The sequence below is a fragment of the Mytilus edulis genome, chromosome 9 (assembly GCF_963676685.1).
Source record: "Mytilus edulis chromosome 9, xbMytEdul2.2, whole genome shotgun sequence".
Lineage (NCBI taxonomy): Eukaryota > Metazoa > Mollusca > Bivalvia > Mytilida > Mytilidae > Mytilus > Mytilus edulis.
In genome coordinates, this window is record NC_092352.1 from 20,536,698 (window position 1) to 20,601,139 (window position 64,442).

Here is a 64,442-nt window from a genome sequence, read left to right on the forward strand (position 1 = left end):
GAAGTAAAACCCAACATTATTTACGATAACATCATGTACTTCTTTGTTTAGGTTCTGATTTTTTTTTCTTTTTCGAAGTAAACATATTCAAGGTGAGGAAAAGGGTAAAAGAAAAATATTAAGACATGTCGAATCATATCTAAAAATCAATATATATATAGAATAGTTATCAAAGGTACCAGGATTATAATTTAGTACGCCAGACGCGTTTCGTCTACAAAAGACTCACCAGTGACGCTCATATCAAAATATTTACAAAGCTAAACAAGTACAAAGTTGAAGAGCATTGAGGATCCAAAATTCCATCTTATATAGTTTGTTTGTATGTTTACTGTTTGTCTTGGAGACGCATAATGGGAAGCTAGAAAACTAAGAGTTCAAAGGGATGAATTTGAAATCATTTCTTCGAAAATTCATGAACACCATCAGAACTAGTTTGATCATTATTCGATATCAATTAAAAAAAAACGACGTCTATGTTTCAACATTTCGGTGTTTACATGAAAATCAATAATGTGGTCATTTTTATAAATTTCCTGTTTACAAAAGTTTGAATTTTTCGAAAAACTAAAGATTTTCTTATCCCAGGCATAGATTACCTTAGCCGTATTTTGCACAACTTTTTGGAATTTTGGATCCTCAATGGTACCTTTGATAACTATTTCAATTGTCAAAACAAAAATTCCATCCTGTTTCCTCAAGAATCCATTATATCACTACTACAAAATTAAGTATGTACAGTAATTATTATGCCCGTTTGTCTGTTTGTTTGAGCGTTTATATTTCTATAATTTGTATTTATAGCTGCTCAAATAAAACAACGCAAAAATAAAGATAAGTTTTAAAACATTTGGTTTTGTGCATCTCCTTTTTTATTCGTTTATTTTTTTTATTTGAATGGTCTTAATCATATTATTTACCATGACAAATGGGGTCAAAATTACAAATATAATACGCATTGTGTTTTAGTAACTGCTCTATCAGTGAATGGAGTTTTCAGAAATTTAAAACGGGGAATATTTTATTTGATATCTGCCAACAATTTTGTTTTGCTAACGTTTTCAATGCTTTCCAAATTAAACTAAGAGTATATAATAGATATTAGCAAGAAAAGGTGCTTCAGATTGGAAATGTTCAGTTAAATAGGAAACATTTATATTTTTAATATTTCGTTCATAATACACTCATCATAGATACCAGGATTGAAATTTTTATATAAGATCTTACCGTCAGCATATTATACCAGGTTTACACACTTAACTTGGATGAAAATCTTCACAAATCATGAATCGAAAATAACAAAATAATAATTATCAGGAATTAAAATCTTCGAAATATCAAAATTGTGCTCAAATGCATTTCAAGTATTGCTGTATTTCAAAATTGGATTCCTCCTATTTATTAAACAATATAAATTTTGTTGCCCTAACCTAATAAAAATTTAATATATACTTTAATAGAAAAAAATCTCAGAGAGCTAAGAAAATGACTTTTATTGATAATCAAAAGCTGCAACGGATATTTAAATGTCTCCTAGAATGTTGTCACGTGTGATTTGTATTGTTTCCATGCCGATCGATTCCACCTTATTTACATGTTATAACATCCCTTGATCTAGTTCCCTGCTTCAGATAGTGGATACCAGCAATAAGGTTAATTTGTTATTATAACAGTCATATGAACAGCAGAGGAAGAAAAAAAAGTAACAAATTGACAATTTAATGAACACAGAGCGTTGACTATTTTTGGAGGAACTTATATATGTTGGCAAGATTCAGTTGGGACAATAGATGTAATGTAAGTAAACACATTTATATATTTTTGTAAATCTTTATTGTTTATTTTTTTTTATCATTTATTTGAATATTGTTTGTCGTGAACATTTCATTGTGTAAATGTCTAATTGGTCAATGATTTTTTGTAATGGTTATATATTATGTTGTTATCAACAGAAAAAGTAAGAACAGGAACATTTATTAAAAACAATGTTTGAAGAAAAATCAACTTGATTGTCTTTTTCTATCTCAATTACTTTGTTTTGAAACAAACAACTTCTTTGAAATTTTTTGTCACCGAAAGAGAGAATGAATATAAATAAATGACGTTTACTCATATCGTTAATCTTTTGAAGTAATAACTGACAACTCTCCAAGTCAATTCTAAAAAGTTGTTAAAACATAATTGAAAGTGAATATTTAACATAAAAACTTCCCCATCAACCTTTTTTTGTCAAAAGTATCAAAAACAAAACCGGCAAGTATATTTTTCAGAAAAAAAATCATTGAAATCGAATGAATTCGAATGTTTAACATATTTTTGCAGTGATAGAAACTGAAACCAAAGCGACTATTTAAAATATCCTTAGTATGAATAGTTTTGAAAGTATTTTGATTTTGGCATTGAAATATCTTACCATTGATTTTTGATAAGCGTCACAATCTGTCAAACGTTACAATGTTGTTGTATATTGAAACATAAACTGGTTCATCTTATTATCAGAAGTATGACATAATGCTGTAAGTTATTCTCTAATAACATAAAGAGTTATAATTCTGTGAATTTTAGTTAACATTAAAATCACTCTTTTCAAAAAACTTGAGTTGTAAATTAGAAATAACTGACCCAAATCAATCATGCGACGAAATAAATAATATGGAAAACTTTGTTCAAAAGATTTTTAATTGTCACTAAATCATAACTTTAAAGTCACAATTCATTCTAGAAACCATTCCATTAAAATTCTACTAATTATACTTGCATGAAGCGTTAGTTTAGTCTATTTGAGATCTCTTCAAAAAGTATGTATCTCATTTTATGTTTTGATAAATTTGCTTTATTTGCGTATTTTGCATTGAATATTTATCTATGTGGTAGATTTAATGCCAGACGAGCGTGTCGTATTCAAGAAACTCATCAGAGGCGCTGGAAGAAAAATCCCACCATAAATGGTCGAATAAATATCAAGTTTACTAGGTTTATATTTTTTTTCGTCAGATTTACATCTGTAAACAGCTGGAAAGTCATATCAAATACGAAAATGAAGAGCGCAAAAAATATTAAAAAAATCCAAAAACTTGAGGAAAATAAGGCTAATATATTTTTCATTTGGGGATAGAAAAACCTTAATGTTTAAAAAAAATCAACAATTTATGAACAGTTAATTTTCAGGAAAATAAACATCTCATTGATTTTTCATGTCAGCAAACATGTGCTGACTACTGAGGTAGTGATACCCTCGGGAACAAAACGTCTACTGCTATAGCAGAGGCATCAATGAAGTGGATGTAAAAACTAGCCTAAGATAACAGGTTTATAATTTTTGTAGCAAGGAGCGTTTTATCTACATAAGGCTTTTCAGTGACGAGCGATTAAGAACAGTTGGTAATAATGCTAATAAATAGTTAAAAGCATGTGCGTATTGTTGTGTGTTTGTTTTTTCTACATTGACTTGAGGTATAGGGCAAGGAATGAGATGTAAAAATACATGTGTAAGTCCGTCGCATTTTTGCGCCTGTCCCAAATCAGGAGCCTTTGTTAGTCTTGCATATTTTTGAATTTTAGTTTCTTTTATATATATTTTTAGAAGTTTAGTATGACGTCCATTGTCAATGAACTAGTATACATTTTTGTTTCGGGGCCAGCTGAAGCATTTCCATTTCCGTTCTCAATCTTATGCATTAGCTGTACCGCGACTGGTTGGGTGTTTAATGTAATACTTTAAACAATCTGATAACAATTTGAATCAAAAATCATCTTAGTCTATCATTATGTGCAACTTTTTTATTTGTTGATTAAAAATGCTCACACAAAATGTCTGTATTCGTATAACATTAACAAAAATATAGGTTATAATTCTAGCTAACACTAACTTTTTATTTTGAAGGTGTTTCTATTTCTTGAAGATTTTTTAGGACATTTAACTCCTAAAGTTTCTGCGAATTTATTTATCACTGCCTTTCAAATCTCTAGGTATAAGCGTTCCTGCTGAAGAATTTGGGAAAGCTTGTCGGATGCACAAAATTTGTAAAGTGTAATTTTCATTTTATGGAACTCAAACTGACTGTAATGAACGTAACTCGAGACACTTCAATAACTACGTGAACATGTCGACATATTACAAGTAATCAATTCTAATAAAGTGGTAACATGGTCAATATAAAACTAGTGCCATGATTTGAAACAAAGGTTTTGCCCTGACAAATGGAAACAAAACAGACTCCAATTATTTAAACTGATTACTCAGTTATATTTGCTTACAATTAGTGGAGACGGATTAAACGTCACAATAGCTTGTCACTTCAGTTCCATATTAATCTATAATGCAGTAATACTGGTTTTTCCAACAGAGTATTTCTTCACCTTCAATATTGATTTTCTATATTTATAATTAATAAGTGCTGCTACATTTCATAGGAACATATGATAGGTGAACTTATATACAGCAATATATGTATTACATATAAATATACAAACGGGTGTTTCCATTGACGTCTCAACCGGTCTCTACATATTGAATTTGATTCCCCGTATAACATAATAAATTAAAATTCAATTATTATCTTAAATAGTTTAATACATAACTAAACTATTCATTGATATCCAGGATATAACATTTTTTTTCCCATTACGGAACAGGAACATGTCTTATTTTTAGCGGATAGATCATTGCGTATTTACACCTAATCCGTTGGAGTTGTATGGTCTGATTTTTTTGTTCTCTGAGAATATGGTTGCCTTATAAGCTGAAATTTAAAATGAGGCGATGTCGTATGATAGCCAACCAGAAAACTGTCAATTAGAGTCCGAATTACGTAGATTTAAGCAACTATAGGTCGCTGTACGGGCTTCAGCAGTGATCATGATCAAAACCCATACCGCACAGTCAGTTATAAAAGGCCTCGAAATGTTTTTATCGATTTCTGAGATTTGAACAACGATTCTTCAATAATTTCAATACAGTACACAAATTCATTGTAAAGTCATCGATATGTTACTAGTCAAGTTTATTTGTTTTTAGCAATTAAGAGATATAATAAAAAAAGCAAAAAGAAAATAAGAAGTCAAACAATGTATTTATGTTCTTTACTTTTAATCAATAAAAGTTTTCTTACAATTATTTTTCACATTCTTTGAGTCTGCTCGATTATTTATTTAAATATATAATAAGTTTCGTGTTAATTTGCACCAGCAACTAAATTATAAAGGTGATAGTCTTTGTCACTTACTTATCAATGTTATTGCATATTAGTTCTGAATAACTCCTAGTTAGCTTCGTATTTTCGCCAGTAGTACACAATGCTATAATATATACAGTCAGTAGAGAAATAAATAAAGGTTACGTTAAATTCATCACGAATCTTTAAATCTGAAAATGGTAAGCTAATGATGTATACTTAAGTAATTGACAACGCGACAAGCTATTTGACAAAATGTTGCTATAAAACACAGCTTCATACTGCTTTCAGAAAAAGGTTCTTTCTGCATTGAAAAACGAAACTATCCTTTTCATATTTCTGTTCATCAGGTATGTAAGATTTACATTTACCATAAGATGATTAATAAAGTATTTTTCTGTAAAAGTTGCAATTCAATGATAATGTAATGCAAAAAGTTAATTTCAGGTTTTTAATTTATTAGTAGTGGTACTCCACTACAATCTTTAAACAAATGCGTTATGTAATGTCTTGTTGTTAACACGCCCTCCACCATTTTTTGTCTGATAGTCTACGATGAAAACGTCTTGTTCATCAATATAAGTCTAAATTTTCCAAGGAACGTTATTTTACATTATTGCTATGAAATCTTGTAATTTATTTATTTCTACATAAAGACATCCATTAGTCATTTTGTTATAAGAAAATATTTTAATAAAGGAACGCTAATAGAATATTACCCAAGGGAATTCTATTTCATATTTATTATAGAGTTTTTAAAATATATAGATCGTGACAAGAATGGGTTGATTAAAGATATTACAGAGAGTTTTCGCTTGAGATTTGACTAATATATCCCCAAATGTTCTTTTTAAGAACTACTCAAACAAGATAATAAAGTTGAATGATTTACTAATTAATGAATTAATAGTTAAAAAAAGGTAAATAACCGGCTTACTAAGGAATGTACTTTTACAGACATGACGAGTACATTTAAAAAAGAATTGAAAGATAGTCGTAACACGTGATCGATATGTGATATTCTTAAAATAAATATAAAATTGAGAATAGAAATTGGGAATGTGCCAAAGACCCGACCATAGAAAAAAACAAAACAAAAACAACAGCAGAAGGTCACCAACAGGTCTTCAATGTAGCAAGAAATTCCCGCACCCGGAGGCGTCCTTCAGCTGGCCCCTAAACAAATATATACTAGTTCAGTGATAATGAACGTATACTAATTTCAAAATTGAATTAAGAAACTAAAATTAAAATAATACAAGACTAACAAAGGCCAGAGGCTCCTGACTTGGAACAGGCACAAAAATGCGTCGGGGTTAAACATGTTTGTGAGATCTCAACCCTCCCCCTATACCTCTAGCCAATGTAGAAAAGTAATATCCGCTGATATTATTACTATCGGGTCATTAGTTTGTTCAAAATCACTTAAAAAGTCATAATATCATATAAACAGTACAATAATTTGTTGAAAAGAACTATTAAGATTATGAGTTACATTTCAACTGATATCTGCGTGGTCCGGTTGTTGTTTCTTTGACATTTTCCGCATTTCCATTCTCAGTTGTAAGAATTTATCAATTAAGATTTTCACAGTAAATCTGTGGCTTCTTATTTGTTTTAAATAAACCGGCAATTAACAAAAATTTGATTAAAAAAGGAAAAAAGAAAAACCCAACCCTCACCCAATCCGATATACCGCTTATTGACGACATACATCACTATTATCCAACCAAAATTTCGTAGAAAATTATCACACACACATTGATACTCTATATTTAGTGAAAGCCTAAAACTTGCTCTGAGTTCTCCAGTTGAAACCATCCGTTACAGCGAAACATGATGACAAAAAAGTGTAAAACAAAGGAAATGAATGGAAAACTTGGGTGAAGGTAATCTTTTAATATTGTAGGTCAAAATCAAGAAACAATATTTTTATTATCATACAAACATAAACAATTTTGACCATAACAAATACAAATATGATATATTTAAGAAATAACCGATCGCCGCGGAAAATTCAAAACGGAAAGTCAAACACATCAAACAAAACGAACAAAAAAAAAAGAGGTATGGTTCATAAGCAAAAAATGTGATAGTGGGGAAAAAATGAAAAGATGCAAGAACAAGCCAAAAGACAAATATTAATAACAGATAAAAAAAAAAGAAGGAAGTAACGATATAATTAATTTTAAAACACATTTCGTTCATTTAAATATAAGATATTTTTTGGTTACATGTTATTAAATTGAGACTGTAGTAAAGGGTTCATTTTACAGACTTCGAAGTCAGTTACATTATTATCTAAAAACTTGGGACTGTCACATAAGGAATGTGACTGGGTTTAACATGTTTGTCAGCACTAAGTCTTTTTCCATGCCTTTATTACAATTCTTCATTGACAATATTTGTATATTCCGAAGTCATACTTGTCATGACAGTTTTACGAAGGGAACAAACCTAGTGAGCGCTAAACCATCTCCCTCACCAAGGACATGGGCATTATTGCACAACATAAGAACAAACTATGAAAATCAGTTGAAAAGGGGTTATATCATCGGATCGATACAAAGCAGAAAAACTTCATACAAAAACACAGACCGGACGTTACTGGATATGTATCCATCCTTCATCCCTAACATCAAAACATACAGAAAGTACAGATCTGAGAGTACTTGCAGTTACTGATAGCTGTTTCAAAGCCAATTAAAACCAATAAATAAATCAGGTATATAAGATAAAACTATCATTTAGTACACATCAACCATCCAAAATATGGATTTAATTTAAAGACGCCATTAACAGTCAGAGAAAAAAAGGACTTTGTGTGATGCCAAAATATAGGTATTGAATAATTGTAGTACCGTAGTGAAAATGTGTATAACAATAATATTTAGTTTGGTTATAATTTACAAATACAAAAATCAATATTTATACCAATAAAAAAAATTAATCAATCCGATGATTTTTTTTAAATATTCATTTACTGTTTATGTTGTATGCAAAATCTAACAAAAGACACCCATTTAGAGTTTTTTCATCTTCAATTTTAATCAATATTATTAATAAAATAAATGAAAACTTAATGTTTTGGTTTGCAAACTATTTTAAAGACATATAGATACAGCAACCATAAACATAAAATACAAAAGCCCGATACACATACGAAAAACAAAGCATATCTAGGTATAAACTACACTAGACCACAAACACACATAATCAAAATAAAAAGTCAATTCAGATTCTGAAATCAGAATACATTTTTGGGTCTACTCAATCGAAATATGAAATATCAAAATGATTTTGGGCCACCTAAAGTAAATACTTAATCATCAGCCTGGTATTTTTTTTGAGTTTATTCTATATGACTTTATATAATTTTATCTTAAAGAGATCTATTATTCACAATTTATATTCTATAAATATATGTCTACATTGAAATTATTTATATACGTTTCCGAATAAGGAAAACCAACAAATAAAGACAAAGAATGATACAAGGGTATAGACCGATAATCGTGCAATTACTATGAAATATTGAGTCATTACAATAAAAGGCCACATCTTTCCCCATAGGATGATTCCAATTTATGAGCTAGTTTTAATGTGCCAAAAGTAGATTAGTAGATTTAATGACGTTGTAATGTAAGTTTCTTTTGTTTGAATCAATGTAAAACGATAAGAAGATATTGCCCTATAAAGCAGAATTAAATATAAAATCCGATGACAAGAACAATTTGTATACTTTATTTTATTTAGAAAGATATATGATTGTAAACAAGTATATTTCAAGATTAAACATTAATCAAAATAAAATCTTATAACGTTCATTAGACGATTTTTTTCAATTTTCATTTTCAATTTGCGACGTAGTTAAGCGCCGAAAAGAGGAAATGCGAACCCCACCATTTTAAAACTGTGTTTCTATTTCTAGCTGAAAATTATCACATGGACCCCAATTTCAATCTCTTAAAATCGACAATGTCATGCTGAAAAATTGTTATATCGAAATGCATTTTTACTTGTAAAATAAATGTCAATGACTTTTTATTCCATATATTTGTATAATTTCTCATAAATATCATCAAACTCCGCTTCTTTTTTTTTAGGACCAACTTAATAAAGGAACATATTGCAAACAACGAGAGAAAATATTTGTTACCGTTTGAAAGTTTGTATTTTTTTTTAACATACTGAAAAAATGAAATACTGTGTGTTACATTAAACATGCAAATTTCAAACTGGAACATTTTAGAAAAGTTATAAAATATATTTTTTCACAACAAGTCCATCAAATCAAACTGGACTTTTTGTCAAAATTGTAAGTAGAAATGAACGAAGTATTATTTTTTTTCTATGTCATATGGCAATAGTATCATAGTATCTGACCGTGGATCATATAGGTTCCTGCTGGGCAACCCTTCTGACCAATATGTATGTGTACTCATATGTAGCAAAATTCTTTCTAAATAAAGGCAACAGTAGTATACCGCTGTTCAAAACTCATAAATCCATGGACAAAAAAAAAATCTAAACCGTATAAAATATTAGATGAAGAAGTACCTTGTCAAGCTCTTTATTTCGCCCTCAGATATATTAACAATGGTCTGTTGTTAGATAAAACCCACATGTCTTTGAATTATATTCTAATATGGATTTATTAGATTTAAAAATCGGTAAACAACTGTTGCTTCCAATTAATTAATTTTAACAAGTTATTCTTTATTGAATTTCATGTGCTTGACAAATCCTTGGTAATATTTTGATAAAAAAAAAAGAAACAATCCTTTAGTATCCACTCGTTTGATGACGGTTATTGAATAGGTGAAGTATATCTTGATGATAATATGTCGACATGGATACAATTTAAAACTATTTCCAACCATATGAGGTACAGCAGAAATTTTGAGAATTGTGTTCTAGAAATGGAAGAAAATACACAAAAATCTGACTATTGTTACCGTCGTGTGTCAAAGAATTGAAATCTAAATAAACGTATGCAATCAAATGAACAAAACGTGAAACAGAACAGTTAAATAGGAGTACAGGATAGCATTATCAATAAGTTTTACCAGTGCAAATAAAAGACAGAATTAAAGCAATCCCAATCTGTTTTATCACAAGGCTACGAACAATGGAATTAATTCTTCTGTTTCTAATCTCTCATCAAGACTAAATTGGCAGTCTGTGTGATGATTCGGACCGTCTTTTTTTGTCTAAATGTGATTATGTCAAGAAAAAGTGGATTATTGTTTCGTTAATCTTAACATTCTTGTCAAAAAACACTTTACAAGTCAGACTACGTAGGTGTAATGATCTGCTGAACTGTATCAACTATACTTCATATGAATACTAAGGTTATATACAGGAATCATAGAAAAATTTGTTAAATTAAACTACCTCTACATTGATCAGGCTGTTACACATCGGTCGAAGTAAAACTGAACCAAGGGGAGATAAGATCATAAGGCAACAGTAGTTTATTAATGTTCAATAGTTGTAAATCTGTTTAGAAAAGACCAATCAAGGTTTAAAAAAAATCAACCAAAGGAATACGGAATAACAAGATACAGTGGTACGAATATAGAATAATGTGTAAAAGATTGATTATATAGAAGAAAAGAACAAATAATAGGATTTTATGTACATACAAGACATGTATCTTAACATAGAATATCAGGGTTAGGTAAACAAAAGGTAAAATAACCAATTTTACCGAACTCTCAGGAAAATATAAAACGGAAAGTCCTTCATAAGATCTTTTAAGATATCAAAATCAAAAGCTCAAATACGATCTAACGAATGGAAAACAACTGTTATATTCCTGATTTGGTACATAAGTTTTCTAATGTAAAAATGGTGGATTAAACCTGGTTTTATAGCTAGCTTAACTTCTCACTTTTATGACAGTCGCATACAATATCATTATATTGACAACAATGTGAGAGCAAGACAAACAGACAAAAGAGTGGAAAATCGACAATATAAAACAATGCAGAGGATGTAAATAACATAATCTAGTACGACAGACGCGCATTTGGTCTGAATAATACTCATCAGGGACGCTCAGATAAAAAAAAATTATGAAGCCAAACAAAAACTTTAGAAAAAAAATCAATCATGACGAGTAAAGCATGTGCATACTTGTAAGGTTATGTGCAAGTGCTATAATGGATATACACAATATGCTGAGATTGAATTGCATTTATCATTCTTCAATATTAGCAAACGAAGCAAAAAAATGTACAACAGCAATTGCACTTAACAAAAACCGATCGCTTAATGGCGTTGACACTTATATTTACTTTCTACTGGGTCATTCAAAACAAATAGTAAATTGAAAAGGTAACCATTGTAAAGTTCTTTTTATACCCACTGATTGTAATTATTATTATCTTTTTTAAAATTCATTATTGCTAAAATGAAACTTCACACATATGCAGATTTAAGATACAGTCGGTTGCTGTAGCTCACTTTTGAGTTATTGTTTACAAATGGAATATTGACGAACCTGAAAAAAATATTCATCCCTTAGAGAAATGATTTTTATTCATTAGCAGTGTCGGTCACATAGAAATAATTTGATTGCAAACTGATATTTATGTAAATTATTATGACAATACATTCTTGTATTTCTAAAATGTGCTGTAATCAATGCTTTCTAAACAGTATTTGTCGTGTTGACACGGATGTAATTCATTTATGGACTATATGTAAAGATGTGAAAGATTTTATAATGAGACAGGAACCAATTATGTATAAAATGGCAAACGTCGCACAGATTTACGTAGCTGTGCAATATCCATCATAACATATAAAAAAGAAAATAAAAGCATGGTCAGGGATACTTGTAGAATACAATTTTGATATAACACGTAACGAGTAGTTTCTGAGACAGCAATTTCCACTCAGAAAAAAATATTGACATACTTGAATACCTATCAATCGGAATGTAACCACCATTAAGAATACTGGAATATTGATTATAAAGTCCAGTTCATTTTTATGCTATTAGAATATTACATTTTTTGTTCATTCGTTCATTCTTGGCAATTAAAAGGAATAATTGAGAGGCGAAATTGTTTTATCTATGGTATTGTTCGGGTTCGGTTGATGACACGACCAATTAGGGAACCTAGCTAAATTTATTAAATCCATCTTTGTCATTACAATTCTTAATTTATTATAAAGAATGGAATTCGTTATTACGTGGTTCTTAATCTCCCACTAGAAATTTAATTGTGTATTAAACAAATTGTTCCGAGGTGCTTTCAAATTTGCGAACATGCAATCTGACATAACCATGGGCAGCAAATGTTGCAATTATTTTTCCACAGACTTTTTTATTTCTTTTAAAATATTATATTTCCCTTTCTTGTTACAAAAACCCATTGATTCAAAATGTCAATTTGATATTACACTGCAATAAAAAAATCTATAGCTTATCATTTAGTAAAGATAAATTTCTTTTATCTCATAACCGATATGTTTTTGCAAAGACAACTTTCAATATATCATTTACTTTACGTGACTTAATGGAACATTTTTGTATTCGCAGAATACTGATATATATTCAAGAATACTGCATGTATATTCAGCAGCGATTACAGTGAAATCATATTGCTCTATCTTAAGCGTTGTACTTTTTCAATCGCCTCTTGCACTTTTTCCACAAAGATGAAATTGAATTTCATTTTTATAAATAAAGATAAGTGACTTCTCGTTGAGAATGAGACGTGTCTACAAAACATTTTCGTTAAATTTGGCTGAATTTCCCTAGAAAGGTCTGATTCAGAAAACACAAAAAAGATCGATCATAAACAGCTTAAAAAAAACACAATTATCGTAAAATGACAACTAACATCAGCTTTTACTGATAGAATAAAGAAAGTTACATGATTAGATGAATTAGGAAAACAAAAGGTTTAATCCATCAGGTTATAACTGTGAAAAAAGAAATCAATGTTACTATTGTTATTGTTGACATTGTATAATAAATAGGCATCAATAAAAGCATGATATAGCCTGAACAGTTGGCCTTTCCAAGATCGATATCAACATGTTCTCATGGGTCATACTGGGGACATTTATAAATAAAAAATACAGACTATAGGATCAGTTAATTATAGAAGGTAAGAACTCATTTGAATTTATTTGTTTTGAACAAACAAACTTAGAGAAATATATATTAGTAATTATCTTAATATATTTAAGATTTGTGCTGTTTAAAATATCTTAGCCTACTTCTGCAATCCCTTTTAACAAAAGCCAAGGTTGAAAAACGTTTCTTATACATTTGACAATATAGATATATACCTGAAGAACACCAAATAAGTATAAAAGATTTTATTAAATGGTTGAATTTTTGGTTACTTTTTTTTTTTTTATTGAACACAAAGTTTGATAGGTAACATGATGTTTTTAAGAGGACAATCATTTGATGTTCTGCAGTAGGAGGAGGAAAGAGGGGTGAGGTGTCTTGAAAGAATATTCAAAACTGTTGCTTGTAGGGCTTACACAGTTAAATATTTCATATTGCTGGGCACATGTTCTTGTAAATAACCGATTAAATACTTATTGCATGCTACACTAATAGGTTATCTCATGCTACACTAATGGATTATCTCTAGTTTATCTTTTGTGTTATCAATTTTGAAATACTGAATAAAATAAAATCCTATTTTCAACGAATATTGAATTGTCTTATACATGTTATATACATTTGAGGATAAGATTGGTAATTGATTTGTTTACAATAATCGTTAAATATTTTAATTAACTGTTGAATATTTCAACTTCTTACACATAAGAACTATTGTCGTTGTTTCTAAAATTCAATACATAATTAACTAAAAACAGTCGTACAAATGGATTCCTGTAAGATTGTTAAGTCTAATAAAGCAATTCCATATACAATAAACTAGTGTAATCTGATTCAAATAGGTCCGTCAAACACAACGTAGTAGAAGGTCTAAAGGTTGATTCAGCCGTCAGAATGACAATAGACAGACTGGGAAAGGCGCACTTGTACAACAAACTTAGATATAAAATTGTAGTCATTAAGGTCTTTCTCCTACGTTAGGAGCGGCCTTATTGTTTATTGTGCTTTTTTTTAAACCTTGAAATGATTGTTCACTGAACATATATATTACTTTCAAATGCATAGATGCTAAACTATAGTTTTTCCAGTTGTAAAGATATAGATTTTTTTTCTTCTTGGCATGAAATATTAGTTGTAATACAATCATAACAGTATAGCAGATACCTGTATTATACTTTATTCAAAACAAGATGATTCGAGACGACTACATCTGATTTACAAAGAAGTGATTAATAATTATTTTATCATTTCATTTCTTCTTATAATAGTTATCAAAGGTACCAGGATTATAATTTGATACGCCAGACGGGCGTTTCGTCTACATAAGACTCATCAGTGACGCTCAGATCAAAATAGTTATATAAAGCGAAACAAGTACAATGTTGAAGAGCATTGAGGACCCAAAATTCCAAAAAGGTGTAGCAAATACGGCTAAGGTTATCTATTCCTGCAAGAGCATTTATGTTTTTGATTAAACAGGAAAAATTGTCATTATTTTCCAGATACAGTAACACTTTCAGAAGATGTTTTATTGTTATGGATTTAAAATTAAATCTTTATTGGGTTTATATATCGGTGTTGACATGAATATTAATAATGTGGTCATTTTATTAAATTTCCTGTTTACAAAACTGAAATTTTCGAAAAACTAAGGATTTTCTTATCCCAGGTATGATTACCTTAGCCGTATTTGGCACCACTTTTTGGAATTCTGGATACTCAATGTTCTTCAACTTTGTACTTGTTTGGCTTTATAAATATTATGATATGAGCGTCACTGATGAGTCTTATGTAGACGAAACGCGCGTCTGTCGTACTAAATTATAATCCTGGTACCTTTGATAACTATTATATACAAATCATAGATACCAGGAATGCAGGATTGAAAAACATATATATTTGCACCAGACGCACGTTTGTTGTTCATAACACTCACCAGTGACTCTCGAATCAAAAAGTGCTAATAAGACAAATAAAGTACGAAGTTAAAGAGCATTGAAAACCCAAAACTCCTTACAGTTTTGCTAAATACAGCTTATCTTATGTTTTCAAATTGATACTTTATCACTTTTAAATGGCAATATAAATCCCTATAATATCTCTCTTTTTCTGGTTTTTCTTACCACAAACTAAACTGTTTGCTGATAAATGATAACACGTCTATGGAAAGTCATTTAGATTTTCCATTGATATAATTGGTATATCAAAAAGATCTGTCAAACACAACAGGATGATGTTTTGGTATACATTGTATCGTCAGAATGACAGAGGGCTTACTGGTATTGTTATTGTAGATATGAAATTGATAAAGCTATAGGGTTGTTTCCATTGACATGAATGTTTTTATTGAATACATATACTTTATTGGAATCAATAAGTCATCAACTACAAATTGTGATTTTACTACTACAAATTGTGATTTTACTAATAAGGTATGGTGTTTGTTTTTCTTTTTCTTAGAATCATGTTAATGTATATTTCCGAAACATGATATGAAACAAGAAATCTTTTCAAGGTTGTATTAATGTCAACCTTAATCCTCTTTTTTTAATCAGTCATAAATAGAAATATTGAAAAGGACAAATACAAATAAATCAGAGATAAGGGGTTGTTGAAATATCAGCGTTTGAAAAACTCAATGCTATTTATGAATAACTACTCTGAGTTTATAAAGATGTATCTGATTTGCAGATCAGATATCCTTGCATTCTTCTAATATATACTTTAAAAGCTGCCTGTTGACAAGTATACAAGTATTTAGGTAAATGTTTGGAGTATTTTGCTCTTTTGCCATATATCTAATATTTAACATTAAATAACAAAAATTGTAAAAAAAAAATCAAACCTCACGGTATCAACATCTTTAATACCTGACAACTGACACTTCCTGTAATTCCCTTAATATAAACGCAAATGTCAAGTGTCTCTCAACAAAATTTGTGGTTGTTTTTTTTTTTTTTTAATGAAATTGGAAATAGGAAAAGAATATTTATTTGGTATCTAATCCAAAATCAAAAGATTGCTACATTATGTTTTACAATAGACATTAGAAAAATAAAAACACACACGTACATATCTATTAACCATAACTTATGTATATCTATAGGAAAGCTGTGCTGTCCATCGAATAAATCTATACCATTTCATCTCAAGGATACATATTTAGCCCGGTCAATAACATTGTTGAGAGTGGCTGAGTACATATGGAACTTTTGATCCAATTTATTTTTCTATTTAAGTAGAAATGTCTTCTAGTTACAAATGGAGATAAACTACACTTCTAAATCGCAAAAAGAAGTATTCACTGTAATGTCAAAAGCTTCTACAATAACAATTGTATTTACTTGCGCTGTTTGATTTTTTTTATCTTTCTAATTAGACTCCATTGATAAATATACAAATTCACATATAAGATAATATTGAATTCATTTCATAATATTTTTAAAGGTTGTCACTGAGGCCGTTTGTAGTTGGCCTGTTTATTAACGTCAGTTTTCAATGAAACCACACATTTACCTCATTTAAAGAATGTCACTGTTTAAACCTCTTCAATATTTATTTGTTTTCGTTTGTTTATAAATAGGATAAAAATTGAAAGCAACACGTTTAATAATTTCATGCGTCCGAAGTGCTGATATACGACCATCAGGAACGTTAAATGTTAAACATAATAAATATAATTGCACTTAAGATGATGTTCTGTTGAGATCATTGTTGATTTTGATGAATCTTCATGACTAAGATTAATAGATTTGGCTTCCAAACGATTGTTTTCAAAATTCAAAATTGTTATATATGGATAACGATACAAATACTTTAAAAATGCTTGAATTCGAACCGCTTTTGTGCATTTATGTTCTTATTAGGAACACACCTTTGTAATGTTTTTGAAGCCAGGATGGAATATGCCACGTTAGGAGCTTTGTGACTAAAAATGACATAAATGAAATACTAGTAGCCAATTTCATCTTGTTATTATAGTTTGATTAAAATTTTTGTAGTGGTCAATTAATTCCTACAATTTTTGTTCAAATATTGATGGGGTTGTTATCATTTATAACCTTATGGTATCACATGTAGAGAGATACTGCTTATCCTATGCAGGCAATATCATATCTATATTTCTAAAGACATATATAGTATAAAACATATTGAATTTTATTGTATGTCATCGTTAATGACAGAAATTGTGCCATGCAATAGTATACAGTTATTTAATATGTAGCTATGTAATAGATCAAATTCTATGTCCCGAGGTATGAAGATCAGCTCACTGTTCTATTACCCGAAGCCAACGGCTGAGGGCAATAGAACAATGAGCTGATTTTCATACCGAGGGAAATACATTTTGATCTATTGCACTGTTACACATTCAATAACTGTTCATTACTTAATACATACTGAGTCAGTTCTAAGAAATTCTTAGAAATAAAACACATGAAAGTAACAACTGTATTAATTTTAATGTTTTTTTTTTTTTTTTTTTTATCTAAAATCTGATTTATTGCACTATTGCTGTTATAATTAATACCATGTCTACAGCATTTGACAGGGCATCCCTGAAGCGTTAGTTTTACTGAACAAACAGGGAGATTGTTCAGTAAATTATTAATAATAATAATAAATGGTTAGATTTACATGTTACAATATTGTGTATACAGATTATACAGATTACTACAGAAATTATTTTCCGGAAAAAAAATACATTCGTGAACCGCTTTGACTCTGTATATATGCTAGTTGACCTGGTCATGACCTATTGATCAAGGATTACACGATGGAGGCAAATTAACAGTCGAAGCAGTTTGTTGTATATTAATTATGTAGGTGAACATACTTGGTTACGAATTGAAGTACATTATATAAGTATATTTATTTATGAGTATGTGATATATTAAATGAAGGATGCGTCAGAATAGTAGGGGTTTAATCTTTATCACTGATCATGATCATGACGAAGTCTACAACACGTGGTTTTAAGATTAACTAATATAGAGACACATGTATTGCTGAATAAATTTTAATGTTTAAGGAGCATACATGTACAACCAATACTTTAGAAGTTCAATAAAACGAACAAGAAATCAGAGTCTTTCAACGTCGAACACTTTCTTTCTTGGAGACCCTTTCGAAGTCATTGAATAATATGCATTTTTTTTTATTTCTAGCGTCCCTATTCTCAAGTAAATAATTTAAGTCTCCATCATCAACATTTGCAAACCGCTCGATCGTGGAAGTTATTTGCAGACGATTAAAACAACAAACCCAAGAACGTTTAAAAAACCCAATTTGATTGGACAACATGAATACCTTTCAACTAATAAGATTTCAGAATAAGAGATCTTAACAGGTCAGTGCAATAGACTGCACACAGGTGCAATAAAACGATAATTTTCAGTGCAATAGACCTTGGAACTAAAAATGACAGAAAAATCGCAAATAATATAGAAATATTAATAAAACAGTAAAATACTCCTTATTAGGTAATAAAATAAAATGTGGTATTGTAGTAAATACCAAGACTGGTAACACGACAAAAAAAGTAATCATTCCAGAAGACGCATAGGATCATTGACGGTAAAAGATCAGTGACAGACTAAATATCAAAAGATTGCACTCGTAAATCCCAGTTTTTCTTACTCGTAACTCTGCATGGTTTAGTTTTTGTTTTAAAAATATATCTCTATTTAAAAAAATCACTATAATGAGAATATAAAAGTGACAATATTTCTTTAGTACAATATCAATTATTCTTCTTATTGAACATTGCATGGTAACTATGATTTTCTAAACCCGTTTTATAATTGTTTCTAATTTTATTGTCGTCAACGCTCCATACCTCGTTAGGTACATTCTAATTGTGTACTAAGTAACAAAGTTGTCGCTATGTATGCTTTCCTATAATACCTATTTACACTTCCAACATGGTGAGATCCTCACCACATCATCAATTTAAAATAAGTGATTGTTCTTCGGGCCTAAGTGCCATGATTCCATTATCTCGTGCTACATAATTAACCGTAATTACATCAATAAATGTCAATTACGTTATACAATTGCTTTTCGATTTTTTCGCTTTATATAAGTACAATAAATCGTGCTAAGATTTTCCATGGGCAAATAGTATTCTATAAACCGGTGCACCATAGAGATTAAGTTCACTGCAATGGAAATATTTCTCTTTTAGTGATTTCTAATAACTTTATCACATATATTTTGTTTGTCAATGGATGGTCCAGTTTGAATGTAAGACGAATTAGTATTTAATATGAAACGCATTGATATTATATGAATTGCAACAAAAGGCTCCTTTCTTTCACTAGACCATTCATTGACAAGCAAAATATCGGAGGCATTGTTAAAAAATTCCTATGAGATTATTGTCAACTTAATCTCTATGGTGCTATATAATAATAATGATACCTGTACAGAATATATAAGGATAGTTAAAAAAAAAGAGGGGAGAAGATTTCAAGGTGCAAATCATTAACTTCTGCTTTTCCAACTACCTTTTGCTGCAATTCATATAATATCAATGCTGACTTTTTTCATATTAATACGGATTTGTTTTAACCAAAAAATGACCAAACCAATTTATGTACACTCCGCGATGTAGTTTTAAAAATATAATTTCAAAACAAAGAAGTCGTAAATTTATTTATACAGTTTCCTTTGTGAGCACAAATTAACAGACATTGTTTCAAATTTAGATACCTTGATCTGGTTTTACGCAAAAATTTTGCTCCTAATTAATGAGTGCAGTTCTGAATATAAGTTTTGAAAACTTTATTTCAACCTTATATCCAATAACCCAAAAATACTAGGACATCTTAACTTAAGAGAATACAGTACTTTTTTGTGGTTTAAAATGTATGATTATTCATAAAATATTTTGCTTTGTTCTTTAAATATTTTTCTTAGTCCTTGTTCTAATGAATCTTTGTATTTATATTTTTCAGAATGGATCATTCTTTAAAGGATCTGAATACATGATACCGCTATAGCCTGAAAATGAGACCGGCAGTTATTGCCAGCGTTGCCCGGAACCGGAAAGGGCAAGGAGCAAAACGTATCCGGTTGATGTCTCCGCAGTTTTCAGGAAGGAGATTTATTGTGATGATATTTGTTGGAACATTAATTTTTGCCCCCGGTGTTGCAATGACAATATTAGGCATAAATAATGATGAGGATATTGATAATTTGTCTCCAGCACATGGCGTGTAAGTATGAATTGAAAAAAAAACATTCCCTCAACCTGAAATATAAATTATATTTATCATTTATTTATTCATCCCCACTGGTGTATAACTGTGCATTAAATTGAAAAGAAAAACGTTATGTATTTCACTGTACTTTTGTTCATGAACTTATAAAATAAATAATAAGCAGCAATGGCAAAAAAAAATCAAGGAAAAATTAAAAGATAAAAAATTAGAATACAATTACGAAAGATTTTCGTTACATTATTCAGTAAATAGTTATCAAATGACCAGGCTTATAATTTAATACACCAGACGCCCGTTTTGTCTTCATCAGACTCATCAGTTACGCTCAGATCAAAATATCAAGAAAGCCAAACAAGTACAATGTTGAAGTGCATTGATGACCCAAAATTCCAAAAAGTTGTGCCAAATACGGCTAATGTTAATTAATTCTTAGTTTTTTAGTAAACTATTACTTGATTTGAGATATAGTTGCCTCATTGTCAATCATTATCTCCTTATTTTTACAACATTTTACATTTTGATTCTCCCATATTAATCTTAGAAACGTTTAACTATTTTCAAACCGATGATTTACAAGACAGTTAAGACGATGTTACATTAGCCGTTGTACTTTCCGCCTCTGTGACGTCAAATATCATGTTTTTGTCTGGTTTGGTTAGTGTTCTGGGAATATTTATCATTGATCCTTTAACAATCCTTTAACAGTGAATTGATAGTTAAAAAAATGAACCAGGTCATAATCAGAGTAGTATGCAATGAGATTCATTTTAAACAATAATCCTTGTTAAGATTAATGTGTTTAAGCTTTTGATTTTGCCATTTGATTAGGAACTTTCCGTTTCGAATTATCCTAAGGGTTCAGTATTTTTTGTGATTTCACCTTTTATTCAATTTTTGGATTAAAAAAATGTAGTCAAATGGAAAATATTCTTAAATCAAATAAGAAAGTCCCTAATCAAATGGAAAAATCAAATGATAAAACATATCAAACGAATGGACAACAACTGTCATATTCCTGACTTGGTACAGGCATTTTCAAATGTAAATAATGGTTGGTTGAACCTGTTTTTATAGCGCTAAACCTCTCACTTGTTTGACAGTCGCATCAAATTCAGTTATATATTTAAAACGATGCTTGAACATAATAGGTAAAATAGTCAAAATATGGGTACAGCAGTCATCTCTGTGTCACAATCTCAAAACAAACAAATATTTAACAAAAAGCACAAAAAGCATCTATCAAATTTTAAAAACAACATTCACTGCTTCGCGTGTATGACGTCAGAAAATGTAAACGTCACTTAGGAAGAAATATAGAATAATTTTGTCTTTCAAACTATTTTCAAAAAGTTATAATTTCACTTGGGGAATGTTTCTATATACAGGGTTGAAAAAAAATATGTTAGAACTCATTTCAGAAACAAAAACTGGTGCCAAACATTTCTACCTGTCGACAATTATATAGATATAGTTCTTGATGTTCCAGGCGTGTTTGTTTACGACCATGTCCATTTTTTTTTTTTTTGGATTTTAAATTTTATTTCCTAATGCTATTGAACACCTAGTTTGTCTTTTTAATGATTGTGGTTTTGTTAAAGCACAAACTTTTATTATACATGTATCATTACATTTCTAGATAACAGCACCGTAATATGTTTTTACATATGACAACTTAATAATTTCAGGCTATATAAAGTAATAGGTCCTGCAGCTTGTGGTATAGGAATATGTGTCTTAATTGCAGCTGTTATGTATTATTTTTGTTATGGTTTGGCAAATACTACAAGGCCTCGTCATCAATCGGTAAGTTATGGTCTAGTTTGTTATAACTTTAACCCGGAATAGGAATACAGTCTGACACCTTGAGTTTTGTAAACAGGAAATTTATAAAAATGACCACATGATTGATATTGATGTCAACACCGAAGTGCTGACTACTGGGCAGTGGCATCGACCCAGTGGTGTAAATAGTTATCAAAAGTACCAGGATTATAATTTAGTACGCGCGTTTTGTCTTCATAAGACTCATCAGTGTCGCTCATATCAAAATAGTTTTAAAGCCAAACAAGTACATAGTTGAAGAGCATTGAGGATCCAAAATTCCAAAAAGTTGTGCCAAAAAATACTATTAAAAAGTAGATTAACAAAAATACCGAACTCCAAGAAAATTCAAAACAGAAAGTCACTTACTAAATGGAAAAATCAAAATCAAACACATAAAACGAATGGAAAACAACTGTCATATTCCTTACTTAAACTTGTAGAAAATAGTTGATCAAACTTCCTTTAAAGCTAGCCAATACTCTCACTTGTATAACAGTCTCATATAATTTCATTATATAATATTGACAACAATGTGTGAACAAAACAAACAGACATAATAGTTTAAACTTAAGTGTACATTAGTCAACATTGTGTAATAATTCAAATCACTATAAAAACAAACAAATATGTTAACAAAGAAACACGAAATGCCATGGCATATAGGAAAAAACACATGAGTCGAAATAAAAGACAAGAAAACAAAAATTGACCATAGACATGGCATAATAACACAATGATGGAATGTATACCGAGTCATGCCAAAGGGATAGTACCTAAAATAAATTATACAGTAATGGTAGTAATTAACAAAGACAATAAAAAGAACACTACAACACGTAATATAGATGACAACCAACGTCAGTATCTTTTATCTATACTTTAAGACCTTCATGTATTATTTGTGAAGCTGTTATATTTATCAAAATGGTCTTGATATCTTTCGATAAACTTTTAGAGAAAGGACGAGCTTTTAACAAAACCAAATACGCATTAGTCTAAAACTGCAGAAGAAATATTATAAATTGAGATTTAAGGGGGAGGGATTTCTGAGTAGTACATATATTGTATAGATATATTTTTTTAATTACACAAATATGATATGTTTATTCAAAAAGTTCAGTGTCCATTACAAGTGATTCATATATAGCCTTTATCAAGTACACTCCAGAAAAATTGAAAAGACAAATAAATGTTAGGAGAACATCAAAACTATAAAGACATAAACATTATACCCAAAATAATTATAGAGGTTAACTTTGCCTCTCGAAGTTTCCATTTTAGTTCAAATTCATAAAGCTGATAATTTGTATTCATTAGTATTTCAAAAATAAGATGTGGTACGTATGATTGCCAAATGAGACAACTTTCCACCAGAGACCAAATGACATGCAAGACACTTTTTTAAATGACAGTTTATAAGAAGTGTTTTTCTTGTTTTCCCTTCATCAGGAATGCTCAAACCTTAACTATTGAAAGTCAAGAAAGAAGTGTTAAGAATTGTATGATCAAAAGGGACACTAAAAGAGTAGTTCATCTTAGGTAAACTTTTTGTTAGTAAAATGGAACTCACTACTGAGCTAATGACTGGCTCGGGGACTGGCTGAAATTAATGAATGAAATTATAAATGTCGAAGCGCTAGAGATAATATAAATCCATGAAATATCATATTAGTACCACAACTCACAGTGATTTGTAATCGTGCAATCTTTATCGGATCTATCCCACTTACAAGGTGGGGTCTTAAGGGCATACGATACAGTTTTGAACCTGTATTTACAAGTTGATGAAAATTTGCATATAGGCTATTTTTTACCTTATAAATGAAATATGTAATAAAAACTATACCTTCATGTGCTACTTTTTGAGTAAAATGAGGTCGAAATTTTGTATATTTGCTCAAAATTCAGATTTGTGTCCGTATTTTCTTTTTCGAAAGAAAGACATAACTTTTTTGTTTTAAAAGATAAACACAAATGGTTTTTTGTTCAATAATCGGTAATTTCTGTATTTTATAAGTATCATTAAAAATTATGCAATTTTTATTCAGAAATAACTCGTATTTATCAAATGTTCATGATAAGAGGAACAAACGTCATTTTTTGCTGCATGTTTATCAAAATTAAAAAAAATCCTCTATTTACAGTTTTATAAAATTTGGGTCACATAATCTCATTGCAAAATGAAACAAATTGCCGTTTTAATAAATAGGGGTCCATGCACTCGTTTTCAAATTAAATCAGTTTGAATGATAAAAATCAGTCGAAAAATGCATCTTTTCCCGATATGTCATAGTTTGACGTCGCGAAAATAACATTTTACGTTAGCAACGTCATTACCTCCCCTGTAACTGTATCATATGCCCTTAATATATTCTACAATTACATAATCGGTTTGTCTGGAGATTTATATTTTAAATCATGTCTGAAATTCTTTAGGGAAAATAAAGCATGACAGACATTGATATATGGTAAATAATGTTTAACTCTACGATCAGATAAAATAGGATTTTCAGATTATATTTGTGCTATCAAATTGACGGGATCACCATATGTTTACGTATAACCTGGCAAAAGGTTGTGCATTGTGTTAGAAATTTAAACTCACAGCTTTCACGGAGTCTTTGGGTGTTAACGTGGTAAATTTAAAGTACAATTGATTTTATATTTTACAGCTGTTTTATAAAAGCATGCAAAGCAAACCTTTGATCAACTTGATTGCTATGTTTGCTTGGATGTTTGCAAACAATAGGTAGGCGGAGATTCAGTCTACTTATATACTGGGATTTGATTGGACAATAAAAATTGACATAAAATAACTGAAACAGTCTACCTACATGTTGCTTACAAACATCAAAACAAACATATCAAACAAGTTGATCAAATGTTTGCTTTGCATGCTTTTATAGAAGAAATGTTACTATTTCTTATAGCCTTTCATTACAAACTTGTTCAGTGAACCATACAGCAAAACAAATTGTACAAACAATAAATATGATTTGTGACACATTCTATAAATACTGCGTTTAAAAAGGTTCAATATTAATGACAGATCAGTATGAATGTTTGTACTTTAACCATTTATTTCCATGGTAAAACGGAACGTTATTTTTTATTTCCTTTTACGTAAGTCTTTCAGTAAAAGGAGATGTTGCGTGTGGCAAAACCCCAACAATATAGAAAAAAACACTGACATAAAAGTCAACAACAATCTACGAGTGTCTAACAAATATAAAAATCTATAAATCGCCTCCTCCCCGTCTAGAAGAGTTGACAAAAATTATCAATTGCTATCCCCAACAAATTTCAACCACTGAAAAAGTTCCATTTAATCGACATCATAGTTAACCTGAGTAGATATAATGTATTTCAATCACTTAAAGGCAAAGAGACTTGATCGATATTATCGAGAACATATTATTGTTAATCAATATTTATCGAGAACGCCTGTCAATAAATTACAGACAATAGAAAATCAATCGATTTCATCGACATCATATTTTGTCACAACGATAGATGTTATCGAGAACACCTGTTAGACAATCATTAACAAACATTGATGATTCGATCGATTATGTCGAGAACATTCTCAATCAATCAAAAAAATAAAAATTATCGATATTATCAAGAATATCACATTTTGCCAATAAACGGTGCATATCATCGGAAACACTGGTCAATCATTTACAAAATATAGTAACTCGATCGATATTATAAATAACATGTTCGCTCAAAATGGAATTAAGTTATACCTATTTTTGATGAGATTTAACTTTAAATTGTTCAAAAATTCGAAGTACAAAATGAATATCTATACAACAATGTGATCATTTCCGAAAGACTTGGTGTGGCTGCTATTTTAAATTTTATATTGGCATCAACATGGCGAAATCAATAATCGTAGCATCATTTCTGCATATTACCCTTAATCGATGTATTTTCAATAAGGTCAAGCGACAAATTAAATTCTGCTATTAAAGCAATCATTGTTACCAATTCGGATTCTAAACTATAAACTGTAAGGAAACCCATTTTTCATCATCCATGTGGAGTAGGCCTACTGCCTCAGTCTGCGCAGTGGTATTCAAAAGTAAAACTTTTTCACGACATTCCCATGATCTTATCCAGATTTTAAAATTATTGACCGTCTTTTCGGTCGCCATCTTGCATTTTGAAACGTTATTACAACTTTGAAATGTTACCATAAACATGATAAAAGGATTATTCAAATGATAAGAAAATTGAACTTGTAAGTTCTCTATTCATTTTTTCCACCCTCCATTGGGTGATTTGTTTCTGTTCTTTTGAATCTGAAACTGAAATTTCAGTGATCGGGATACGTTGCAACTAGTCCTGAAGTTTTAACATATAAAGATATCAATAATATAAAAAAAAATAGTATAGTGAAATTGAAATCAGGAAAGAGACGGATTAAGAATCCCATGCATGACGAAACCATCTAATAAGGATTTTCTTAAGATATTATGACATGAACACCATTACACAACTTTTCAATTTGAATTTGTACTAATTTCGAGAAAACACGTTGATAAAGTCCTAAACTGACAACCGAGCTGCAAATTGCTTATGAATAATATATCGACATACTTGTTGACATTTAATGCATGACAAAGCTGAATTCTCTAGTGATATGTAAATGCACATTATTATAGTCTGTTATGTTTATAATTATCTTGTCAGCAACTCTCGTTAAAAACCCATTTTTGCAAAGGCATGAAAGCTGGTCTTAAACATCATTTAAAGCTATATTAATATGAATAATGGAAATCATTTTTGAAGTAAATCATGCCAATTTAGTGTTGAAACATGAAAAATAACAGATACAAATGTTTTATCAAAATATGATTTACACAGCGTCGATGGTTATGAAACCCTTTTTGTCGACATCACTTACATAACTATTTTGATCGTATTATTAGAAATTGAAATTAATAAAAACAACATCTACCATAGATATTTCCAAGCAGACCGATATTTAGAAAATATGTGTTAATGATATTGAAATTGTACTTAGATATTCAATCGAAAAGATAGCTAAGAATAGTCCTGACGACATTCCCGGAAGGTGTTTCTAAGGACTTTGTTGTTCATGTACCAGAAAACACCATCATCCAGACATTGTAGACCACGTTAATGTCAGGAAACATCGGATCTGTTTCTCTTGTTATATTTTGTCGTCATAGAAAATGCATCGTTAGTTTTACGAAATATTAAAGATTTAATTACATTTCTACATGATTTTGACATGTTTGCTGATCCAAATATATATGTAAAAAGCTATCAGTTCGAAAAATCGTGATTTATAGATAATCATCTTTGATTAAAACGCCTTTTAACATATTCTATTTTATAACAATATTTTTTCCCGTTTCCGATTTTAGTCATAACCCAGTTCCAATAATATAAGCATTTTATTCCTGTTTTTTCAATCCTATGGAATATCATGGAGTTATGTTTTAAAAAAAATTGTTGAACGATTCGCTGACTTTCGGGGCGATCAAAAGCTTGAAACTTTTGTAACCCTTGTCGATATTTTGACCTCTATTTTTTGTCGTTGTACTTTCTCCATAAGACGGATGCTTCACTTTCTTTGAAACAAATTTACTTTTGCTTTTATGTCAAAAGTTGACATCTTTACTGGATAAGTCATGTGGCAGTTGTTATCTTTTCTAATTAAGACATTTGGAAGCCATCGTACTGAATAGCTTCTTTGACAGTCATTTATAGAGCATTTCGACAATCAATGTCTCCTCAGTGATGCTTGAGGCCAAACTATTTCAAAATCTAAAGCTTATTGATAGTATGCAGAGCTATAAAACAAAAACGACTAACAAGTATGCCAAAGCCGGGCAAGGAATCTGGAATCGATTTCACAAAAAAAACTTACGTCTAAGATTTATCTTAAGTATACCGAATTGTTCATGATTTACGACAAATCTTAGTCGTAAGTTGTTTTGTGAAATCGACTCCAGAACTTTTAATGTTACAGTTGACATGTTTCCTGTATGAGTCATGTGGCAGTTGAAATCTTTACTGGATAAATCATGTGGCAGTTGACATCTTTACTGGATAAGTCATGTGGCAGTTGTTATCTTTTCTAGTTAAGACATTTGGAAGCCATCGTACTGAATAGCTTCTTTGACAGTCATTTATAGTTACAGAGTCACCAGGAATTGATTATTTTCTATTTTGATCATTGTGGAATATGACTCAAGATATTTAAAACTATATTACAATGTCAATGCGGTACTTTTAAACAAAAGAAAGATACATTCGCAAGTACCGATTAGATTTAAAAATTCACTTGAAGCACGCAACGAATTTAGCTCAGATTACGATGTTGGTAATGTACAAATCAAAAAAAGTAATAAATAGACTGATTTTATTGGTTTTCTTGCGATTTATTGTTATTAAAGTGTTTTATGTAACGGTTAGTTTTAATGACAGAAGTAATAACTTGAATGGAAAATAACGACTTTTCATATTTCTGATAGCATAAATAATCAACTACTATTTCCCCTCTCATGTATTCATTGTTATTATACAATATAATTAACTGCCTCCGCTCTTATACAATTTAATAATGTGCCTCCATTTATTCTTATACAATTTAATAATGTGCCTCCATTTATTCTTATACAATACAGTTATGTGCCTCCTTTTCTTTAGTTATACAAGATAATTATGTGCCTCCGTTTTTTGACTTCAGTTATTCAACCTAATAATGTGTTTTCGTTCTTCGTTCTCGGTCGATGCCACTGCTGGTGGAGTTTTTATCACCAGCCAACTAGTCAAAACTTCTGTGTTGCTTGAGTTATCATTGATATAATCATAACTATAAATAAATTTGTTTACAAAACTTTATTTTTTTTAAATTACAAAGGCTTTGCTACCTCAGGAATATATACCCTAGCTTTATTTGGCAAAACTTTGATGAGTTTTTGGATTATAGCTCTTCATCTTTTATATAAGCTTTGGATTTCAAATATTTTGGCCACGAGCATCACTGAAGAGACATGTATTGTCGAAATGCGCATCTGGTGCAAGAAAATTGGTACCGTTAATTTTATTACAATAGCACAAGACCTAGAGGTTTTGAGATTTTCTTAAGGGACAGAAATATCGGGAACCAAACAAGATTGCATTAAAGTGCTCGATTATTGTATTGACTATTTCAAAAGTTACTTCAGGTATTTTAAAACTTTTTCTGGTGTGTTCAAAGTTCATTGGAAGTCTAGGGTAAACCATTATCGTTAACTTATCTTTTTCAACAGAACTTATGTAAAAAATACACTTACTGCATAGATATGCACAATTTTTATTTAACGTTCTCAGCAATTTCCTTGATAATATTGATGTTTATTCTGGAAACGAATAAATTCATGAATGAATATAAGCTCCACTAAAAAACGCCACTCAGATTTAAAAAAAAAATACTAATAAAATCCTTTCCCAGACATCGATTTTGTTGTGGTACTCTTCATATTTAAGAATAAACAATTAAGGACATAGCTAAAAGGATAAAATTATCTTAAATCCTTCAGGGTTGTTTTTCATGTGAATCATTCAAAAATAAGTTATATAACGGTTAACCTTAGTCATTAGCTTCAAAAACTAATATAGATGGTAACTATTTTGATAAATAACCATAAATATAAAAAGAAAGTACACGAATTCCGGGAGACATCAATACAATCATCAACCAAAATGAAGTCCGGAAATTAAAGAATTCCATAGTGGATTTAAAAGATGGTAGTATCATCTGTATTAGAGATGAATCTTAATTGAATTATATTTTTTTCCGGTTATTCGCTTTATATATCATTTATCCCATATACTTGAAGTAAGCATTGTGGTGTCATCATCAGCATGTCAACTATATTGAAAATAATGACATTTGTGAAACGCATTAAATCTAAAAAAAATCAGTTACAATTATTTCATTAAAATATTGAATTTCTACAGTAATATTTAGAATATGTCTTTAAAAGCCATAATATTCCTTTATTTTTGAACAGTGATCAAAACATTACACAAGCCCAATCTATTCCCCAATTATATCTCAAAATAATATTGAAGAAAGGGTTTTATATCTAGCTACTGATGTCTAATTTAGAATATATTTTAACGCAGCCACACCAATAATGGTCAACTGAAAATTACCACTGTAATTTTGTTTGATCTTTTATTGAAATATAAATCTTCGTATCATTTGGTTTTTTTCGGTGCTTTTTAAAAACAGTCAACTAAATTTATAGCGCGGAAAAGAAAGACCTTTCAAGGTTTGAGTTCAGAAAAAATATGCTGGATTATGCTGTTCATATACCACAAATAAAAAAAAAGTCTTCACGCGCCTTTTAGTGATCAGTATCAAACACATAAGAAAATGCCTGTACCAAGTCAGGAATATGACAGTTGTTATCTGTTCGTTTCATTTTACCATTTGATGAGAGACTGTCCTTGTTGAATTTTCCTCGGAGATCAGTATTTTTGTGAATATACTTTATAGGATGAAAAAAACTTATCTATAAATTATAATGTTGGGAATGACTGTTTAATTTTGAACCGAAAGTAAATATTTTGACAGTAATGTCATCTTGTGTCCGTGGAAAAATCGAAATGAATTTTGCCATTCCGAAGTCACTATAAAATAAACTCATCATAGATACCAGTGTAGGATTTTTATATTTGCGCCAGACGAGCGTTTTGTCTACAAAAGACTCATCAGTCATACTCGAATCGAAAATAGTTAAAACGGTCAAATAAAGTATATGAGTTTTTAAAGTCAACATTGGTGTGTTCTGCCTCTATAATATTTTTTTTTCTTGAGAACAGATACATGTTCGCTTGCATTTTTTATTATTGTCTTATGACTTTGTGTTTGTCTTATTTTGTGCACAATCGTAACTTATTGACCAAGAATGGCTGAGATGTTACGATTGATTTTTCTCACACACTGTAGATCTACAACACGACCAAAAACACAGCTTGTCCATATAATCATTTGTGGTTGTCCTATTGTTACCTGATATCATCATTTTAATTATGCATACTTTAAAGAATCGTAAGCTTTTATCGCCTAACCTGTTGGTACTTGTAATGTTTTGTTCACATTATAAAAATATAATCTATGTATGTATTATGTATAGGTTGTTCATGACCATCCTAATATCTGTACCTTGTCGTACAGCGAACAGGTTTGTAAATGTTCAGTATAGTGGAAGGGTGACATTCTAATCTTACTGATTATTCCTATATTTGTATTATATAACATTTTGTCCTTTGCATGATGAAAATTCCTCATTATCCATTCCAAGTAAATTTTCCCTTGTGGATGATTTAGAGCTTGCCATTTATAATTGATAAATTTTCATAATAGTTGAATTATGGTTGGTTTATTTTATCATTATCTTTATAGCCTTGAATTTAATGTTCAGCAACATGAAGTTTTACGTTAAATAATACAGGTAAACATGTTATGCAAGTAAACATTTTACTAAGGATTTTCTTTTCCCAGGAATAGATTAGCCGTATTATGCACAACTTTTTTGAAATTTTGGGTCCTCAATTCTCTTAAACTTTGTACTTGTTTGGCTTTGTATCTATTTTGCTCTGAGCGTCACTGATGAGTCTTTTGTAGACGAAACGCGCGTCTGGCGTATTAAATTATAATCCTGGTACCTTTGATGACTATAGTATGCATACTTTCGAAATAAGTTATCCTTTTTTATTTCATGGCTATATCTTTAAAACATTTCATTTTAACCAAAAGAATCATTCAATACATGAATTCAGTAGACATTCTGATTGGAGTATCTCTGTTCGTTAAAGTTATCATTATATCTTATACTTGGCTTGTAAAGAGCAATTCGGGAATGACTATTTGAGGGGGGGGGGGGGGGTGTAATTGGAAAGTAATAGTCTGGGCTGGTAGGAGTTGGAAATGAATTATTTAGCACAAGATAAGGTAAAATGAATATTATAGAACACAAAATCCCATGAAAATGAATTGTCCTTCAGAAAATATCAAATGCTCGTCCCCTTATGTTGTGGTTGTGTAGAGGTTTCCCCTTCGGGATTTTAAAATGACAAAACAATATCTTTATTTCAATAAATGTTATAGCATGTCTGGGTTTGGTATTTTGATCAAAGTTACATTTCATAAAATCATGTCTAAAAATACCTCATAAACGAGACTATGCTATAAACTTACACGGCAGACGCGCGTTTCGTAATCACAATGCAACATTTTGATTATTCAAATATTTTTTCTTCTTATTTAAATGGCTTTGAAACTTGAGAATGTGGGAGTTTTACCTTTCCAAACTGTGTGAGAAACAAACAAGAAAAACAAAGAGTTATGAAGTAATTGCATGGTAAAGATATAAATGGCTTTTGGTATGGTAAAAATCATGCCGTGTAGTGATGATAAAAATTATGTTCTATCTGTTTATGAGAAAGCTTATTCTTAAGTCTCAAACTGTGTGAAAAGGTATGCATTTAAACATAAGCTCACGCTGACTGGAAATACAAAAATCATTCAAAGAACAGAAAACTAATAATATGATAATAAGGCTGTCCAAAACCCAGAGCGAATTTTGTAAGCAGGAATAGAAGTATCAATGGTCCGTGTTGAAGGCCGTACTTTCACCTATAATTGTTTCTTTTATACATTAAGACTTGAGTGTAGAGTTGCTGATTGGCACTCATACCACATCTTCTTATTTATACTCTGTGTTAAATACGTTTTATAACCAAATAAGTTTTATGCATTGAGTAAGACACCTAATAAGATTTTATTTTCTGTCCCTATCTATTGTATATTTATTTATTGGTAATTATATATGTATAGTTTAATTTACTACGACTTTAATTATTGTACTTGGATATTATTTCGTTTATTGTGCTGCTTTTTTTCAGACAACTTCCTCCGGAAGTCATCATAATCGTCAATCGTCCCATTCCAGTAGTCATAGCCATAGTCATAGCCACCCACAACAGGATGCCTTAATAGAAAACGAGAAACAACACCGACATAAAAAACATCGTCATCATCATAGTAAAGAAAAGTAAATATAAATTATATCAAATAATTTATTGGGAGAGAGAGAAAAAGAAACGGCATCAAAAGCAGTATCGTCAACAATGCAAACACGAGGAATTATTAGTTTTCTTTGTCGATTGTATTGTTTTGAAAACTTCACAAACCAGCACCAGACAAATCTTCAACACAAATGCATCTAGGTATAGATAGCATCAAAATAGGGGAGGTTTACATAAGGCTAGAATTGGCGCTTAGATTTGTTTTTAATTAGGCCAAAATATCACAAATTTCATACAGCTATAACAACGATGAAAGATAATGTTTAGGGGATAACACGGGATCTGGGCTGCAAGATCCATACTAATTATCACTGAACTAGTATATATTTGTTTAGGGGCCAGCTGAAGTACGCCTCCGGGTGCGGGAATTTCTCGCTACATTGAAGACCTGTTTGTGACCTTCTGCTGTTGTTTTTTTTATGGTCGGGTTGTTGTCTCTTTGGCACATTCCCCATTTCCATTCTCAATTTTAACGTTTAACGTTACATATCAGGAGCTTTGGAGCCAATGCTATAACCCTACTATGTGGGGATTTGCCAATCAGTTCATAAGCTTAACCAAGAACAGATTTTTTTCACATACTACAATAATTATGCAAAAAAACTATCAAGTAAATAAACTCATCATAGATACCAGGACTAAATTTTGTATATACGCCAGATGCGCGTTTCGTCTACAAAAGACTCATCATTGACGCTCGAATCCAAAAAAGTTAAAAAGGTCAAATAAAGTACGAAGTTGAAGAGCGTTAAAGACTAAAGTTCTTAAAGTTTTGCCAAATACATTTAAGGTAATCTATGCCGGAGGTAGAAAAGCCTTAGTATTTCAAAAATTCAAAATTTTGTAAACAGGTAATTTATAAATATAACCATATCAATGATAATTCATGTCAGCACAAAAAAGTGGGCTGGTGATACCCTCGGGGAAATAAATCTCCACCAGCAGTAATGTATTTGTAAGATAAGCTTACACAATAAGAGAGTAAAGCTTTCGTTTAATTTAATATCTTAATTGGTTTTAATCCTTTGGTTGAATAATTGTGTACGAGAATGTATGATATTAATGTATCAAGTTACAATTATTGAATCAATGATATAATACACTGCTGATACTTAAATAATTAATTTCTCTATTTTCAAAAGCATCCAAACAACCTTTTTGACTGAAATGATTTAAAACTAACCTTTATAAAATTGTCCGATTATAAATTTTGTAATTATAAAGAAACTAAAGTTTCAACTCCCTCAGGCAAGTTGACCTCAGATGGATTTGACTATTTTTAGTCCCTTTTGACCATAAAGCTCTTCACATGTTTCGATTCTTATACATTCTTGGCAATCAAATATTCGGCTTTGAGCGTTGACCGATAAATGTAAATCTAGAAAAGCACTTTCGACGCATAAAATTTATGATGAGTTTTTTTTCCATTCCTGACTAATATATGAAGTCTGACATACTTCAAATTAATTACGTTCGTAGAGCTTTTTCTTGAATAATCTTCCATAGAAATTCCTGGCTCAGAAGTTTTTGAAATATGCGAGAATTATATGAGAAATATATTTATAAAAAGAAACCTAATCACTAGAAGGTCGCACGAGTTAAGTAATAAAATCTAAAAAGGCATTACAGGTGCAAATGTACTTTGGCTAAAACATCAAATTTGACATAGACACATTGTGTGCTCAGCTTTATCAGAGGAGAGTAATAAAGTGTACATTGCGATATTGTAAAACAAATGAAAAAAATGTGATAAACCAAGAGATTTGTAAGTCATAGTAATAAAAGTATTAAATACTTATAAAACTTTCATCTATATTTCAATATTAATCTGCTAATCATTATTTGTTTTTTTTAGAAAAGTTACCCAGGAAGAAACCAATGAATGTTGAAATTCTGACCTTCGAACAATGTTGTACAACAATTGATGAATTGAAACATTTTGACTAAAACAACGATGAACTCTATTTGAAGAAGAGACAAAAACATGTGAAAACTATTGAATAGTCGAGTTGTATGTTTTAACAGTGAGGATTTAAGTTTATCCATTTTTTTTTTATGAATTTAACCGTCATGGACTATATGCAAAAGGATAAGATGTCAGAGATGTGTGTCAATGTAAGGATATCTGCAAATGGCGGGAAATTTGTAATGAGAAGAGTTTATGTGACTACTATACTAAAGAGCTCAAATTTAATCATTTCACATTGGTTGTGTTGTAGAAAGAAAACAGACCGTTGGACTAATGTTTTTAAAATGTTTACATTAATGTTAAACAGCTTAATGACTGTTTTTAATATATTTTCTTTATTGTTTGTGGAGCTTTTGTCAAAAACCTGTAAATATATCAAAATCAACAACAGAACATAGATTCCCCAAATGTAATATGATTGTATGGTGAGACTTACAGATGTTGTAAGACTGTCTTGTTGTTCAGAGCGAATGTTATTTTTATAAGGTTGATTGCAAATTTGATATTTGAGTGTTGTGTAACTAGTTAACTTTTTTGAAAAATATAAATATCAATTACACATTCTGTGGAAGATCCTAATCGATAATACTGTTAGACTGTAATGTAAAGTAAAAAAATTGATTTCCGAGCACAGGTTCAACACGTGATTCTTGGAAGACCTCCATCAGGTTAGTTTCCTACCAAAAGTTTTCATACATGATACATGTATATAATTTGAGAGGACAAAAACAAAATTCGCTGGAAAATTAAACAGGCAAAAAGTCCAATTGTATGCAGGAGATGCATCCTTAATTTTAGCGTAACTACACTGTTTCATGAATTCGAAAACAATTGTTTTTTACTGGGCTGATGGTACACCAGTGGACTGATGTCACCAAGTGTGGTACATTCCTAGTGTTGTTGACCCAATAGAAGAAAAGAAGAAAATATGTTTGTTTGCATGTGTGTCAATCGACAAATAATTGACTTTATATGCATACTAATATGTACTTAACGAAGGGGTAACACTGTATTCATTTAGATCGGAAAAACTACTCTATCAATTATCAAAGAAAGTACAATCTTACTAACAATACATTGAATTGAAATCTTAAAATTATCATATCCACGAGTATATCAAACAAATAACAGTGAACAAATCGGCAAAAACAACAGTAGTATACGGCTGTTCAAATAAACGTTCGTCAGGTATTGGTAGCTGATCGTGTAAATTCTTGATCCGATCGGGAATGTTCTTGTAAACTGTTAGTTACAATCTTGACAAAACCTTCATGCACTGTAGAGGACATATAACCGAGTGTCAGAACTTATGACGACATTGTATCTTTACAAACGTTTAACCATGCAAACAATACTAGTTTATCGCTGGGACATAATATCATATTTTTTAATATAATATTTCCGTCTTGTCGTGAATATATGTAGGGCTTTGAGATGCGATGGTCACGCTGAAGTTCGATAGTCTATAGCGCAGTGTGATGGTCCTGTCGCTAATGTGGGATTGTCTATAAAAGATACGTGATGGCTAGTTGAAATATTCAGATGTTTAATTATTCCATTTATTATGAGAACAGTTATCATTTTGTTCTTTTATTAGTTAGAATTTACTAGTGAATACCAACATTCAAAAATTTCTCCAGTTGCAATAACAAATAACTTGTTCCTTGTTCTTATTCACTGCAGCCGTATAGATTTCCGCGTATTTTGTTCAGTTCTGACTAGTCAAGTTATATTTGCATTTCAAATAATTGTAACTGTCATTGCAATAAGTAATCATTTGAAATGAAAATTAACCTTTTATTTTGCGTTCATAGAGGTCAATATCTAAACGATTGTATGAACTATACTAAATAATTGATGTTTGATTGAAGCTATTTACAAAGGACACTACAACGTAACATTATAGACTGGAATTACTCTCGATGTTCTTCTTTGAAAAAACGTGAAAAGCTACGTCCAACAAACAATGGACTTCTTCATTGAAACGTGAACAGTGGTTTATGTAATTCATAGTAATTTAGCGTTAAAACCATCGCAACTCGGCGTAGCAATGAACACGATAGTGTCACAATCTCACCATCGCACTTCAGCGTGACCAACAACGCACTTCAGCGTCAACCATTGTACTTCAGCGTGATTATCACAGTTTGGACTACCATGGCGGTTTATAGAGTCCTACATATATATGAAGTGCAATAAGGATATCGTTATCAGCCATGGTTACAGAGGCTCTATCAAACTACTATTGTAAATTGAAAATAACATTTACTTGAGGTAAATATCTACTTCGAGGTATATTATATTATAGAGTGTATATGTTATGTCTTTTTCAATATCACACTCCGTATCAACCCTCTCCCAATATAATACCTCCAGTTGAGCTCTTGAGTTGTTGGGGAGGTGCCTTTGTGGCACTTTCCCAACATCTCCTTGTATTTGTTTTTTTAATCAATTCAAAAATAGAGCTAACCTTTCATGACTGTGTTATGATAATACTAATGACAAAGCTTCAAAATGAAGTTTAATTGAAAATGTACTTTATGACAGACACTAAATGTTAAATAATACTATATTAGTCTTGAAAGGTATCTCTCAAGAATCAGTTACTCGGCTCTGACCTGATTCATTGCATACATTTTCATGCATTCAAAGTTGTTATTGTGTAATTTTAATAAATAACAAGGTTCAAACTCTCTCAAGTACAGTTTACCTAAAACAATCTTAGTTTTTGTTTTATCCTGGCAACACTGTAAACAACTTTTTTGCTCTAAAGGTATATGCATAAGTAATAGATAAGCTACGTTCATTTTATGTTCAGCTTGTCTTGAGGTTTCTCTCATCTGTTTACTACACAAACACACAATCCCAATCACATGGTGAACTATAACGAATATTCAGAAACTTTACAGTAACACTGACTGGCGTTGTCAGTTTATTTTCAATCTATGAGTTTGACTGTCCCTCTGGTATCTTTCGTCCCTCTTTTTTGGACTATACAGTTTCGAATCAACACAAACATCCGTGTTTCATTGCATAAAAAAGGTAATCCACAAAAAGAAATGAACTCCAAGGAAAATTCAAAAAGGAATTAAAAAAATAACAACTGTCATATTCCAGACTTTGTACAGCATTTTCTTATGTAGAAAATGGTGGATTAAACCAGGTTTGAAAGCTAGATAAACCTCTCACTTGTATGACTGTTGCATCAAATTTCATTATATAAACACCGATGTGTGAACAAAACATACTGACATAATAGGTAAAAATGCCAAAAATATGAGTACAACAGTCAACGTTGTGTTATAGTCTTAATCACTATAAAAACAAAACTTATGTTACAAAGAAGCACACAATGATATATAGATCAAGTGTATAAGCAAAATTAATTAAAGACAAGAATACAAAAAAAACATAGTATAATGACACAATGACGGCATGTATAAGTACAGATAAAAGTAAAATCACAAAAATACTAAAATACGGGGAAAATTCAAAAAGGAAGGTCACTAATGAAATCGAAAAATCAAAAGCTCTAACACATCAAACGAATGGATAACAACGGTCCCTCTAATCAAAGTATGGAAATGGGGATACTTAAGAAAATCGTTATATATATATATATATATAGTGTTGCTGTTTAACTGTTCTCCGTTCGACCTGTGTTTTGTTCATTTGACATTTTAGAAGAATGAATTCCAACGTTATTGATAGTTTGGTTTTACATGAATTATTAAACGAAAAGCTGTATGTTCATAAAATTAGTAACCATCATTGTAATTTTTTGCCTCTACCTAGGATTGCTGTCTTGAAACAAGACATACAAATATCAGAAAATTGTTTTTCTCTTTTTATTGAAAAAAATGTTATATTTAAGTAGTGTAATACTATGGTTGGTTCGTTTATCAGGATTCCGTTCAATATTTCCTCTCAAAAGCAAGTTGGTTTCGATAAAAACAAGGTCAATAATAAATTCTTACAAGCGAATCACTTCTGTCTTTTTTTTCTGTTCATTGAATATCGAAGTGACCACTACTATAATTTTACCATATGTATTTAGTAGAATACGAGCTGGCTATCATTATCTACAACTTTTCCAAAATCAATAGGAGGATGTTAGTAAAATCTACGTACGGTCTTGAGTCTTGAGTACCGAATACCAGTATTGGTCATAGTAATTGAATGTTTCTAGTAACAGACTACCATCCTTGACATTTTTCTAATTATAGCATACAAAGGCACTTGTATCTGAACAATAGTACAAGGATTATTATTTAATACGCCAGACTCGCGTTTCGTTATTTGTTTTTCAGAGACAAGTACTTGTGATAACTAAGGAAGTTATCAACATCTTCTTTTATAAAAAAAAATGTCATTAAATGAAGTTAAATATCATGCATTTACCATGCTTATCATTAACATATGATTAAATTAACGAAAGACCCTCCCCCTCCTGAAATATTTAAAACTATCATATGATTCTGCATTGACAATAATATCTTGTTGTAAAATAACTAATCAGTCATTTCAACATGCAGTTTTGCGTATGAATAAAATGGAATGTTTGGTTCTAGCCCATTGATCAGAACTTCTGTGTTGTCATGAACTATCATGGATATGGTCATAATTTATTTTTAACTTAACTGTTTACATATCTTTGAATTTTTGAAATACTAAGGCTTTTCTACCTCGGGAATAGATTACCTAAGCTGTATTTGGCAAAACTTTGAAGAATTGTTGTCCCTCAATGCTCTATTATATTAATAACTTTGTTCTTTATTTGGCCTTTTCAACTTTTTTTTTATACGAGTGTCACTGGTGAGTCTTTTGTCTATGTTGTGTCATGTGTACTATTGTTTTTCTGTTTGTCTTTTTCATTTTTAGCCATGGCGTTGTCAGTTTGTTTTAGATTTATGAGTTTGACTGTCCCTTTGGTATCTTTCGTCCCTCTTTTGTAGACGAAATGCGCATCGGGTGCATATACAAAATTTCAATCCTAGTATCTATGATGAGTTTATTTCCTCAATGATTTGTGTCAGACATAAGAACAATTTGTTTGATTCATCTAGTTGTTTGAGATTTCAGCATTCTCTCTTTTAATTTCAATAAGTAAATAAATAAAGATACACTAAAGAACATATATTGCCGTATTTTGCAACTTAGATGCATATTTAACCTTCACCATTCTCGTTTTGTATGTTCATTGACTTGATGGAAAACACAATACGTTTTTAGTCCTAAATATCAAGAAAACAGGCGTGCACACGCTTTTTACATAGAGTCTGCTTAATTGATCATGTATGATTTAATGTTGATTGTCATTAAGACAAAGGTTTTATTAGTATCACACAATCTCAACATATTATGATGATTCAGTTTAATGAGATCGAAGTCAGATGAACTCTGTCAATATGACTTGCACACCTTACAATCAAATAAAGTTAATTTACTGCTTAAAGTGTGTGTAAAACTGAGTAACATGACCACCAAAATAAGTGTCATCGACAGGAGTAGCATGAAAATGATGTCAATATATATATGCAAGAAGATATGCCAATAAGACAACTCTCCATCCAAGTATGTCCTAATATAAGGCATCTATATACAAGGTTAAATGCATTTATTTTTCACCTTTTGAAAATATAAAGCTTTATACAAATAGTTTATTGGAATTCCAATGTCACTCATTCTGCATATTTCGTCATAGCCAAGACAAAATGAAACAGTGTATAATAATATAAACAACAAGTACACACCCGTGATATCGCGGGTCCATGACTGAATTAAAGTATACAACTATGCCTAAGCCTTATTTTAGTAATTGGTATTGTCATCTGATAAAGTCATGTCGATTATAAGATACACAGTTTTCTCTGCTTTCAAATCTTTCTGTTTGAACCCGTCGACCTGGAACTTATCAATTTTTGGAAATATTAATTATTTGGAAAACAAAAGGTCCAGGCTATCCAGGAATGGGGTATTTTTTAATCAACAGCATTGTCCTATATTAGTTATCTTAGAAAGTCTTGCTGATTGCTGAATAAAGCTACAATAGGGAACAATTTGACAATGATTGAATTTAGTAGTGTCAGCCCTTTGATTATGACCCGTGTATATAGCAAAATCCTAAATACACCGTTTGGTGGTGCGCCTGTCAAATGCGGAACGTACAGATAAGGTAATAGCTAACAGGTGAATATACTATTGGTATCGGTATCGGATTAGACCCGGAACTTGTTAATTATTGGCAATATTAATTATGTGGAAAACAAAAGGGTCTGGAGTGGTGTAATTTTTAATCTACAACATTGTCCTATATGAGTTATATATAGAGTTGAATTCTTTGATTTGTCGTTTTTACCCGATGACGGCTGACAAATTGGACCTCGTAATTTTAGTATTATAGATAAGTACTATATAAAATCAAAAGCTTAAAGAAAAAGCTAGAGTCATGACTTCATTTGGCCAGTTTGTATAAAATTATATAAACAGTTAATATAGGGCAAAAAAATATTAACATGGTGCATTTAAATTTCACCAAGAGATTTCCAATGGCAAATTTGAGTCTTGATTTACACTATGTTTTTTTTGTTTGTGTCTTGATTTGCTTTCTTTCTGGCAGGATTTTAATCTTGCTTCTTATTTCTGCTTATACATTTGCTATGTTTTTGAGTGTGTCTTTGCTATTAGGTATGCTTTCACTATGCTGCATGTGGATAGGTTTTATTGTTTCCTTTTTTCGTGCTTGTGTTTAGACAAACTTCACTTTATTTAGAATTTTAAGGTTTTTGTTTTGAGAGTCACTTGTACGTCTTTGTAGACGAAATGCGCGTGTAGAGTACGAATTGATAACTCTAGTACTTTTTTATGATTTTCTTTTTTTTACGTACGAAAAAGAAATGTTTATAGCAAAAATAAATGCACACATTCAACATTTTTAAGCCTACAAATTGAAGAAATTTTACTGGTCCCAATTGGAATTCTATCTTTTCCAAGCAACATTTCTCAATAATATTAAAAATGCAATGTCTATTTTTCTATCTCTCTACAAATGCATGAACAGAACTATAAAGCAAACATCTTGTTTCCCATCCCTGATAAGATCTGACATAAAAGCAAACACAGATAAATTACCGGTATTAAAATTTACGGTACCAATGTAATTGCACCAGATGATGCGCATTTCCACAATTAACGTTTCCTTAGTGATACTTGAAGCTAAAATGAAACCAAATCTCCACTGTAATAATTATTAAGATCACAGTTATATGAGTACATTATGTACAAAGTTGATCATTCTATTTGTATAACACATCGAATACGTACTCAACTATTATATTTGCAATACTGACAGAGCCAAATCTCAATTTTAACGCGAGAGAAGGTTACAAAAGTACCCTTTGTTTTTTAATCAAGTCGTCAGCATTATGTAAACGTGATCCCATAAAATCTTATGCTACCCCGTTACTGTGTGATATTGAATGGACTAGTCGGTCAACAAATGAACTTTTTCTCTTTGATTTTTATATGTATTGTGTTCCAGTGAGTGAATGAGTCACAATATAATACTCTCTTCTGTGTATCTTATGTTGCAATAATGGTACGGTATGCCATATTGCATTCTATATATACAAAAATATAGTGTAACGGCATACAAGTCATTCTGAATCTATGATTTCTTTATATTTAAAAAAAAATACAATAACCCCATAGTTTTGTTATATAGCAATTGGTATATAAATGCATATTAACAATACCAAATGACCCAACCTTATGAAAGCTGTATATTATGACATCAACCATACAACAACGTTCTACCATTATCGTGATACCCCGATGGTCTTACATTTTGACAATACCTTCATATTAGTACATTATGACAAATGGAATATTATGTATTCCACTGCCGGTGGACGTTTCGTCCCCGAGGGTATCACCAGCCCAGTAGTCAACATTTCGGTGTTGACATGCATATCAATAATGTGATAATTTTTATAAATTTCCTGTTTACAAAACTTTGAATTTTTCGAAAAACTAAGGATTTTCTTATTCCAGGCATAAATTACCTTAGCCGTATTTGGCACAACTTTTTGGAATTTTGGATCCTCATTGCTCTTCAACTTTGTAATTGTTTGGCTTTATAAATATTTTGATAAGAGCGTCACTGATAAGTCTTATGTAGACGAAACGCGCGTGTGGCGTACTAAATTATAAGCATGGTACCTTTGATCACTATGTACATCAACAATACTCTAATGGTGTATCATTATTACAATGCTCATTGGTCTTACCTCACATTATATGATTATCTACATAGTCTAACATTATGACACATGGTATATTATGCAAAGAAAAATGAAAAAAAACAAGCAATAATGTGTATGCATCCGAAGCTTTATTTTGGTTTTTACATTATTCGGAAACACACAAAGCCAAAGGATGGATAAGAACCTGTATGTTCGAAAAATGGTCAACTTTGCCTGAGGGAATTGATACAATATCTCCATGGTCTTACAGTATGATATATAGTATATTATGCAAAGCACCAATTCCCCAAATGGTTTATCAATATTATAATAATCAAATCAGCTTACATGATGACAATTTCCCCTTGGGCTTAAAATATGACAAATGGCATATTATGCACATCAACTGAATGTAGATTCTTTATCAAAAATATGAATCAAGTGCTCAAATGGCTTTGTTGAACAGATTGTTTGTTAAACCATGGATAATGGTATTTACTTTATAATCAAACTTATGGAATATAAAATAATAAAATATGTTTATACAACTCAATAATGGAAGATATACATCAATCTTAATAACTTGACGAACTCTCTTTGATCTACAAAGATCTGGGTTATGGTCAAAGTTAGGGGCCTGCAATTCAGATGTTGTCGTTTGTTGCTGGAAATCATATTTATTGTTCGTGTATTGTTCTGTAAATAAAGCATGCCGTTTGTTTTCTCCTTTGAATTGTTAGGTTAGTCAGTTTTCAATTCAAAACATTTTATAGGTTGTTATGCGATATGGAGTTTGCTCATTGTTGAAGGTTGAACAATGCCTTATAGTTGAGAACTTCGACTTAATTGGTTTGTAGTGGAGTGTTGTTTTATTGACTATCATACCACACCATTTTTTATTTTTATTGTAACTAACTTGGGACATTTTGATGGAAATTCCAAATTACCTTCAGAAAATATTAAAACAAATCAATAATAGCAGGTGCACAACTTTAACGTTTGTGCAATAAACCAATAAATGGATTTTCAAGTATCTTGGCTGAAGTTGTAGGAGGAGTTGATTACACAAATTTAATACTAATTTTTCAATGAGAAATTTTGGTTTACTCCTCATAGGACAACAGTCATTGGTTTTTTTTCAAATTTTATAATTTTTCAGAGAATTTAGATATTCTGACTAACACAAATAGATTATTATAAAAAAATAATGGTAAAATTCATGGTCATAGTGAATCAATGATTAATGGAATTTGCTGTGCTATATATTAGGATTATGAATTTTTGATTCTCTTATCTATGATGAGTTTAAATACGACCACTGGATCTATGTCATTATGGTTGAGGTAACCACCGAGGGGTGTCACAAATCCAGTAGTTAGCACTTCTGTGTTGACATGAATCATCAATGATAGGGTCATAATTATATAAACTGTTTACAAAATAAACTCCGTATTATTTTATTGTTTACAAAATAGATTTCATATTTTTTTTAATACAAAGGATTTTCTTCTCCGGGAACATATTACCTTATCTGTATTTGACAAAATTTGGAATTGAAGTCCTAATTGCTCTTGAAGTTCGTACTTTATTTTGCTCTTTTATCCATTTTTTTTGTTCGAGCGATGCTGATGTTTTTTGTAAAAAAATACGCGGGTCTGACGTACATGTGGTCATTTTAATAAATTTCCTGTTACAAAACTAAGGATTTTCTTATCCCAGTTATAGATTACCATTAGCCGTATTTGGCACTACATTTTGGAATTTTGGATCCTCAATGCTCTTCAACTTTGTAATTGTTTGGCTTTATAAATATTTTGATATGAGCGTCACTGATGAGTCTTATGAAGACGAAACGCGCGTCTGGCATACTAAATTATAATCCTGGTACCTTTAATAACTATGTACAACAAGTTATCTGATATCTATGTATGATGAGTTATGCCATCATATACAACAACGTGTTTCGGACACAAATGTTAACCTTTATGTCCACCTTGTCACATTCGTAGAATGGTATAAATTATTTATGCACTGCTTCGAAAAATTAAAGCATAGAGATTTTTTTCGACTTCAAGATCCTAAATAATTGCTACAAAGATCTTAATTCCATTTTCTTCTGAGAAAATCCGATACATCTTGTATCACACCTGACTTTTATACACAATAATGTCTTTATAAATATATATGTAAATTCCCTAGCACATTGTCATCAATGTTTCATCCCAGTGTCATTTCCACCTTCCAACAGATACCATGACAATCCTCTCCATAATAAGCCTTTCTGGGCCAATTACCCAATCAATTAATTTCTTTCAAGGTTTTGAGTTTGAATATACTAGTAGTCATTGGTCATATATCTCCTTCAGTTGAGGGGTTTTAAACATCCTTGACTAGTTGTGGGCTTTTCTATCGAAGGAAAATCAAGCAAAAAAAAAAATAACAATGTTATTTGCGTCAATTCAGATTGTGGAATCATTTCATTATATGAGAAATAGTTGTTACTTAGAGAGCTCTTGATTTAGAGGTGTTATCATTTCAACTCTTTCAAATAATGACTAAAATTTAATTCCGTCGAGCAAAGTACTAAAATTATGTTAAATTATGTTGTTTTTTTTATTGAAATCCAATGAATATGAATAAAATCCACAGTATCATACAAACTGTGTCACACTATATAAATGCTAGAAAAATTAAACATTAAAAGTTGGAATTGATTTTTATGTGTATGATATTTCATGGAAAGTCAGGAATATGACTGTTGTTATCCATTCGTTTGATGTGCTTGCGCTTTTGATTTTGACATTTGACAAGGGACTTTCCGTTCTGAATTTTCCTCAGAGTTCAGTATATTTGTGATTTTACTTTTTCTTATGAAGAAAATGGTGAATTGACCTAGTTTTATAGCTAGCTAAACCTCTCACTTGTATGACAGTAGTATCAAATTCCAGAGGTATAATCAATAAGATTTATATAATGCCATTTCGTATCCTATTAAAGATTTATATGTATTTCATTTCGTACCATTATTCAGATTTATATGCATGCCATTTCGTACCATATTGAAGATTTATTAGCATGCCAATTCGTACCAAATGGGAGATTTATATGTATGCCATTTCATATCATATGGAAGATTGATATGAATGCCATTTCGTATCATGAAACATGAAAATTAATGGAACCCTTCTTGAGTGAATAACAGCTCTTGTGATTTTACCTTTACTTTTGTGATTTTACCTTTACACCTTTTCATTGCATTACCTGGCAAAGTCAACTGTTAATGACCATACAAACATTGCTGGTAATTATTCCTTTGATGGATATATAACCTTATATTTTTAGAGTTGTATCCCTTACTTACGCCATACATTGTTGAAATATTGCTTATATTATCTTAGAAACAGACAACCAGGAAAACTTAAAATTGGTCAATGAACTCTGGAATTGATGTCCACATCAGAAAATACAGTAACTTACTCCTTTCCATCATTTCATACACAAAATAACCAGATGCTCCGCAGGGCGCAGCTTTATACGACCGCAGAGGTTGAACCCTGAACGGTTTGGGCAAGTATGGACACAACATTCAAGCTGGATTCAGCTCTAAATTTGGATTGTGATTAAATAGTTGACACAGCATAAGTTTCTGACACAGAATGAATGTGGTATAATGAACTTAAAATATCTGTTTTGCCTTTGAGCAATTCACTATGCTGTTGAATATTAATCCTCTCAAAAAAATATTTGAAGAAATTATCTTTTTATTTATTAAAGCTGAAATGAGAAAAATTTTACCCCCCCCCCCCCCCACCCCATTTTTGTTTACATCCCCCTTTCCCTTTTTCCAAAACTGATCTCAATTCAAATTTATAATGGAGTTTGCAACAATAACTACTCATTTAAATACATCATAAAATATTAAAATGTAAAATAAAGTGCTTGTTATCACTGAATGGTAAAGATTGTTTTAATTTATGCAGTTGGTAGTAAAAGTGAATATACATTGTATATTGTATAAAACAATGATTTAAGTTGATTCAACTACTATTCTGGACAAAGAATGATAACTCATATCCAATTGAAAATTTCTTGCTATTGCGCAATATTGTGCAATTAGATATTTCTTGCTATTGCCCAATACTGTGCAATTGAAAATATTTGCTATTGCACAATACTGTGGAATTGATGATTTCTTGCTATTGCACAATACTGTGCAATTGAAAATTTCTTGCTATTACCCAATACTGTGCAATTGAAGATTTCTTGCTATTGCTGAATACTGTACAATTGAAAATTTCTTGCTATTGCACAATACTTAATATAATAATTTTGGATCCTAATTTGAACCAACTTAAAAACTGGGTCCATAATCAAAAATCTAAGTACATGTTTAGATTCAGCATATCAAAAAAGCCCAAGAATTCAATTTTTGTTAAAATCAAACTTAGTTTAATTTTGGACCCTTTGGACTTTAATGTAGATCAATTTGAAAACGGGACCAAAAATTAAGAATCTACAAACACAATTAGATTTGGCATATCAAAGAACCCCAATTATTCAATTTTTGATGAAATCAAACAAAGTTTGGTGCCCGATTTGGACCAACTTGAGAACTGGGCCAATAATCAAAAATCGAAGTACATTTTTAGATTCAGCATATCAAAGAACCTCAAGAATTCAATTTTTGTTAAAATCAAACTAATTTTAATTTTGGACCCTTTGGACCTTAATGTAGACCAATTTGAAAACGGGACTTAAAATTAAGAATCTACATACACAGTTAGATTCGGCATATCAAAGAACCCCAATTGTTCAATTTTTGATGAAATCAAACAAAGTTCAATTTTGGACCCTTTGGGCCCCTTATTCCTAAACTGTTGGGATCAAAACTTTCAAAATCAAACCCAACCTTCCTTTTGTGATCATAAACCTTGTGTTTAAATTTCATTGATTTCTATTTACTTGTACTAAAGTTATTGTGTGAAAACCAAGAATAATGCTTATTTGGGCCCTTTTTTTGCCCCTAATTCCTAAACTGTTGGAACCAAAACTCCCAAAATCAATCCCAACCTTCCTTTTGTGGTCATAAACCTTGTGCTAAAATTTCATAGATTTCTATTCACTTTTACTCAAGTTAGAGTGCGAAAACTAAAAGTATTCGGACGACAACGACGACGAAGCAGACAACAACGCCAACATGATACCAATATACGACCAAAAAATTTTTAATTTTTGCGGTCGTATGAAGTTTTACTATTAGTATCTGAGAAAGAAACCAAAACACAAAAACTTCTCCATTTGTTAAGAGGCATAACTCTGGCATGGTAAAAGTGACACCACTATAATTCAAACTTGATCTCTTTTTTGGGATAATGAGCATTGTGTATAAGATTCATAGCATTTAGATGAGTCAAACTTCAGTTAGGAACAATAACGAAAACATTCAACTATTTTCCCATTTGTTAAGAGGCATAACTCTAACTAGATGCTCCCCAGGGCGCAGCTTTATACGACCGCAGAGGTTGAACCCTGAACAGTTGGGGCAAGTATGGACACAACATTCAAGCTTGATACAGCTCTGAACTTGGATTGTGATTAAAAAGCTGATACAGCAAAGGTTTCTGACACAGAATGAATGTGGTCTAACGAACTAAAAAAAATTTTTTTTTATCCTTTTGAGCAATACACTATGCTGTTGAATATAAATCCCCTCAAAAAAAATATTTGAAGAAAAATTCTTTAATTTCTGAAATCTGAAAAATTTTACCCCCTCCCAAATTTTGTTTGACCTCCCCCGTTTTCTTATTCCAAAAAATATCTCAATTCAAATTTCTAATTGAGTTGGCAACAATAACTTCTCATTTAAAGACCTCATAAAATATTAAAATATAGAATGACATACAGTCATGGTTAAAATTAATATTAACTTCTAACAATAAATTTACTACTACACATCTCTATACAATCATTTCTTAATACATAATTTTCAAACAGTGTAAAGGAGGTAATCAAGTAATCAAACATATATATAACAGTGTTCTTTAAATTTAATTGGATTACCTCCCCTTCACTGCTTTTAAATTGTCTATCTTGTCCTTTAACCAGAAAAAAACCTTGTTTTCCCCCTTTTTTGCACCTAATTCCATAATGATTTGAGCCATAACCACACCCTCCCCCCCTTAACCATCGCTTTGTAGTATGGAAACTTGTGGTATAATTTCAGAGAGATTTATACATGTATAATAATGTTTTAAAATGACAGTGCTTCGTAAGCCTATAAGGCTGGCTGAAAATAACAATGTTCATATCATATGTATTATATAATGGCAATTCAGGTTGCACTTTAATAAATTATTTATTCATATACACTTAAACACAAGTAATTGACTAAAAACTAAAAAACTGCTTATTTAGGCCCCTTTTTTGGCCCCTCCCTTATTGAAACCCCCGGCCCCCCTTGAAGCAAGAACCCCAAAGCTCAATTCCAGCCTTTCCTTTCTAGTAATAAACCTTGTAGTATAATTTACGAGATATCCATACACTTAAACACAAGTTATTGTCTGTAAACTATAAAAATGCTTCTTTTGGCCCTTTTTGGTCCCTTATTTCTTAATGTTCAGAGATATAAACCCCAAACTGAATCCAAGCCTTCCCTTCATTAAATGGAACCTTGTGGTACAATGTCAGAGAGATCAATACTCTTAAATACTAGTTAACGTCTTGAAACTAGAAAAAAGCTTGATTTTGGCCCCTAAATACTGCATGAATTGAGCAATTACCACCAAACTCAATCCCAGCCTTCCTTTTGTGAAATGGAACCTTGTGGTACAATATCAGAAAGATCCATAAACTTACACACAAGTTATTGTCCAGAAACAACAAAAATGCTTGTTTTTGGCCCCTTTCTGGTCCTTAATTCCTAAACTGTTGGCAACATAACCCTCAAAATTAATCAAAACCTTCTTCTTGTGGTATTAAACATTGTGGTATAATTTCAGAGCAATTGAAATACTTATACACAAGTTAATATTCTGAAAGTAGAAAAATGCTTGTTTTGGCCCCTTTTAGGCCCCTAATTCCTAAACAGTTGGGACCATCAATCCCAACCTTCCTTTTGGGGTATTGAACCTTCTAAATGAATTTCATAGAGATCCATCGACTTAAACTCAAGTTATTGTCTGGAAACCAAATGTGTCTTCAGACGACGCAGACATCATACCATTATACGACGCAACATATTTTTTTGCGCTCGTATAAAAAGGTCAAAGTGACGCCACCCAAATTCTAATTTGAACTGTGTGAAGTGGAAATAAGCATTGTGTATAAGTTTCTTAACATTAGATCAAGGCAAACTGTTGGAAAAAGGAAACCAATTTTGGGATGTACGTATGTATGGATAAATGGATGTAAGATTGTAAGAACGTACAGAGGGACATGGTTGAAACTTAATTATGCCACCTCTGCTACAGTGGGGCCTTTAAAATAAACCAGATGCTCCGCAGGGCGTAGCTTTATACGACCGCAGAGGTTGAACCCTGAACGGTTGGGGCAAGTATGGACACAACATTCAAGCTGGATTCAGCTCTAAATTTGGATTGTGATTAAATAGTTGACACAGCATAGGTTTCTGACACAGAATGAATGTGTTCTAATGAACTTAAAATTTTTGTTTTCTCTTAGAGCAATTCACTATGCTGTTGAATATTAATCCTCTCAAAAAAATGTTTGGAGAAATTTTCTTTTTTATTTATGAAATTTCAAATGAGAAAAATTGAACCAAATTTTTTTAATCACATCCCCCTTTACCTTATTCCAAAACTAATCTCAATTAAAATTTCTAATGGAGTTTGCAACAATAACTACTCATTTAAATACATCATAAAATATTAAGATGTAAAAAAACTGCTTGTTATCACTGAATGGTAAAGATTATTTTAATTTATCAGTTGGTAGTAAAAAGTGAATATACATTGTATATTGTATATAACAAAGATTTAAGTTGATTCTGGACAAAGAAAGATAACTCCAATTAAAAAAAAATCTTGCTATTGCACAATATTTTGCAATTAGATATTTCTTGCTTACTATTCTGGACAAAGAAAGATAACTCTAATTTAAAAAAAATTTGCTATTTCACAATATTGTGCAATTAGATATTTCTTGCCATTGCGCAATACTGTGCAATTGAAAAGACTTGCTATTGCACAATACTTAATATAATAATTTTAGATCCTGATTTGGACCAACTTGAAAACTGGGCCCATAATAAAAAATCTAAGAACATTTTTGGATTCAGCATATCAAAGAACCCCAAGATTTCAATTTTTGTTAAAATCAGACTAAGTTTAATTTTGGACCCTAGTGTAGACCAATTTGAAAACAGGACCAAAAATGAAGAATCTACATACACAGTTAGATTTGGTATATCAAAGAACCCCATTTATTCAATTTTTGATGAAATCAAACAAAGTTTAATTTTGGACCCCGATTTGGACCAACTTGAAAACTGGGCCAATAATCAAGAATCTAAGTACATTTTTAGATTCAGCATATTAAAGAACCTAACTGATTCATTTTTTGTCAAAATCAAACTAAGTTTAATTTTGGACCCTTTGGACCTTAATGTAGACCAATTTGAAAACGGGACCAAAAGTTAAGAATCTACATACACAGTCATGACAGTTAGATTCGGCATATCAAAGAACCCCAATTATTCAATTTTGATGAAATCAAACAAAGTTTAATTTTGGACCCTTTGGGCCCCTTATTCTGTTGGGACCAAAACTCCCAAAATCAATACCAACCTTCCTTTTATGGTCATAAACCTTGTGTTTAAATTTCATAGATTTCTATTTACTTAAACTAAAGTTATTGTGCGAAAACCAAGAATAATGCTTATTTTGGGCCCTTTTTTGGCCCCTAATTCCTAAACTGTTGAAACCAAAACTCCCAAAATCAATCCCAACCGTTCTTTTGTGGTCATAAACCTTGTGTCAAAATTTCATAGATTTCTATTAACTTAAACTAAAGTTATAGTGCGAAAACCAAGAAAATGCTTATTTGGGCCCTTTTTGGCCCCTAATTCCTAAAATGTTGGGACCAAAACTCCCAAAATCAATACCAACCTTCCTTTTGTGGTCATAAACCTTGTGTTAAAATTTCATAGATTTCCATTCGCTTTTACTAAAGTTAGAGTGCGAAAACTAAAAGTATTCGGACGACGACGACGACGACGCCAACGTGATAGCAATATACGACGAAAATTTTTTCAAATTTTGCGGTCAATTAATAAATAAATAGGTGCATATATTCAACATTCATTAATTGGTCAATTGCACAAAATTTTATTCAAATAAATCTTATTTAAGAAATAAATTTTCCCCAATTGGGACTTTCATCTTTTCCATACAACACTTGTCGATAATATGTATTACCTGAGATACATTACATATAAATATATATCTAATATAAATAACAAAATTGTTGTAAAAATTAACTGCCTATATTTCTCTCTCTCTCCACAAATGTATTAATAGTATTAAACTGAACAACAGATCATTCATCTTTCTATCCATTCATAATAAAATTTCATCTACAAAACAAACATATATAATTGACAGGTAACTTAGTAATTCACATTCTTAATGTGATGTATAAAATCTAGCAGAATAAGCATTAAAAAAAAATAGCACATATTGCACAATTCAAAACAAAATCTCTACTTAATATATTATGATCACAGTTATGTGGGTAAATTGTACAACATTGACTATTTTCAAATAATTGATTTAAAATCAAATCCATACTCAGCTATATGAAATACTGCTAAACATGCAAAAAGGTTTTAATGCTTGAGTTAGAGAGAGATATAAAGATACCATTTGATTTAAACCAAGTCATGCAAATTCAGCATTGAGCTTTTTACAAACCTCAGCCTACCAACACTTATGCTTTGCCTCTGCATTCAGAAAATTCAAAGCCCCCATCTTCTTACATTATGACAAAGTGTATATTATGCACATCAACAGTACCACACACAAGTCTTACATTATGACAATATCTGCAAGGTCATACATCATTTTTTCCATAGTCTTGTATTATGACAAATTGTATGTAATGCACATTAACAATACATTAATGGTTTTACATTATAACAATAGTCCCCTAGTCTTGTATCATGACAATACCTGACATACCTCAATGGCCTTAAATTATGAACAATGGTATATTATGCATATCAAAAATACACTGATGGTCTGACATCATGACAATTGGTATATAATGTACATCAAAAATACCCAATGGTCTGATATAGTGATAATATCCCCATATCTTGAAATTTGACAATATCCCCATGGTCTTAAATTATGACATATTGCATATTTTACACATTCACTGAATGGAGATTTTTTTTCTCAATTACTGATATAAAAAATTTATCAAGACTCAAAGGGCTTGGTTGCATAGGTTGTTTCTTAATCAATGTAGAATGGTCTGTAGTTAACATTCAAATTTATAAAAATATGAAATTCAAAAAGGAAAAAATATCTTTACACAACCTTAATCAGTGTTAAAATTCTCGGTGAATTTTCAAAGATATGGGTTAAAAACAAAAAAAGTTACAGTTAATAATCTTGAATTTTTTTGCTAAATTATCCCTATTTCAAAAGTTTGGAGAAAGGGGAAAACATTATTAAAACAATCCTTTATAAAATTATATATAAACTTCAGTTTGTTGTACGCAATCCTTTTGTGAGGTTTCAGAGCTCTGGTTTGAAATGACACAAGGAGTGGATTACATAAATTAAGTACCAATTTATAGGAGGAAATTTGAAGTTCCCATTGGATTAACTCCACTAAGGACAATAACTTGTGTATTCACCCTCCAAGAATTTAAATATCCTGACCAACAACAACTGATTCTCATGAAAGGTTTCATGTCTTTTACCACAATTGGTTCATAAGAAATAAACCTTCAGGCTAACTTAAATGGTGAAAAGCATGGTCAAAGTGAATCAATGATTAATGTGTTCTTAATTTCAGTTCCTCTGAGACAAATCACATATCATTTTTTATATCACAGCTGCCTTTATATGCACAATAATGTCTTTATAACTATTCATGCGTTTGTCCTAGAAGCACACTGGCAACATCAATGCTTCCATCCAGCATCATGGCCACCTTCCATCTGAGGCTCTAAGAATCCTCTAAACGATGAGCCATCAGCTGTCCATCTGGCCCCATAACCTAATCAATTAAAATGTATTATGGTTAAGTCAACTTAGTTCAAACTCCCTACTCTTGCAAACAATGCCTAAGATGAATATGGATGTACTTTTTTTGGGGGTCTTCTTTTTTTATATTTATGCTTTTGTTTTGTTTGTTATTTTTGTTCGAGTTTTTTGGGGGTCTTTTTTTTATATTTTTGCTTTTGTTTTGTTTGTTATTTTTGTTATGGGGAGAAGTAAAAGATGCATGAGATTTTTTTAAGAAATGCATCCTTTGCTCTTCTCAAGTCAACTTTTTTTAAAAGCATAAATGTACATGTATCGAATGTTAAATAATGGTTATTTTATCAGTGATTAAAGTTCACCTTCCTTATGTCTGGCTTCTAAGATGATGATATCTTGCTGGAAAAAAAACAACAATAGATAAACATATTTTCATTCAAAAAATGTCCAATGTTTTACCAAATTTTTACAGATCAGTGTTTGCTTCATTTTTGTTGGCAATAATTCATATAATGCAAAAAAAAAATTTAGTAGCTTTTATTTCCTGTTTTTGGAATCAAATGTATCATTTTTCAGAACAATTTATCACGGAAAATTAACTGTAAGTATTAAAGTGAGAGGTTAATATTTAAACTAAATTAGGAATAAAATGACAAAATATTTTATACTTTTTTTGTTATTTCAGATTTCATTTCTTTACATTTATTAAAAACCGTAAAACTGCATTATTCGTATTAATTTTCTCAGGATTTATTTTGTAATTCTACATCCTTTTAAACTTTCTTTTTTCTGACTGGTTTATAGTCAAATCTTAACAATAACTTACCGGTAACCAGTGAGTGTTTAACCAAGTGGCATTATCTAAAATCTTGTTCATTATCTTCAAGGCATGCTCATTCTTTGCCTCCTCAGCTGAAAAATATCAATATTAAGATAGTATTAGTAATTTAAATATAATGCAAATAAAAAAAAAGAATAATTAAAAACCAATTTTTCAGAGAATAATTAACCAATTGTTCAGAGAACAATTGAAGGACTTTCCACAAAAAAAACAAGTACTTTGAGATGAAAATAGTAAAAATTTACTTTAAAATGTCACTAACAGCGTAAAATGATAGCTGTTTCCAAAAATATATGGTTACTTTACAATATTTTTTAAATAAAGGTGATAATTTGTTACTTCCGGTTTAAAAAAATATTATTTCTGGTATTATTCAAATGTTTAATTGACACTGATACCAAAAATATCTGGTTCTATAATTTTTATATTAAATAAGTACATAAAAAGCTACTTCCAGTTTACACAAGATCACTTCCAGTTGGCTTGAAACCTAATGCAAAAAGTTCCATGGCTTTATCATGTATACATTTGAGGTAAAAGCAAAGGTCAAAATCTAGGACATCAATTTAACCTATGACCTTGAGCTTAATTTCAAGGTCATCAACAAAGGACCTCAAAATAAAAGACTCTTCATCTAAATTATATTTGGTTCATAAGTTATATCACTATATGCATATTTTTAAATAAAAGTGGGGAGAAAACTCTAATTTGATGTAAGAGTACCCTTTAAACCAATATGTATGTGTTACGACATGTCCCAACTCACAATTCATTAAAAACATGTTGTCGATATCTTATATAGTGTTTGAAAAGAGGTGAAAATAAGCCAAATCCAAATTTAGAAATGACCTTGACCTTTGACCTTGACCCTATTTTCTTTTCTTTTTTTGGACCAAGGACCTCAAATCAAAAGAACCTAGGTCTCTATCACTTATGGTTTACCAATTACAATTACATTTTACTTATTCTAAATACAGAAGGGGAAATAACTCTCATATATGGAGTTTCCCGACCGCTTCGGTCAAAATTATTTTTAAGATCCTGAGGATAAAACAAGTAAATTGGTGAAATAATTTTGTTGAAATCTTTAACGGTTGTGAAGGAGTTTTGTACACAAGAAAAACTGTGTTTAGGGAGATAACTCTCACAATAAAAAGTGTTCGGCTTAACAGGGTCAGTTTCAAAATCATAATAACTGTTCGATATCATATGAAAAAAATCTAAGCCACATAAATTTGCAAAACAAAAAAACGCTGTCAGAAAAAAGTGGCATAAGAAGAAAACCAATAGGTCTTTCCACAGAAAAGTAAAAAGACCTAATAAGGGAAAAATTTACTATACAGCTTCTTTGATTTAAACATATCTGGTTTTAAGAGTGCAAAACCAGTAATGTTGATAATATTCGTTGTGGTTATCTTTTTATATTGGACAAATCATTTTAAATTTAATAGGAACTATGGCTTATTATTTGGAACTGAAATTATTCTAAATTGTCTGTTATCACAAATGATGTTTGTCAAACATCATGAAGTCTCCAGGAATTTAGAATGGTGTATCAACTTTACAGGTGTGGTAACTTCCAAAAACATGAAGAAGTTTGATAAGGTAGTGGAATAAATATGTTTTTAATTTAGCCTTATTTTTACTTACTTCCAGTGCACACACCCCACCAAGATGTACTCATATCTCTATGAGAGTGCTTGGCTAATGCCCTGGCACCAACAGACAGCTTGGAACTGGAATCTGGCCTGTAAAAAAATAATATGAAAAGTTAAATTTCATTAACTTGATGTAAATGTCATATTACTTTGATGCACATATTCATTTTCTAAACTTGATGTCTTCTTTAATAATCTGTGACTTTGACAAAAAGAAATTAAAAAGCAGAAGATAAGTGCTCTTATATATGTTAAACAACAAATAAAACCAATTTACTTCCTTGTGTCCAATTTGACAGGAGATCTTTTGGTGGTTTTTTTTGTCAAACTGGCAAGTACACATTTACTGTGTATATAATCAATCTAAACTATTGACAAATTACAAATTTTTGAATAAGCACTTTTTAAAACTTACGAATGTTTTGCTGTAAAACAATCCTCCAACACTTTCCTGGAACACGGCAAGATCTCCTTTGTTCCCACTGTCTTTCTTATGCCCAATAAATCTAATATTCCTCTCTTTCCTAACAGCTATTCAATAAATTAAATAAAAACAACTGTATAGTAATATATACTGGTATCCTAAAATTAACTTAACATTTTTTCTAATCTGTTGAATAATGATTAATTTTGAAAACATTTAGTATTTCAATATTTCAAGGGTATAAAGTAAAATAATCATTCTTTTTATTGTTTGTTAACTTTTAAAGACTTACTGTTAAGATAGATCTGATTCTGTATTTCCTTTCCTCCTCACCCCAGTGGTCCCACAGTGACGTCATACCATTCAACATTGGTGTAATGGTGGCAAATGTTGCTGTCCTGCAAAAATCAATGAAATTTTGATAATAAACAGATTTGGAAAATATTCGTTATAACCCCTTATCTTAACTATCAATAACCATTGATCTCTAAATTAAACTACTAAAGTTTGGTTTTTACACAAGTGACATATAAGTACTATAGTACATGTATATTAAAGGTACATCAATTATTGGTGATCATGATTTTGGTTATGGATTTAATTAGTAAATAAGTTGATTTTTTCTTGATATTTGGTCTTTTCTATACATGTTTTTATGATTTCAGTTTTCTCTTAGAAAACAGCTGTAGCTGATATTCAGATAAGCCAATCTTATGTTTGACAGTAAGAACATCATCAAGTTCAACTGCAAAACATATCAGCTTGTGCTGACATTAATCAGTGAGTTGACATTTGATTCAGATGGTAAAGTTCAGTTTTTATTTCACATGTTTCTAAAACGGAAGACTGTTAATCTAAATTCATAGCATTTGATGCACATACATTTGTTTGCTTTGTTCAAATGTTAAATCATGTTTTGGTTCATTATAAAATTTTAATCATAATTTTAGTATTTCAGCACACACTTAACCTCTTCATACCAATTAATATTTCTTGATGTGAATACAGCAAAATCTTACCTTGATTCAACATACACTTTCTCATCCAACAAATCATACTTGGGCAGATTCACAACTGGACATTCTCTGTAATTACCACATTCAGATGAAAAATTATTGAATATTAATTTTATTAATTAATATTGTTTACCGTGATCATTGTTTTTTATTGTGATAATGCACACCTTCAAAAGTTTAAAGGCGGACACATATAATTAAATTGCATTTGTTTGCATAATAATTTAGGTGAAATGAATAGTACAAAGCAAGTTGATTTACTTTTCTCAAATTATTTATTTAATTTAATTATCAATAAAAACTACTGCAATCATAAATCTCAAAGTACACCCTGAAGTGCTGATGAAGTATAATGCAAACATGCAAAGTTAGAAAACATTAATCAATCTAATAAAACCATAAAAAAACAGTATCTGAAATTCTATTTATATTTCAAAGTTCAATGTACAATGTATATAATATTGCAACTGCAACATTTGTCTGTTTAATATGAGATATATAATTGTACAAACTTGAAACAGAAGTAATAGTGTATCACAAGCAATTAATATGAACTAAAAAATTCTATATAATGTTCATACTTGTTTTCAAGCCACTGATAAAGCATGTTTCCTATCTCTCTGTACAATGGGTAAGTAGGGTAACCAACAATTGTCTCCCTTGGATTTGAGCTACTTTTATCATCCACCAGTATAGTGTGTAAATCACTTTCACATAAAAACTGGTCACCTGTTACTCTTTTTACTTCATGTTCTATAACCTACAAAATTACAAAAATATTTATACACGCTAGAATCAATTGAAAATAAATGGGGAATGTGTCCATGTGAATCATTGACACAGATGATGCACCTGTTTGCATATATATAATGTTATGAAGGGACATTATGGACACAGATGATACCCCACTTGCATATAATGTTATGAAGGGACATAACTCAAGACCTGTAAATGACACTACCAAAATTCAAACTTGATCTGTATATTGTGGTAACAAGCACGGTCTATCAGTGTCATATCATTTGGTTTGATGCAAACTAAAGTTTGGGAACAGAAAAATGAAAAATTCAGCAATGGTGCATACATGTAACTCAGTAAAAAAGACACCGCTAAAATTCAAACATGGTTTACACTAGACACTATATACCATATAATTCAGATCTAAATAAGAACTCTTTCTTTGTAAAGTGCATTCATTTCATTGGAACCAACTGGAAGACAGTATTGTATACATCAGATACAGTTTATAAGGGCTTCAAGTCAGCTGTCCAACACTATCAATTTCAAGGTGTATCTCTCTCCCATTGGATAAAAACCAGAATTGTTTTACAGATAAGGACAGATATAATTGTTAGTAAAAAAAAAGGTCCAAACTCAGTCTGGAATATTTATAAAATCAATCCGAAATCATGGTGCAGATATTGGCAGTTGTAAAGCATTAGAAATTGACATCATTTGGAACTGACACCTGATTAAATACCAAATCGCTGATCAACTAAATAGTAAAAAAAACAAGTTGTTGTTTTTATTGGGTTTTTTTAAACGGTAGATTACTTACCAGTTTTACGTATTCGATCACTGCTGCTTTATCCACCATGTTTAACCTGTTTCAAACTAACACAAAATCATGAAGAAATCAAACTAAAGCTCTTTTATCTCATCTGACACATTATTTCGATTTTTCTAGACGATACCATAGCTCAATGCAATGTTGTGCAATCTTCACTGTTAAAGTGAAAGTAAAAATCGAAAGTACAAGGTTAGCAATATGTTTTTCTCTAAATACTATAACTAAAAACCAAAGATCGACTATTTCATAACGCACAGGTACATCATTAACGTTCCCAATGTAATGTAATCGGAGGGGTTTTTATTTAACGTTGTGTATTTTCGGCCGTGTCATCTCAAGTTTACATATTTACCCAGACCGTATAAAGAGTAGATATCGGAATCCTGAGTCTCTGATCCTTCATATTTGGCTTTGCAAAACTTAACACTAGCAAGTTTTCATAGTTTATTAATTTAGCAAATTACAATTCGACAAATATCAACAATTTTGTAAAGATCATTTTGAAAAACATGAAACATGTATATGAAAAGCAAGTGAAAATTCACATAAAAGTGACATAGCTCCATCTGTCATTTTAACCCGTTTGTCTAGATGCATTATAATGCTAGACACAATAGCGACATTGATGCAGTGAAATGCATTACACCTTTCGTGTAGACTGTGAGTGAGGTCATAAGCAAGAACAGTTAGTCAGTGAAGTCTGTGCTACACCTTTTGTGTAGACAGTGACTGAGGTCTGTGTAAGACCAGCTAGACAGTGAAGTCTGTGCTAGACCTTTCGTGTAGACAGTGACTGAGGTCTGTGCAAGACCAGTTAGACAGTGAAGCACGGTCTGCGAGACCAGTAAGCTCTTAAATAAAAGCTAAAATAAGAGGTTGTTATATCAACCAAAGTGGCTTATGAAAACAAGTCCAGTACAATTATTTATCTTAGCAATTATTTAACAAATACTATTCAAATATAAACATTCTATAACTAAATTATAAGTTGCAAATTCAACAAAATCTGAGAATAAATTCAATGAATTATAGCATAATAATGTAACGAAACAAGATTGAAATGTTTAACAATAGAAATAAAATGTTAATTTTACAACAGTCCATTTTACAGGCGACATAATACTGTTCCAAAACATAGGGTCGCCGTTACAGTAAGAATGCGTTAGTAAAAGCATATATAAGATATAAACTGCAATAAAGATTTTCGAGTTCCTCAGTTCCCCAGACACCACCAATGATAAAAGGGTGTTCATACCCAAAAGATTTCTAAGTGCATGTGTAGAGGCCTACCAACTCCTACTTCAAAAAATGTGGATAAAAACTAATGAGGCAACAACCAAACAGCATAATAGTCCAACTATGTGGTGTAGGCTTTGCTCATTGTTGAAGGCCGTATTGTGACCTATAGTTGTTGATTTCTGTGTCACTTGTAAAGAGTTGTTTCGTTGACAATCATACCACATCTTCTTTTTTTATATAAGCATAAGAATCAAAGATAAAAAATCAATTTGAAAAACTGAGCAGAGGCTATCTTTGTATCTGGTGCAGGAAAATTGGTACCGTTAATTTTATTTGTAATCATGAAAATTACATAAATATGCGCAGAGTACACCTTACTGTTGGGAAGACAAGTATTGTCAAATTAATTGCCAAGAACACCTCATATCATGCCATCTTTCATGCCATCTTTGAATTAATTTTATACAAGTATTTAAATATCTGCAAAGGCATTCAAAGTTTTAAGCAGTCCATGTTTAAGTTTTAAATTGTAAGTTCTAATCTCGATTTATTTTTATTTTTTGTAAAAAAATATGATTTTAGAAATAATTAACAATTTTTTTGAAAAATCACGTTTTTGCCTTAAATGTAAATGAATTTGTTTGACAAGGAAAAAAGCACTCGGTAAAAATTAAACAAATTGGGATATTATTAACCTTGGTACAGTGTACCCAATTTCAATATAATATATATATATATGAAAAATGCATTGCCTTGTATCGTTTCTTTTGTATACTAGTATATATTGTACAGCCGTTGATCAGCGACGCCTAATCAAAACTTGATGTCTTTGCTTGTATATTGTTTTGATACCAACAAGAACAGCCCTTCAAAGGGACGGTCTTTCGTTACCGATTGTGATTTTTTTTTCTTTTTAAGACGGTAATGTTCCTTGTGCCCTTCTTACAGGGTGTTATATTCCACATTTTTTTCGTTATGTCTATGCCTGCAGTCGAGTTTTAGGTTTCAATGACTGCAGTTTATGGATCAATGGAAAATTCATGGCCATGATTTCTTTACCATAAATTTTTTATCAAAAACGTTAATACCGAATTGTTTCAAATATACAAAAATGTAATCAGGAAATTTGGCAGTACCTGTTGAAAACTTTTAAAACGAGTAAGCACATCCTAATCTTTTACGGTAATAGTTGCCGTTTATAGAGCCCGTAAATATAGAGACGAACTATGTTGCCTCATTGATCATTTGAATAAACTTATTATTGAAGGTTATCAATTTAACACTTATTAAAAAATTGTTCTATCGGTACTTACACTGAATTTGTTTTGAAAAAATTAATCCGGTCAAACATAGATCGCTATCTATACCAGTATATATTGAAATATTCATTAGATATTACCATTTTGATATTTTTGATTAGGACAAGAAAAGTATATTGATGTTACATCAAAAAGATATTTTATTATACATCAAACCTATTCTTTACATAGATGTAAATCAAAATGTTTTATAAATATTTCTTTTACACATCTAAAAAATATATATATTAAATGTTATATAAAAATGTCCATCAGATATTGATTGAATATTGCAAAGAAATATCTCCTCGGCATACAATTGTTCTCATTTATAAAACTGTCTATTTAACGTTTTAAAAACATCAGCAAAAAATATTTATTATTCATTATAAAAAAATATTTACAAAAATGTGTTTATATTAGCAATCAAACATTGGGACGAAATATCATTGATAAAATATCATTAATGCATAATTTCTGATGTAAAAAAAATGTCTTTAAAATGTTTTTTGGTAATATTTTTGAAAAACATATATATAACCAGTCAATAATATCATGAAAATATTATGTGTTAGCTGGGTAGGTAGTGGTGATAACTCATAATCCTACATCATATCGGTGACTGTTTACTCATATTTTAACACTACATAAGACAGCCATGCGTTTCTCCCTACTGTTTAGGCAGCAACCATTTGATTTTCTGGGGGGGGGGGGCTATGTTTTTTTTTCTGTGCAATCTAACAATCTATTTTTTTAGCGACAAACCGAAAACAATTTTTTTCTTTCAATTTTAGCATTACATATAGTGGCAGCTGAGGGTGAAACAAACAATTTTTCTTTCTCAGGGTCCAAAACAAATTATTTTTTCCACCAAAACCTGGAAACAAACTTTTTTTTCCAAAACCACTCCCCCCCCCCCCCCCAGGAAATTAAATGGTTGCTGCCTTATGACGTCTTTATGTTCATCAGTGATCCGTGTCTATTTGTTGTTTTTTTTGCCCTGGATATTTTGCTTCGTAACAATCAGTGAATCTTTTGAGTTAACACCAATTGCAACAGATGTTAACACTTTGTTCTTCACTTGTTTTTTTCAACTCCGCCACTTTGTTATTGTCCTGTTCCAAGTCAGTAGCCTGCAGTTCGGGAGTTTTTATGGGTTCCTATCTGTCATTTTTTTAATAAATTGTTTTGTAATAAACTAGTATAATGCATACTTTACGGTATGGGGTTTGTTGAAGGCCGTACGTTGACCTGTAATTGCTTATATACACCTGTTTGAACTCTGATGACTCGTTATCTCACAGGCAATTAAACCACATCTCCTTATTTTTATTTTCAACTGTCACCAACACCGATGTTCATTGAAATACTTACAACAAAATACAAAATAATGGTAACTTGTTTGATATTTAAATTATATTTTGTAGAAATGTGACCATGATCATTAGCTGTCATGGTCAGTTCACGCACCCCATCAGTTCGCCAGTTATTGTCTTTGTCCATCCTTCAC

General features: G+C 30.7%; 2 protein-coding genes across 2 annotated transcripts; one reads left to right on the forward strand and one right to left on the reverse strand.

Annotated features, from left to right (window-relative positions):
* The first annotated feature begins 1,629 nt into the window (after positions 1–1,629).
* LOC139487787 (uncharacterized) lies at positions 1,630–37,727 on the forward strand. Its single transcript, XM_071272879.1, has 5 exons — positions 1,630–1,797; positions 20,232–20,492; positions 22,184–22,301; positions 33,261–33,409; positions 35,299–37,727. The coding sequence occupies exons 2-5, from the start codon at positions 20,284–20,286 to the stop codon at positions 35,330–35,332; spliced, it is 510 nt and encodes a 169-aa protein (XP_071128980.1). The 5' UTR covers positions 1,630–1,797; positions 20,232–20,283; the 3' UTR covers positions 35,333–37,727.
* A 15,248-nt stretch (positions 37,728–52,975) lies between these two features.
* On the reverse strand, positions 52,976–60,581 carry LOC139489628 (uncharacterized). Its single transcript, XM_071276250.1, has 9 exons — positions 60,384–60,581; positions 59,407–59,585; positions 58,829–58,894; positions 58,102–58,207; positions 57,801–57,916; positions 57,378–57,475; positions 55,713–55,798; positions 55,249–55,285; positions 52,976–54,902 (listed from the first exon to the last, which is right to left on the reverse strand). Exons 1-9 carry the CDS (start codon positions 60,420–60,422, stop codon positions 54,808–54,810), a joined length of 822 nt encoding a protein of 273 aa, XP_071132351.1. The 5' UTR covers positions 60,423–60,581; the 3' UTR covers positions 52,976–54,807.
* Between the last annotated feature and the right edge of the window lie 3,861 nt (positions 60,582–64,442).

What these genes read in the sequence shown, in the direction of transcription:
- LOC139489628 (XM_071276250.1), bottom strand. Translation starts at nt 60,422, where the DNA reads ATGGTGGATAAAGCAGCAGTGATCGAATACGTAAAACTG. An exon ending in TAAACACTCACTGGTTACCG is followed by an intron (nt 55,286 to 55,712) that starts GTAAGTTATTGT and finishes TTTTTTTTCCAG; the next exon opens with CAAGATATCATCATCTTAGA. An exon ending in AGAAGCCAGACATAAGGAAG is followed by an intron (nt 54,903 to 55,248) that starts GTGAACTTTAAT and finishes TTAATTGATTAG; the next exon opens with GTTATGGGGCCAGATGGACA.
- LOC139487787 (XM_071272879.1), top strand. Translation starts at nt 20,284, where the DNA reads ATGAGACCGGCAGTTATTGCCAGCGTTGCCCGGAACCGGAAAGGGCAA. An exon ending in TTGTCTCCAGCACATGGCGT is followed by an intron (nt 20,493 to 22,183) that starts GTAAGTATGAAT and finishes TAATAATTTCAG; the next exon opens with GCTATATAAAGTAATAGGTC. An exon ending in CAAGGCCTCGTCATCAATCG is followed by an intron (nt 22,302 to 33,260) that starts GTAAGTTATGGT and finishes GCTTTTTTTCAG; the next exon opens with ACAACTTCCTCCGGAAGTCA.